This window comes from Carcharhinus amblyrhynchos, chromosome 11 (assembly GCF_965287045.1).
Source record: "Carcharhinus amblyrhynchos chromosome 11, sCarAmb.v2.hapA, whole genome shotgun sequence".
Classification (NCBI taxonomy): Eukaryota; Metazoa; Chordata; class Chondrichthyes; order Carcharhiniformes; family Carcharhinidae; genus Carcharhinus; species Carcharhinus amblyrhynchos.
Window position 1 is genome coordinate 94,097,177 of NC_137334.1, and position 71,216 is coordinate 94,168,392.

Consider the following 71,216-nt stretch of genomic DNA (forward strand, 5'->3'; position numbering starts at 1 on the left):
CTTTACGCTTTGGATTATTTTGTTTGGAGAAGTTCCCCCTCTTTGTAAGGGAATGTCCCTTTTACTTTGTGCTCAGTTTATTTGATTTAGTTAATTTGGTTTGTCAAAAAGATGCCTTTACCTGTGCCATCTTGGTGCCTGTTTAGCTTTACCTGGCCTACCACTGCGTCTCGGTGTTTGCCAACATGTACACTGGAGGGGGCCAGCTGCCTACCTCGCCCCGTGGCCCGTGATGCCCTCAGCGATCAACTTCAGGAGGCCCTGGGCCTTGAGGGCCCTGACCTGCTTCCAGGTATCTGGGATGTTTCCATGACACCCCCTTCATCCCACTGCCCCTGATAGGCCCGGTGTCAGGAAGGGGGGAGGCAGAAGGTGTAGCCACAGTCTCCTGGCTGAAAGACCCCGGCACAAGCTCGAGCCTTTCCTCCTCCCTCGGGATTCCTGTGCGCCCCTGGGTCACTCCATGGGACGGGGGTGCTTCTACAGTGAGTTCCACAAGACCTGCCAGTCCTGGAGGACCACCTGTGTCCTACCCATGGTCATCGAGCCCCCTGCAATGGCCACCTGAGTCAGAGACCACCTGTCTCCGCAGCAACTGCCCTTTGAGACTGGGTCATGCTCTGCAGCCTCTCAGCCATCACCCTCTGTGACTGGGTCAGGTTCTCTAGCCCGCTGTATCTTTGGGCCTCGAGCGAGCTCTCAAACCTCTCAGCCATGGGCCACACAACTTTGAGGATCCTGTTAAGTCCCTGAGCTATGGCCCTCTGGGACTCTGCTTAAGGCCTGCAGTGACTCAGCCATCACTTGGAGCCTGCCCCAGGCTTTCTATTGCAAGCATCACCCTTGCAGTGTCGGCCTGGGATCCAGCAAGACAGGCAATAGCTGGTCCATCTAAAGCTCTGGGACTCCTCCCAGCAGCCTCGCAGTGGGTTCAGTGTGGCCGCCAGCCCCTCCTGCATTCCCTGGTTCTGTTGCTGCATCTCCAGCAGCTGAGCGATCTCCTGGAAGCCATCTCCTGCCTGTTTGTTCATCCTTGTGTCTTTTATGGAGCTGTCCCATGGATCAGCTGATCAGGGTCAGGGGAGAGAGAGGGTCATGTCACTCAGCAATTGGAGGCGGGGTGGGGGGGGGGTGATGAGGGGACCGTGTGTGAGTGGTCCTGGCTGGGGGTTGGGGAGGGGGTCAGTAATGTTGGGGGGAATGCCCTGATATCTGTGGGGGAAGGAGGAGGCTGTATCTATCCCGGGGGTACGGGGGGGGAGGGGGTTGGATGTAATCTGTCAGGACAGCTGCTTTTTTTTGTTTTTTTCTGCACTTTCGCAGTTTGTGCCTCTGACCTGGGCTCTGGTTGTCTGCCGAGTTAAGACCCACCCACTGCTGTAAGTGACTAGAAACAGTCTAGCCCATTTCTTCAATCTCTAATTCCAGAAGATTAGGAGTGAAAACTCACCCAGAAATCGGACCAGGAACTCTCCTGCTTTCACACTAGCTGGACACTTTCTCGTAAAATTCTGCCCCATAAGTTTCTATGAGATCCCCTCTCACTCTTACAAACTTCAGTGAATATAATCCTAACTGACTCAGTCTCTCCTTATATGATAGACCTGCCATCCCAGGAATCAGCCTGGTAAACCTTCGCTGTGCTCCCTCTACAGCAAGGACATCCTTCCTCAGATAAGGAGACTTAAACTGTACACAATACTCCAGGGGTGGCCTCACCAACACCCTGTACAATAGCAGGAAAACCTCCTGAACCCTAAACTCAAATCCCCCTCTTGTGTAATTCTGTATCATGTATTTGAGTGTAATAACGCCCCTGTGAATCTTCTTGGAATGTTTTATCGCGTTAACGGCAATATTTAAATAGATGTTGTTGTTCCCAGCCCTGCTGTTCTGTAACTGACAGATTTCCTGTTTTTTTTGTTCCCTCAGTGGTGTTTTTATTGTCGTCTATTTTGTTCTGATCTGCTGTGAGGGACCCAGGTGAGTTCCCGTCTGCGCTGCCTGCTGAATGTTGGTCTTTTCCTCGTTGAGCTGATCCCCCACCTCCCGGGATCCCCCCACAAGGTGCCCATGTGCACAGGGCCGGAGAGGACTCATCGACCAGGGGGTTTGTCATGGGAATGCAGTTGTGTTCCCTCAGCATCTGTGGAACTGCCCCCTTTCCCTCCCTCCCTTTTCCCCACCCTCACAGCCTCCTGCAGGAGGGGGGTGGGGATGGGGGAGAACCAACCCCTGGGGAAGATTCGCAATGGCAATTATTGACCACAGAATGATGCTGACAGATGGAGGCCATTCTGCCCATCTCGTATGTGCTGGTTCTTTGAAAACTCATGCATTTATTAAATCCCCCATTTGTATTTATTTAGGAGGAAATTTCCCTGGAATGTGATCCTCCTGGCTATTTTTGTAAGTATTTTTAAAATTCCTCAGTAGTTTATCTGTTAATTCAGCCTCCCACCTTCTCCGTCCCAGCGTTCTGCTAAATGAAGCAATGCCAGCTGGACCATCCCTCACAGCGTTGACCCAGCTCCATTCCGATATTTGTCTTGATATCTACAGTCACCGTGTCTAAGTCCAATCTCAGCCAGCTTCCTGGTGCTCTGCTGTATCTCACTCTGATGAACTGTCGCGCCCCCCCGGGGGTGGGGGGGTCACATTGAAACCACTTCAATAACATCTCCCACCTTCGCCCCGTTTCAACTCTCCTGCTGCTGAAACTCTGGTCCTGCCCACTAATACCCGGGGGATTAGCAGGGTAAATATGTGGGGATGCGGAGATAGGGCCTGGGTGGGATTGTGGTCAGTGATGACTCGATGGGCCGAATGTCCTCCTTCTCATAGAATCATAGAACCCTACAGTGCAGAAAGAGGCCCTTCAGCCCATCGAGTCTGCACCGACCACAATCCCACCCAGGCCCTACCCCCATATCCCTGCACATTTATCTGCTAATCCCTCTAATCTACGCATCCCAGGACACTAAGGGGCAATTTTAGCATGGCCAATGTGCCTAATCTGCACATCTTTGGACTGTGGGAGGAAACCAGAGCACTCAAAGGAGAGCACGAGGAGAATGTGCAAACTCCACACAGACAGTGACCCGAGCCAGGAATCAAACCCAGGACCCTGGAACTGTGAAGCAGCAGTGCTAACCACTGTGCTACCGTGCCACCCAATGAGTACACTAGATCTACAGGTTCCCCTCTTATCTACTCTCCGCATTACATCTTCAAAGAATTGGAGCAAATTTGTCAAACGTGATATACCTTTCACAAAACCATGTTGATTAGGTTTGGTTATATTCAGCTTTCCGAAATGATTAGCTATTTCCTATTTGATTGACTCCAGCATTTTACCAATAGTAATATAGTTCCCTGCCTTCTGCCTTTTCCCTTTTTGAACGAGGGAGTCACATTGGCTGTTTTCCAATCTTCTGGTACCCTCCTGGAACTTAGCGAGTAACAAAACATTTTAACCAATGGATCCATTATCACTGCAAAAACTTCATTAAAATCTGACTCTCTGTTCCCTTCTGACTCTCTGTTCCCTTCCGACTCTCTGTTCCCTTCCCTGTTTTCTATTTCTCTCGCTCTTTGACCAAGTTTAGACATTCTGGTATAACAGCTCCTTCTTTGGTTTATGTTTGCGAAGATTCCTCTGATGGGCCTTGGTGTTTATTGAAGAGACTATGTTTTGGCCGTGACTCATTGGGCAGCACGGTCTCCTCTGAAGGTTGTGGGTTTGAGTCTCGCTGGCAAGATGGTGAAATTAGAGCTGCCTCTCACTGTCTGACGATGTGCAGCTTTTCACCCAGGCCTGAGCGAATCCGCAATGTTCTTTACAAAATGCAATGTTTCCTAAGCGTTCTGACCAATCCCAGGTTCTTATTTTGAGAATTCAATTCCCATTCTGACACCAGTGTGCTGGATATTCAGCTCAGGTGATGTGGAGATGGATTTGTTCATTACTGTCCTGTTCCCACTGCTGGAATCTCCATCTTACTGATGTTTAACTTCTTATTTCCCCATCTAGACCCTGGCGATGTCATATCTGACTGGAACAATTGCAAGGTATGGGGGGGGGGGAGGTTTACAGTGAGAGCTGTCTGTCTGAGTGTGTGGGTGTGATGCCTTCCAGAGGCAAATGTCCCTATTCAGGCTTGCGAGTAGGTTCGGTTTCCACTGGTGTGGAGAAGGACAAACAGCAGGGCCTGATTCTCAGTCACATTAACGAGGGCTTATTTGGGGCAATTAGTTTTGGGTAATAAATATTGGTTTTGTTCGGAACAACCTCATCCCATAACAAAGAAAACCTGTTATTCACGTAACCAAACCCCAGGATTGTCAGACCGATATCTCAAACTCCCCCCTCGCTAAGGCAGGGGAGGGGCGAGTCTGAGGCTCCAGGAATAGCAGCCATGGGGTATTTGAATCTGGGGGTAGGGGGGGTGGGTGTGGGGGGGTGAGGTGGGTGGGGAGCAGAGGAAACCCCAACCCAGTGTGTTCCTGGCATCAGGAGAGGGGAAGGTAACTGAGCGATAAGCCAATGCAGTCCATGGACCCCACAGCTCAGTGATCCGTCCACTCTCATAAGAACATAAGAAATAGGAGCAGGAGTCGGCCATCTAGCCCTTCGAGCCTGCCCCGCCATTCAATAAGATCATGGCTGATCTGAAGTGGATCAGTTCCACTTTCCCGCCCTCTCCCCATAACCCTTAATCCCCTTGTCTATCAGAAACCTATCCACCCGTGTCTTAAATATATTCAGCGAGGTAGCCTCCACCACTTCACCCACTCTCACTCACTTCATTCGTCTGAAAGTTTTTACATTTCTTCTACAACATCCTATTCCCTAAATTATTGACATTATTTGATGTCAGATCATTTGGAGCCTGTTCACCATCTTTGTTTCAATACGGAGACGCTGGTGGTGAATGGGAATTGAGGGAATTCTTGAAAAGGAGAAATTTGCAGAACTATGGGGAAAGAAACAGGTGGGGTAGTGTGTCAGAATGGGCTGAATGGCCATCTGTGCTGTACGATTAATGCCAGCTGCTTGGGGCTGATGTGTTGAGAGTCTGTGACCGTTCTCAGTCTCTGTAACCTCTCCCTCCTCTGCCCGCAGTTACTACAGCACCAAGTCTGTGTTCCTCTGCCTCGGGATCACTGCCCTGGTCTGTCTCGGCGTCACCATCTTCTGCTTCCAGACCAAGGTAACAGGACCTGGGGGGGGTGCTGGGGGGAGAGGGGTGGGATGGGGGGGGGGGGGGGGGGGGAGGGGTGGGATGGGGGGGGGGTGGAGACGGGACACTGTTCGGATGTTCAGAGAATTAAAAGCAGCAATTTTCATTTCAGGTGGACTTCACCTCGTGCGGAGGTCTGTTCTGTGCCCTGGGGATTGGCCTCTTTGTTGCCGGGATCGTGGTGACGATAGTTCTCTCTTTCAAATATGTAAGTCACGCACAAAACTCGCAAAGTGAGAATCAAAATCCGAGGTGGAGGTTGGAGAGAGAGGGATGGAGGGAGAGGAGAGGAAAGAGAGGCTGAGAGAGAAAGGGGTAGAGGAGGAGAGATGTTAGCCTAGAAATATCACAAAGCATCCCAGTGAGCGGAGTTAATCTGCCTGAATCCAGGAGAGAGGAAGAACTACAGACCCGAATGTCTCAATAGCTTGCCTCACCGGAATGTGGGAAGGAGCCTGGCTTGTGAGGAGTTAAAATGAGACGGGAAGAGTCGCCTAGCTTGAGCTAGGGAATGACTCTCCAGAGGAAATAAAGCTCTCATTATGAGTAAAGTGATGGTATAGTCATATTTTCTCTGGACTAATAATCCAGAGACCCAACGCAACATTCTGGGGATCTAAGTTCGAATCTCACTATGGCAGATGGTGAAATTTGAATTTGAAAAAATAAACTGTGCCAATTGTCCTTCTGGGTCACTAGTGTCCCTTTAGGGAAGGAAATCTGCTGTCCTTACCCAGTCTGGCCTACATGTGACTCCAGACACACAACCATGTGGTTGATTCTCAACTGCCCCTCGGAAATGACCGAGCGAGATACTTGGTCTATGGGCAATTAGGGGTGGGCACCAAATGCTGACCCAGTGATGCCTGCATCCCATGGCAGAATTTTTTCAAAGTTCTGAAAATGGAAGGTTCCCAACCAAGGAAAGACCAGAGATAAACTCTCCGGGATGGACTGATTCTGGGAGAATTGAATGTTTAGTTCAGGGGGTGTCAGCTCAAAATGTGAAATGTGTTTGTAGGTTTTGTTAAAAGTGAGACAGGAAAGATCTGTTCTGTTGTTTAATGCATGAAGGTTGATGACAAGTTAAATATTACTGAAATTGTGAGTCAGGAAGCTGAGAGATTTGGAGGAGACCTTGCAGGTGGTGGCGATCCCAGGTATCTGCTGCCCTTGTCCGTCTGGGTAGCAGAGATTGTGACTCTTGTTTTATTGAAGGAGGCTCATCACCCTGATTAATACATTCTCTTTATATTTTGGCAGATTCCATGGCTTCACATGTTGTATTCTGCAATTGCAGCTATTGTTTTTACTTTGGTGAGTGACAAATCCTCCAGTCAACGACTGCTGTCTAGATCTGTCCTGGGCCAATTGTCAAGACTGATGTCTGTAACACTGAATCCCTCCGAATCACACTGTGTCATTGCTGGTACAGAGTAAATCTCCCTCTACACTGTCCCCATCAAACACTCCCAGGACAGGTACAGCACGGGGTTAGATACAGAGTAAATCTCCCTCTACACTGTCCCCCCATCAAACACTCCCAGGACAGGTACAGCACGGGGTTAGATACAGAGTAAATCTCCCTCTACACTGTCCCCCCATCAAACACTCCCAGGACAGGTACAGCACGGGGTTAGATACAGAGTAAAGCTCCCTCTACACTGTCCCCATCAAACACTCCCAGGACAGGTACAGCACGGGGTTAGATACAGAGTAAAGCTCCCTCTACACTGTCCCCATCAAACACTCCCAGGACAGGTACAGCACAGGGTTAGATACAGAGTAAAGCTCCCTCTACACTGTCCCCCCATCAAACACTCCCAGGACAGGTACAGCACAGGGTTAGATACAGAGTAAAGCTCCCTCTACACTGTCCCCCATCAAACACTCCCAGGACAGGTACAGCACGGGGTTAGATACAGAGTAAAGCTCCCTCTACACTGTCCCCCATCAAACACTCCCAGGACAGGTACAGCACGGGGTTAGATACAGAGTAAAGCTCCCTCTACACTGTCCCCCATCAAACACTCCCAGGACAGGTACAGCACGGGGTTAGATACAGAGTAAAGCTCCCTCTACACTGTCCCCCATCAAACACTCCCAGGACAGGTGCAGCACGGGGTTAGATACAGAGTAAAGCTCCCTCTACACTGTCCCCATCAAACACTCCCAGGACAGGTACAGCATGGGGTTAGATACAGAGTAAAGCTCCCTCTACACTGTCCCCCATCAAACACTCCCAGGACAGGTGCAGCACGGGGTTAGATACAGAGTAAAGCTCCCTCTACACTGTCCCCCATCAAACACTCCCAGGACAGGTACAGCATGGGGTTAGATACAGAGTAAAGCTCCCTCTACACTGTCCCCATCAAACACTCCCAGGACAGGTACAGCACGGGGTTAGATACAGAGTAAAGCTCCCTCTACACTGTCCCCCATCAAACACTGATGTAGAGATGCTGGTGTTGGACTGGGGTAAACACAGTAAGAAGTCTCACAACACCAGGCTAACGTCCAACCAGTTTATTTGATAGCAAACTCACAAGCTTTCGGAAATGCTGTTCCTTCGTCAGGTGTGTGGAAGGTTCTGATCAGAGAAGGAATATAAAGACACACACAGTTTACAGAATACTGATTAGAATGCAAGTCTTTACAGCTAACCTGCTATTCAAGTCTTAAAGATGCAGACAATGTGAGCAGAGATGGCATTAGCATAGTTTGAAGAGATGTATATTGTCTCCAGCCAGGACAGTAAGTGAGATTTTACAAGCCCAGCTTGGGGTTAGATACAGAGTAAAGCTCCCTCTACACTGTCCCCCATCAAACACTCCCAGGACAGGTACAGGACGGGGTTAGATACAGAGTAAAGCTCCCTCTACACTGTTACCCCATCAAACACTCCCAGGACAGGTACAGCACGGGGTTAGATACAGAGTAAAGCTCCCTCTACACTGTCCCCCATCAAACACTCCCAGGACAGGTACAGCACGGGGTTAGATACAGAGTAAAGCTCCCTCTACACTGTCCCCCATCAAACACTCCCAGGACAGGTACAGGACGGGGTTAGATACAGAGTAAAGCTCTGTCTACACTGTCCCCATCAAACACTCCCAGGACAGGTACAGCATGGGGTTAGATATAGAGTAAAGCTCCCTCTGCACTGTCCCCATCAAACACTCCCAGGACAGGTACAGCATGGGGTTAGACATAGAGTAAAGCTCCCTCTGCACTGTCCCCATCAAACACTCCCAGGACAGGTACAGCATGGGGTTAGATATAGAGTAAAGCTCCCTCTGCACTGTCCCCATCAAACACTCCCAGGACAGGTACAGCATGGGGTTAGATATAGAGTAAAGCTCCCTCTGCACTGTCCCCATCAAACACTCCCAGGACAGGTACAGCACGGGGTTAGATACAGAGTAAAGCTCCCTCTACACTGTCCCCATCAAACACTCCCAGGACAGGTACAGCATGGGGTTAGATACAGAGTAAAGCTCCCTCTACACTGTCCCCATCAAACACTCCCAGGACAGGTACAGGACGGGGTTAAATACAGAGTAAAGCTCTGTCTACACTGTCCCCATCAAACACTCCCAGGACAGGTACAGCACAGGGTTAGATATAGAGTAAAGCTCCCTGTACACTGTTACCCCATCAAACACTCCCAGGACAGGTACAGCACGGGGTTAGATACAGAGTAAAGCTCCCTCTACACTGTCCCCAACAAACACTCCCAGGACAGGTACAGCACGGGGTTAGATACAGAGTAATGCTCTGTCTACACTGTCCCCATCAAACACTCCCAGGACAGGTACAGCATGGGGTTAGATACAGAGTAAAGCTCCCTCTACACTGTCCCCATCAAACACTCCCAGGAGAGGTACAGCACGGGGTTAGATACAGAGTTCACCTCAGCCTCCTCCCTCCTTCACCATTGGTTAACCTTCTCTCTCTCTCTCTCTGTCCCTAGTTCTTGGCCTTTGATACTCAGTTGATCCTGGGAAACAGACGACACTCCATCAGCCCGGAGGAGTATGTTTACGGGGCTCTCAGACTCTACACAGACATTGTACAGATCTTCATCTACCTGCTTCAGCTATTTGGATCCAGATAAAGATAGCTGTGATTCTGCCACCCATACTCCTGCTGACTTCCTTTGTTCTCTCTCCTTGTGTAAGATAATCTCGTGCTTATAGAGTTGGGAGAAAGGTTAACTCAGCACCATTGGAACTGTTGCTGCAGTTTCTGTTCTCCCAGGTACTATGCTCCCAACCTGATATAACCGAACCAGGAAGTAAAACCCGATAACTCTGGAGATACTCAGTAGGTCTTACAGCCTCTCCGCAGAGAGAGAAAAACTGACTTCACCTTTCAGTCGACGAACCATCACCGGAACTGGGAAAATATTCACCGTTTTTCAACAAATCAGAGCCAGACAGGAGGGATCGACAAAAGACCAATGCTTGTGATTGGCTGAAAGGTCATCGAGCTGGAATATTATCTCAGGTTCTTGCTTCACAGATGGTGCCGGACCTGCCCAGTATTTCCAGAACTTTCTCCTTGTATTCCGAATTCCGGCATCTGCAGTATTCTGACTTTGAAAGGAAATGAATTGCTTCATCCTCTGGTGATCCCAATTTGTACAAGTCAAACTGTCCTTACCTCTGGGCCCACCTTGTGTCGTTTCTCTCAGTCTCCTGCCTGAAGGATTCACCACAAATCAAGGGTAATCCTGAATGAGTGTGATGGCGGGGGGTGAGATGTGTGAAACCTTCAGCCACCTGAGGAAATGAATATTTGAGAACCAGGATGTGAAAGCTGAGATCAGGGTTATGGTTCACTAGTTACCAGTGACTCCGCATTGAACAACATTCAGCGCTGGAGAGTTCCCACCAACCGTCCCTTCACAAGATCCTCCCAATCTCCCAACAAGTGGTCTAACAGCAAAGAACAGCGAACAAAGAAAATTACAGCACAGGAACAGGCCCTTTGGCCCACTAAGCCTGCACCGACCATGCTGCCCCACTTAAATCCCGTACGCCTCCAGGGACCAGATCCCTCTACTCCCATCTCATTCATGTACTCGTAAAGACGCCCCTTAAAAACAAAATCAAAATACAAGCAGTGTCCTCCCCCATACCAACTCGCCCAGCAGAGGTGCTAATCACTGGGAACCAGCTCCTTTGGGTGGGGCATGTCACTCACATGCCTGGCACCAAACTCCCAAAGCCACCGGTCCACTTGGAACTCGATCGCAGCAGGAAACCCCTGGATGGACAGTGGGAAATGCTTTAGGAATATTCTCATAAGCATTCCCGAAGAGGTTAAATATTCCCATTGACTCAAGGGAGACCCTGACTGACCCAAATGGAGAAGGTTCATTCAGGAATAGACTGGAAACAGGGAGAGACTCGGTCAGGAATGTGCAGAACGAGCACACAAACCTCCAAACAACCCATCCACCCAGGCCACTGAACAGTGTCTGCCCCCAGGCGGCAGAGTCTGCAGATCACTGCTGGGGGTGGGGGGGTGGGGGGGGTGGGGGGGGTGGGGGGGTGGGGGGGGTGGGGGGGTGGGGGGGGTCATCAACCATCGCAAAACCCATTGAAGCAGAAATGTCATCCTTGATGCTGAGGGACTGGCTAAGGAGAAGTGATTAAAGACAATTACACTAAGTGTACTTAACCGTGCCCCCCACAAGCAGCAGCTGGAAGGATGGCACAGTGGCACAGTGGTTAGCACTGCTGCCTCACAGCGCCAGGGACTCGGATTCAATTCTTGTCTTGGCTCATTCTCTGGATGGAATTAGCACGTTCTTCCCGTGTCTGCGTGGGTTCCGTCTGGACGCTCCGGTTTCCTCCCACAGTCCGAAAGACGTGCTGGTTAAGGAGCATTGGCCGTGCGAAATTCTCCCTCGGTGTACCCAAACAGGTGCCGGAGTGTGGTGGCTAGGGGATTATCACAGTAACTTCATTGCAGCGTTAATGTAAGCCTACTTGTGACACCGGTAAATAAATAGAAGTAACCACAGGATGGGTTTAAAGTGATTGGGAAAAGAACTGAGGATTTTTTTTTGCTGTGAGTTGTTGTGAGATGGAACTGAAAGGACGACAGAGGCAGATTTAGGAGGAATTTACGAAAAGGAATTGGATTAATACTTGAAAGAATAAAATCTTGGGAAGGGGCAAGGGGAGTTAGGATTAATTGAATCACTTTACCAAAGTACCAGCACAGGCACAATGGGCCGAATGGCCTCACCCTAGGTAGTAAGATTCAGTGATTGTTTAACTCTAGTGTGACTGAAAACAGGTTTGAGTTCACCCTGTGTTAAAGTAACTTTCTACGTGTTACAAAGCAGCTCATCACCCCCCATAGAATTCCAATTCCAAAGCTGATATCTCAGACTAACTGACATACTCTCTATAAGTCAACCGTTAACATTAGATCCACTTTTAATTGTTTCCGCTGGTCAGTGCCAACTATTAGTTATACAGCTGTCTGTACATATTCTAAAGCAATGGAACATGGAACCATAGCTCTTGGGGAGGAGGCCATTTGGCCCCTCGAGCCTGCTTCACCATTCAATAAGATCATGGCTGTGTTTTGGATCTGTTCACATTGCTGCTGTTCCCAGAATTGAACATTGACTCAAAAGACTTTAACTTTTAACAACAAAAACATGTACTAAATGTGAACAATTTGACGGTAATACAATGCTCCTTCATTCCCACTTATCTTCACAAATGTACACAGAATTTAAGAATAACACAGGTCACCAAATATATTCTAGGCTATAGTGTTTTCAGTAACCACACAGTCCCTGTAACCAATAGGCTAACTGTAGAGAGACAACACCTCACTCAGAGGGCAAGTGGTGGACGTCACCACTAGAGATTCTGTGAATTATTCCTTAAATTCCATCCCTCCCCCCGATGATAATCATAGAAGAGTTTCCAAATTCCACTCTCAAAAGACACACTTTAGAATCTTCTTACAAACAATGCTTTCCCTCAACTGCTTTCACCAAGGATCCACCGCCAGGATTTCCAATTCTCCTTTCAGTGTTCCTTACCATGAGTGACTTCATTAGATTCATGTAAATAACGGTGTTTACATTTATGCGTTTTCCACACAATCTCTCAGTCCCCAAATGAACACTTTTGCTGCAAAGCTGGAATAAGGACACCGACCTTTCAATTGCTTCAGATATCTGGGTTTTCTCTAGCCAATTTCACCCTCTTTCCAATTCTGTCTTTAACTCTAGTGAACAGTGCTCAAATTCTAATTCCTGCTTTCCTTTTGTCTTCAATTTTCCTGAAAACTTCTCTTCGTTCTCCAGTGTCTAGAACTAACTATCCTTTAGTTTCTCTGGGACTTGTGTTCTTGCCCATTATATACATTGTATGGCTTTTCTTCCAGCAGAGCAGTGAAAGCTGTTCCCTTTCTAGCTTCCTAACTCTGAATGCTATGGATTCAGATAAACTAAAAGCACAAAACAGCTCATTCTTTCTCCAAACTCGTTTACCTTTCACGCTATAAATTCCTAAACTAGAGACACAGCTTGAAATGGAACAAAAAAATCCATACATGTAAACACCGTTATTTACATGAATCTAATGAGGTCACTGTTTCCGACACAAAAACATGCAATTAAACACACTGAAATTTATATCTTGTTTCTAGCATCCAACAATGCAAATATATGAACTGCCTCTGCACACTGACACCTGTCTGCCCCCGCACCCCCCCCCACCATCCCCGTAACCCTTGACCTCCTTGTTTAGCAAATATCTGTTTATCTCATCCTTGGATAAATTGAATGACCCAGCCTGCACCGATCTCTGGGGAAGAGAATACCCGTGACTAATGACCCTCAAGTGAAAAAATTGTCCTCGTCTCTGACTTAACTTCTAGGCTCCTTACTCACAGGGGAAGACATTCTCCCAGAATCCACCGTCAAACCCCCTCAGGATCTGATAGGTTTCAATAAGATCACCTCTTTCTGCTTGTATCACAGCTTGGTCTGGGCTCCCACTCTGCCCAAGACCGCAAGGAACCACAAAAGGTCGTGAATGTAGCCCAGTCCATCACGCAAACCAGCCTCCCATCCATTGACTCTGTCTACACTTCCTAAAACTTTGCCTCGGAAAAGCAGCCAACATAATGTGCACCTACTAGTAGGTAGCGATATGATCGGCGCAACTTGTGGGCCGAAGGGCCTGTTTGTGCTGTAGTTTTTCTATGTTCTATGTTGTATAATTAAGGACCCCACGCGCCCCGGACATTCTCTCTTCCACCTTCTTCCATCAGGAAAAATATACAAAAGTCTGAGGTTATGCACCAACCTAGAACAGCTGCTGTCAGACTTTTGAATGAACCTACCTTGTATTAAGTTGATCTTTCTCTACACCCTTGCTGTGACTGTAACACTGCATTCTGCACTCTCTCATTTCCTTCTCAATAAACAATATGCTGTCTGTATAGCACGCAAGAAACAATACTTTTCACTGTATACTAATCCATGTGACAATAATAAATCAAATCAAAATCTATCTCCGAAACTCCAACGGGTACATCTGATTATTGTCACGTGTTAACTTACAGTGAAAAGTATTGTTTCTTCCATGCTATACAGGCCCAACCTGCTCAACCTCTCCTTCTAAGATAAGCCCCTCATCCCAGGAATGTTTCAAGTGATATTTTGAGCTGCTTCTAACACAACAATATCTTCTTTTAAATAATAAAGACCTACATTACCCAGTAGATTTGGTTTCTCCCACCAGTGGAACCAGCTTAAGGGGCAGCACGGTGGCACAGTGGTTGGCACTGCTGCCTCACAGTGCCAGGGACCTGGGCTTGATTCCCTGCTTGGCTCACTGTCTGTGTGGAGTTTGCACGTTCTCCCCATGTCTGCATGGGTTCCCTCCGGGTGCTCCGATTTCCTCCTACAGTCTGAAAGGTGTGCGGGTTAGGTTGACTGGCTATGCTAAATTACCCGTAGTGTCGGGGGGGATTAGCAGGGTTAATTAGCAGGGATAAGCATGTGGAGTTACAGGGATAGGGCCTGGGTGGGATTGTTATCGGTGCAGACTCAATGGGCCGAATGATCTCCTTCTGCACTGTGGGGATTCCCTGATTTTCTCTCGAGTAAACTCCTTAAATATCTCCATCAAGCTTCATCTCAAGTGGGAAGGTTTTCTGCATTATTGTGTACGCATCATTATTAAGCGTTCATGGTTGCTGCTTTATAATTTCATTTACCTGCTGAATGTTTACAAGATTACTGTCGGAACCTGTACTCTGGACAATGTTATAATAAAATGCTTTTCATTACAAACTGCCAACAATCGAGTCAAATTTTAAAATAGAAAAATGCTGGATTTACACGTCAGTATTTTAAAAACTTCACTCTTGGGAGGTGAGCACGCTGGCAATTTATTAACCATCCCTAATTGCCCCTTGACAAGCCAATGGTGAGCCCATTTTTAAATCTGTGCAGTGCTGGTGGTGTAGGTACAGCCACTGTGGGGAGGTGATGGTATTCTCAGTGGGCGAGTAATCCAGAGCCCGGGTTCGAATCACACCACTGCAGATGGTGGAATTTGAATTCAATTAAAGGAATCCCTTCACTGGAGCAGTCCTTACCCTGGCCTGGCTGGCACGTGACTCACAACACTGGGGCTGACTCGTGAATCCCCTTTGAAATGGCCAAGTGAGACACTCAGTTGTACTAGAGAGTTAATAATAAAAGAAATTAAACCGGGCTGAGCCCAGCAGTGAGCAAAGCACCGGAACCGACAGGGGTGTGGCGACCTGGTAAAAATCTTCCTGACTGGTCAAGAATAATCAAACTCAAGGAATTCTACCTGACTGATAATGTCCCAGACACCAGCATCACCAAAACATTGGAGGTGGTGTACACTCATAAAGGGATAGCAATTCAACACTGAGATAAGGAGGAAGTTCCTCTCTCAGAAAGTTAAGAGTCTGTGGAACTCCTTGCCACGGAGCGCTGTGGGGACAGAGTCCTTGTGTATGTTTAAGGCTGAGATGGGTTTTTGATCATTGAGAGAATCTAGGGTTATGGAGAAAGGGCAGGGAAGTGGATATAAGATTTGCTGGATCAGCCAAGATCCTATTGATTAGTGGAGCAGGCTCGAGGGGCCGAATGGCCTACTCCTGTTCCTATTTCTTATGGGAGTTACCCTGGGAATCCTCAACGTCAACTCCGGATCCCATGAAGTCTCATGTCATCAGGTCAAACACGAGCAAGGAAATCCCCTGCTGATTACCACGTACCACAACCCCCCCCCCTCAGCTGATGAATCAGTACTCCTCCATGTTGAATACCACTTGGGGGAAGCTCTGAGGGTGGTGGGGGCACGGAATGTACTCTGGGTGGGGATTGCAACGTCAATCAGCAAGACTGGCTTGACAGCAGGACCACAGAGCGAGCAAGCCCCATCCTAAAGGACATCACTGTTAGACTGGGACTGCGGCAGCTGGTGAGGGAACCAACAAGAGGGAAGAACATACTTGACCCCAAGCTGTCTTTCGTAACGTATCTGTCCACTGACAGTATCGGTGAGAGTGACCACCGCACAGTCCTTATAGGGACAATGTTTCATCCACACATTGAGGATACCCTCCATTGTGTCGTGTGGCACTATCACCCCGTGCTAAATGGCACAGACTTCAAACCAATTCAGCAGCTCAAGACTGGGCATCCATGGGGTGCTGTGGGCCATCAACAACAGCTGGGTGGGGGGGGGTAGTTTGGGAGGGAGAGTTGGGGGGCTAAGTTTTGGGAGGGGCTGAGTTTTGGGGGTGGAGAGTTTGGGGATGGGGATGAATTTCAGGGGAAAGGGAGTTTGGGAGGAGGTGAGTTTTTGGAGGGGGAGTTTGGGTGTGAGTTTTGGGAGGGGGACCTTTGGGGTGAATTTGGGGGGATTTTGGGAGTGAGGAGTTTCAGGAGTGGGAGGGGAGTTTGAGAGGGCGGAGTTTGGGAGGAGAGAGTTTGGGAGAGGTTGGGAGGGGGTGAGTTTGGGAGGAGAGAGTTTGGGAGAGTTTGGGGGAGGTTGGGAGGGGGTGAGGTTGGGAGGAGAGAGTTTGGGGGAGGTTGGGAGGGGGAGAGGTTGGGAGGGGGAGAGGTTGGGAGGGGGAGAGGTTGGGAGGGGGAGAGGTTGGGAGGGGGAGAGGTTGGGAGGGGGAGAGGTTGGGAGGAGAGAGTTTGGGGGAGGTTGGGAGGGGGTGAGGTTGGGAGGGGGTGAGGTTGGGAGGGGGTGAGGTTGGGAGGGGGTGAGGTTGGGAGGGGGTGAGGTTGGGAGGGGGTGAGGTTGGGGGAGGTCGGGAGGGTACGTTGGGGGTAGTTGGTTGCTGAGTGGGTGAGATATTTCTCAGGAACTGTGACTGGATGTTATTGAGATCAGCGTCCATTATTTATCTTATGATTTAACAAATCTCCCAGCTTTCCATTTCCAATCTTTCCAGTGTTCATTTCTAAAACTCAAATCCCAGCTTGTCCTGGGAGAGAACTCATCCCTGTGGATTTGACAGTTCAGGTCAAGAACCACAACAATTACTGCACTAAATAGACATGCTGAAGATCCAATTAGATGCTGTTTATTATTCTGAAGATAAATGGGGAGGTGTGTGGTCTGAAATATCAGAGACAAAGAAATTATTCAGTTTGAACACTAATGAGGGTCACAGCCTGATTGTAGCTAGGGGCCGCCCTCTAGTGGTTAATAAACTTTCAACATCGGCACAACCATAGAATCATAACACAGACCAGACCATTCATCCAAATTTGATAGTGTTACAACTCAAACCTAATCTCACTGCCCTACTGTCTCCCCTTGGCCCTGTATCAACCCCCAAATCCTAGTGCCTCACTCTCCCCATAGCCCTGTATCAATCTCCAAACTAATCCCACTGCCCCACTCTCTCCCCATAGCCCTGTATCAATCTCCAAACTAATCCCACTGCCCCACTCTCTCCCCATAGCCCTGTATCAATCCCCAAACTAATCCCACCGCCCCACTCTCTCCCCATAGCCCTGTATCAATCTCCAAACTAATCTCACTGCCCTGCTCTCTCCCCATAGCCCTGTATCAACCCCCAATTGATCCTCAAATTAATCCCATTGCCCCGCTCTCTCCCCATAGTCCTGTATCAACCCCCAAATCCCACTGCCCCGCTCTCTTCATAGCCCTATATTGATCCTCAAATTAATCCCATTGCCCTGCTCTCTCCCCATAGCCCTGGATCAATCCCCCAACTAATTCCACTGCCCCCACTCTTTCCCCATAGCCTTTATCAATCCCAAATTAATCCCACAGCCCCACTCTCTCCCCTTAGCCCTGTATCAAAGCCCAAACTAATCCCACTGCTCCATTCTCTCCCCATAGCCCTGTATCAACCTCCAAACTAATCCCACTGTTCCACTCTCTCCCCATAGCCCTGTATCAATCACCAAACTAATCCCACTGCCCCGCTCTCTCCCCATAGCCCTGTATCAATCCCCAAACTAATCCCACTGTCCCACTCTCTCCCCTTGGCCCTGTATCAATCCCAACTAATCCCACAGCCCCACTTTCTCTTCATAGCCCTGTATCAATCCCAAACTATCCCCACTGTCCTGTAGCTTCCCATTTTTGAAATATTGTTCCAATATTTAGAGTCAGAGTTTTAAGCACAGAGAGAGGCCTTTCAGCCCATCATGTCCATGCCAGCTATCAAGCACCTATCTATTCTAATCCCATTTTCCAGCACTTGGTCTGTAGCCTTGTACGCTATTGCGTTTCAAGTGCTCATCTAAATGTTTTTTAAAATAAGACATAGGAACATCGGAATTAGGAGCAGAAGTCGGCAAATTCAACCCTTCCAGCCTGCTCCGCCATTCAATCAGTTCATGGCTGATCTCTCCCTGGTCTCAAATCCACCTTCCCACCTGTTCCACATACGCCTTTTTTATTAGGAATATATCTATCTCCTTCTTGAAACTATTCAATAATTCAGATCCCACCGTGTTACTGAGCAGCGAGTTCCACAAATTCACCCCCCCTCTGCGAGAAGTAGCTCCTCCTCACCTCAGGTTCAAATCTCCCGCCTCTCAGTCTATCCCTATGACCTCGTGTTCCAGACTGCCCCACAACAGGAGACATTTGGTTTACATTTACTTTATCGATCCCTTTTAAAATGTTATATTAGTCAATCAGATCCCCTCTTATCCTTTTAAACTCCAGTGAGTACAAGTTGTGGTGGTTGGAGGTCAATCATCTCAGCTCCAGGACATCACTGCAGGAGATCCTCAGCCCAACCATCTTCAGCTGCTGCATCAATGACCTTCCTTCCATCATAAAGTCAGCAGTGGGGATGTTCACTGATGATTGTACAATGTTCAGCACCATTCACAACTCTTCAGATACTGAAGCAGTTCATGTTCAAATGCAGCAAAACCCAGACAGTATCCAGTCTGGGCTGACAAGTGGCAAGAAACATTCATGTCACACAAGTGCCAGGCAATGGCCATCTCGAACAGAAAGGATCCAACCACCACCCCTGGACATTCAATAGCATTCCATTGCTGAATCCCCCACTACCAGCATCCTGGGGGTTACTATTGACCAGAAATTGAACTGGATCAGCCTTATAAATACTGTGGCAACAAGAACAAGGTAAAAAGTCTGACAACACCAGGTTTTAGTCCAACCTATTTATTTGATAATATACTCGCAAGCTTTTGGGTTAGCCCCTTCGTCAGGTGAATGGAGAGTTCTGGCCTCAGACAGAGCATATAAAGCACAGACAGTTTAGAGATTACTGAACTCTCCATTCACCTGACGAAGGGGCTAACCCGAAAGCTTGCGAGTATATTATCAAATAAATAGGTTGGACTAAAACCTGGTGTTGTCAGACTTTTTACTGTGTTTACGCCAGTCCAACGCCGGCATACCCACATCATGGCAACAAGAACAAGTCAGAGGCTGAGAATTCTACAGAGGGTAACTCACCTTCTGACTCCCCAAAGCCTGTCCACCATCCATAAGGCACAAGTCAGGAGTGTGATGGAAAATTCCCCACTTGCCTGGATGGGCGCAGCTCCAACGACACTCAGGAAGCTAAACACCATCCAGGACAAAGTGGTCACTTGATTGGAACCCCATCCACCGTCTTCAACATCCATTCCCTCCACATTGGCAGCAGTGTGTACTATCGACAAGAGGCACTGCAGAAACTCATCAAGACTCCTTTCAAGCATGTGGCCTATATCTGCGAGAAGGACAATGTCAGAAGATACGTGAGAAACCATCACCTACAAATTCCCCTCGAGGTCACTCACCATCCTGACTTGGAAATACTTTGCCGTTCCTTCACTGTCACTGGATCAAAATCCTGGAACTCCCTCTCCAACAGCGCTGTGGGTGTGCCTGCACCACATGGACTGCAGCAGCTCACCACCACCTTCTCAAAGGCAACTAGGGATGGGCAATAAATGCTCAGCCAGCGACGCCCATGCACCATGGAAGAATAAATAATAAGCTGTTACTCAAAAACTGTGGCACAAGTAGCAAGGGAATCATATATAACACTTTTATTAACATTATCCTTTTGTAAAACACAGTCTGAGCCAGAAGATAAACAGTGATGACACTACACATGATTTACAACCACCAGCCTCAAATAAACAGGCCCCCTTCCTTGCACGATTATACAGAAATCAGATGTTCCTGAGGCTGCAGTTGGATGGCACTGGGAAAGAAACAGAGTTCTCTTCTCCCCTCTTTCCCAATCTCCTACTCCAGGTACATTCCCAGGATGTGGGACAAACCCAGAAACTCAAAGGCACAACTGATGGTTCGATGATTGAGTTCCTCCCAAGAACAGAGCAGGTCAGCTGTCCATTGGGAGACGGGAGGGTGGAGAGGGAGCAAGGAGATAAAACACTCCCAGAGAGTGACTAGTGGAAAATGCTGGGGCTTTGGATGGTTACAGGTATCGAGCAGGCATGGCCAGGTTATCATCTGCTCTTTGAACTCCTCCAGAGTTCAGCGGTATCGATCGCTCTGGTATTCTCCCTCATTGGCATTCTTCATCCTCTGCCTGATCTTCAGCTGCTTCAGACGGTTCTTGTCCACCTGCCGTTTGGCAAGAAGGAAAGTGATGATTCCAGAAGGTAAACCGATTAACCTGCAGGAAATATGATCAAGGCAATGTGAATATGACAGGATAATCTGCAACTTGTAGCAGTACAGCCTGCGTCTGACTGACCCCTCGACAGTGCGGCCCTGACACTGACTGACCCCTCGATAGTGTGGCCCTCTCACTGACTGACCCCTCAATAGTGCGGCCCTGACACTGACTGACCCCTCGATAGTGTGGCCCTCTCACTGACTGACCCCTCGATATGCGGCCCTCTCACTGACTGACCCCTCAATAGTGCGGCCCCGACACTGACTGACCCCTCAATAGTGCGGCCCCCTCACTGACTGACCCCTCGATAGTGTGGTCCCGACACTGACTGACCCCTCAATAGTGCGGCCCCCTCACTGACTGACCCCTCGATAGTGCGGCCCTGACACTGACTGACACTGTGTGACTGACTGCTCGATTGCGTGGCTCTGTCACTGTGTGAGTGACCACGTGATAATGTGGCCCTGTCACAGTAAGTTAACACTCTGACAAATACTCAGCCTGACTCGAAACATTGGCTCCATTCTCTATCCCCAAATGCTGTCAGACCTGCTGAGATTTTCCAGCATTTTCTGTTTTTGACTGAACATTGCCTTAGCTTGAATGATCTAATTCAGTCTGAGCGTAGATAACAGAGTGCTGTCCAGTCACTGAAACAACCAGTGAAAACATGCCTGACACCTGTCTTTTCAGATAACAAGACACTGATGATTAGAACTGATTTCTCCCGCTCTCTGGGGCAATTTTCCCGTTCTTACCATGCCAGCCCAATCTTTCGCATCGGATTCTTGGCCTTCCGTTGTGGAATGTATTCTGGACGCCTTGGGACTGGTCCTCCCGGATTCTCTACAGATCGTAGGGCTGGTCTATTGTAGTGGTTACAGTGGATGGATTTAACGCTGAGTTGTACAACTGGTGCTGCGTGAGGGTGGAGTGGGGGCACTGAAGCAGGGGCAGGGACGATGAACGTCTCCCGACAGCAGCCCCAAAGCCCTGTGAATAAAGGCAAAAGAGGACACAGTCACCACCAAAAGATGAATGGTGAGAGCTGTCCAATGCAGCAACCTCTCAACATGAAGCACTGATGCTATCCATGACCATTGATCAGAGGCTGGGAATCCTGGGGAGAATAACTCACCTCCTGACTCTCAAAGCTTGTCCACCATCTCCAAGGCACAAGTCAGGACAGCAATGGAATACTCTCCACTTGCCTGGATGGGTGCAGCTCCAACAACACTCAAGAAGCTCAACACCATCCAGGACAAAGCAGCGACGTGATCAACACTTATCCACAAGCATTCACCCCCTCCACCATTGATGAACGATGGCAACTGTATGTACCATCTACAAGATGCACTGCAGGAACTCACCAAGTCTCTTTAGGCAGCATCTTCCAAATACATGTGCATTACCATCTAGAAGGACAAAGGCAGCAGATATCTGGGAACATCACCAATTGGAGGTTCCCCTCCAAGTCACTCACTATCCTGAGTTGGAAATATGTCACTGGGGCAGTACAGTGGCAGAGGGGCAGCACTGTGGCACAGTGCTTACCACTGCTGCCTCACAAAATCAATGACCTGGGTTCAATTCCAGGCGTGGGAGAATATCTGCGCAGAGCCTGCACATTCTCCCTGTCTGCATGAATTTCCACTGGGTGCTCTGGTTTCCTCCTACAGTCTGAAAGACATGCTGGTTATGTGTATTGACCATGCTAAATTCTCCCTCAGTATAAGAGTTGTAGGGTGGCACAGTGGTTAACACTGCTGCTTCACAGCTCCAGGGACCTGGGTTCCATTCCTGGCTTGGGTCACTGTCTGAGTGGAGTTTGCACATTCTCCCCGTGTCTGCATGGGTTTCCTCCGGGTGCTCCGGTTTCCTCCCACAGTCCAAAGATGTGTGGGTTAGGTTGATTGGCTGTGCTAAAATTGCCCCTTAGTGTCTTGAGATGTGTGGATTAGTGGGTAAAAATGTAGGGATATAGGGTTAGGGCCTGGGTGGGATGATGGTTGGTGCAGACTTGATGGGCCAAATGGCCTCTTTCTGCACTGCAGGATTCTATGTTCCTATACCCAAACCGGCGCTGCAGTGTGGCGACTCGGGGATTTTCACAGCAACTTCATTGCAATGTTAATTTAAATTAATGTAACTTGTGACATTAATAAATAAATTTTTAAAATCTTTAAACTGTCACTGGATCAAAATCCTGGAATTCCATTCGTAACAGTACTGGGTGTATCTACATCACATGGATCGCAGTAGTTCAAGAAGGAAGCTCATCACCACCTTCACAACGGCAATTAGAGGTGGGCAGAAAATGCTGGTCTAGTTAGCAATAAAAAATAATCTCTTTCTCTCCTGTAACAGGTCAGTACGGAGGCAGTGCTGCACTGTCAGAGGGTCAGTGCCGAGGGAGTGCCGCACTGCCAGAGGGTCAGTGCTGAGGGAGTGCTGCACTGTCAGAGGGTCAGTGCTGAGGGAGTGCCGCACTGTCAGAGGGTCAGTGCTGAGGGAGTGCCGCACTGTCAGAGGGTCAGTGCTGAGGGAGTGCCGCACTGTCAGAGGGTCAGTACTGAGGGAGTGCCGCACTGTCAGAGGGTCAGTGCTGAGTGAGTGCCGCACTGTCAGAGGGTCAGTGCTGAGGGAGTGCCGCACTGTCAGAGGGTCAGTACTGAGGGAGTGCCGCACTGTCAGAGGGTCGGTGCCGAGGGAGTGCCGCACTGTCAGAGGGTCAGTGCTGAGGGAGCGCCGCACTGTCAGAGGGTCGGTGCCGAGGGAGTGCCGCACTGAGTCCTGGATGAGATGCTGAGGCTCTATTTGGACTCTGTATACAAATGCTACCAGATGTGCTGATATTTCCAGTAGTTTGTGTGCGGACTCCCCTCCCGCTGTTTCCCTGCTTACTCTGTGGATCAGTGTTTACCTCTCCCCCAGGAGAAAGTCCTCCCGCCAGCCGCCATCTCGGTCCTCCAATATCCCGGAATGCAGCAGACCTCACTCTGGCGCAGGCGCAGGCGCAGACAGTGTCGCCGGGCTGACGGGATCGGGTGAGCCGAATGTGGAAGACTACAATTCCCAGAGACCAGCGCGGCGACGGGGGTCACTAAACCGGAAACCATACCCCATGATGGACACGTGACTTGCTTCCGATTTGTCGTTCCGGCTGTCAATCAGATATCACTTCCGGTGAAGGCGGCAGGCTGGTCTTTGACCAGGCGCCTGCGTGCAGCGGGCCTGGTTCGTGTGACCTGGTTAAGTCAGTTAGTTTGGTTAGTTAGTGTAACTAGATGGCGGAGCAGGAGCTGAGTTCCCAGCTGGAACTGCACGAAGGCGAGGAGATTGTGGAAGTGATCGAACTGAACCCGGGCCTGCAGGTGCCAGAGGAGGAGGAGGGAGAAGCAGCAGCGGGTAAACCCGGGGGGAGGGGAGCGCACCCCCCATCCCCCACACCCCCCCCATCCCCCACACCCCCCCCATCCCCACACCCCCCACAACCCCCCCATCCCCCACACACACCCCCATCCCCCCATCCCCCACAACTCCCTCATCCCCACACACACCCCCACCCCCACACCCCCACCCCCCATCCCCATCCCCCACACACCCCCCATCCCCATCCCCCACACACCCCCCATCCCCATCCCCCACACACCCCCCATCCCCATCCCCCACACACCCCCCATCCCCATCCCCCACACACCCCCCATCCCCATCCCCCACACACCCCCATTCCCCACACCCCCCCATCCCCCACACCCCCCCCATCCTCCTTCCCCACCCTCTTCTCCCCTCGCCCCCCCCAACCCTCTTCTCCCCTCGACCCTCTCCCACACCCTCTTCTCCCCTCGACCCTCTCCCACACCCTCTCCCATTACCTTAAGAACATAAGAAATAGGAGCAGGAGTAGGCCATCTAGCCCTTCGAGCCTGCCCCACCATTCAATAAGATCATGGCTGATCTGAAGTGGATCAGTTCACTTTCTCCCCATAACCCTTAATTCCCTTGTCTATCAGAAATCTATCTACCCGTGACTTAAATATATTTAGCGAGGTAGCCTCCACCACTTCAACGGGCAGAGAATTCCAGAGATTCACCACCCTTTGAGAGAAGTTGTTCCTCCTCAACTCTGTTCTAAACTGTCCCCCCTCTTATTTTGAGGCTGTACCCTCTAGTTCTGGTTTCCTTTGTAAGTGGAAAGAATGTCTCTACCCTATCTAGCCCCTTCATTATCTTGTAAGTCTCTATAAGATCCCCCCTCAGCCTTCTAAACTCCTACGAGTACAGACCCAGTCTATTCAATCTCTCTTCATAAGCTATCCCTCTCATTCCTGGTATCAACCTGGTGAACCTTCTGTGTACTCCCTCCAAGGCCAATATATCCTTCCACAAATAAGGGAACCAAAACTGCACACAGTACTCCAGTTGCGGCCTCACCAGTGCCTTGTACAGTTGCAGCAAGACCTTCCTGCTTTTATATTCTATCCCTCTCGCGATAAAGGCTAACATTCCATTCGCCTTCTTGATCACCTGCAAACTGTGTTTTTGCGATTCGTGCACAAGGACCCCAGGTCCCTCTGCACTGTAGCATGCTACAACTTTCCACCATTTAAATAATATTCCTTCCTACTATTATTTTTTCCAAAGTGGATAACCTCACATTTGCCAATGTTATACTCCATCTGCCAGGTTCTTGCCCACTCACTCAGCCTATCCACATCTCTCTGCAGACTTTCCGCGTCCTCCACGCAGTTCGCTTTTCCACTCATCTTTGTGTCATCAGTAAATTTTGTCACCCTACACTCAGTCCAGACCGTCTATGTAAATGGTAAACAGTTGAGGCCCCAGTACCAATCCCTGCGGCACACCACTAGTCACCAACTGCCAACCAGAAAAGCAGCATTTATTCCAACTCTCTGCTTCCTGTTAGATAGCCAATCCTCAATCCATGCTAACACTTTACCCCCAACTCCATGCACTCTAACCTTCTGCAGCAACCTTTTGTGAGGCACCTTATCGAATGCCTTCTGGAAATCTAAAAACACCACGTCCACCGGTTCCCCTCTGTCTACCACACTAGCCACATCTTCATAAAAATCCAGTAAATTCGTCAAACACGACTTTCGTGAATCCATGCTGCATCTGCTTGATCGAACCGTTCTTTTCTAGGTGTCCTGTTATTTCTTCTTTAATGATGGATTCTAGCATTCTCCGAACTACGGACGTTAAGCTAACCAGCCTGTAGTTACCCGCCTTTTGTCTGCTACCTGTTTTAAACAGCAGCATAACAGTAGCTGTTTTCCAATCTGCCGGCACTTCCCCAGAGTCCAGTGAATTTTGATAAGTAACTACTAACGCCTCTGCTGTTACTTCTGCCATTTCTTTCAGTACCCTGGGATGCATTCCATCCGGTCCCAGGGACTTGTCTACCTTCAGTCCTGTTAATCTATCAAGCACTACCTCTCTAGTAACAGTAATTGTATGAAGGACCTCATCTCCTACCAGCCGTCTATCTTTAATATTCGGCAAGCTATTTGTGTCCTCCACCGTGAAGACCGACACAAAAAACTCATTTAAAGTCTCAGCCATTTCCTCATTTCCCACCACTAATTCCCCCCTCTCGTCCTCCAAGGATCCAACATTCACTCTAGCCACTCTTATTTATATATTTGTAAAAACTTTTACTATCATTTTTAATATTTAGAGCTAGTTTAGTTTCATACTTTATCTTTCCTTTATTACTTTCTTAGTCATTTTGTTTTTTTTTAATCTTTCCCAATCTTCTAATTCCTCACTCTTTTTAGCTACTCTATACTCATTGGTTTTTAATTTAATACTCTCCTTTATTTCTTTCGATATCCACGGCTGGTTATCCCTTTTTTACAGTCCTTCTTTATCACCGGAATATATTTTTGCCTAGTACTGAAAAAGGTCTCCTTCAAAATCCTTCACTGTTCCTCAGCTGTCCCACCAACCAATCTGTGCCCCCAGTCTACATTAGCCAATTCCGCCCTCATCTTATCATGCTCCCCTCTGTTCAAGCAGCGGACACTGGTTTGGGACCCTACTTTCTCACCCTCCATCTGTATCAGAAATCCAACCATATTGTGATCACTTGTCCCAAGAGGATCCCTCACAAGAAGATCCCTAATTCTATCTGCCTCATTACCTTATCCGCTGCTAATTTCCAGTGAGGACTGGCATGGGCTGATTGGGGGGGGGGGGGGGGTGGGTGTGTTGAGATGTGTCTTTAGTCATTATGATGTGAAACAGGTCCACTGAGCAGCTTTTCTCTTTTTAATCCCTCTCTCTGGACAGATGATATTACGAATGAGTTGGAGGAGGATGAAGATGACGGGGGATGGGAGACCGATGATGCTGAGACCATGGAGGTGGTACGAGATGACAGTGATCTGACCTTCTCCAGGCACACAAGTAACTGAAAAAAGTAACAGGGGACACTGGACCATGTTGCTCAGGGTGGGGTAACTTGGGCTGGGACTACATTCGGGGTGCAGGCATTTCTTCAGAGAGATTATTGAGGATTTCTAGCACAATAAATAGATGAAACTCACTCTGACAGTGATCCACATAGAACGGGCAGTTGAATTTCTTTGGGCTGCATTCAGCACCATGATCACCATACTGAACTGGCAGAGTTTCCACTGCCATTTGTTACCTGGTGGCTCCTCCCAAGATTGAGGGGATGTGCAGTTTTGGTGTCCTTATCTGAGGAAGGATGTCCTTGCTATAGAGGAAGTACAGCGAAGGTTTACCTGGCTTACTCCTGGGATGGCAGGTCTGTCATATGAGGAGAGACCAAGTGAGTTAGGATTATATTCGCTGGAGTTTAGAAGAGTGAGAGAGGATCTCATATCAATTTATAAAATTCTAACAGGGTTAGACAGGGTAGATCCAAAAAGAATGCCCCAAAGGTGGGGGAGTCCAGAGCTAGAGATCATGGTTTGAGGGTAAGGGGTAAACCTTTTAGAACTAAAGTGAGGAGAAATTTCTTTATCAGAGAGTGGTGAATGTGTGGCATTCAGTACCACACAAAGTAGTTGAGACTAAAATGTAGCCTGATTTCAGGATGAAATTAGATATAGCTCTTGGGGCGAAAGGGGCAAGGGATATGGGAGGGGGGGGGAATCAGGATATTGAATTTGATGATTAAGATGAATGGTGGAACAGACTCAAAGGGCTGAATGGCCTCCTCCTTCTAGTTTCTACGCGAGATCCAGGTAATTTAAATTCTGCAAACATTCCTCAACCTGAATAAGAAGCATTTCATGTTTCTGCCTGGTTTTGGACTGGGGACTTTTCACATGTTGGGGAATGTGATAACCACTACACTACGGAAACAACTGATTATTGCCAAGGAGGTGGTTTACTTTTGACCAAGCTGGTTTTTTGGGGCATTGTTCTGTAAAGCTGATTTAACTGTGTAACTTTAATTTTGTGTGGTTAAGTTCTTTTTAAAAAATATTTCAATTTGTAAATTCTAATGGTGCTTACAGAGGTTGCTGTGTGCTTAACGCTCTCTCCACTCACATTGTCTGTACCTTTAAGACTTGATTACCTGTAAAGACTCGCATTCCAACCATTATTTTGTAAATTGACTTTGTGTCTTTATATGCCCTGTTTGTGAATAGAACTCCCACTCACCTGACGAAGGAGCAGCGCTCCGAAAGCTAGTGGCTTTTGCTACTAAATAAACCTGTTGGACTTTAACCTGGTGTTGTGAGACTTCTTACTGTGTTTACCCCAGTCCAACGCCGGCACCTCCACATCATTGCTCAATAATAACATCCACAGCGATTGTAACACGAGAGAATTCTGCCATCTTTCCCATCACTTCCACAGACAAATCCTTATGGGCCTGTTGGATGAATCTGGTTGAACTGTGCTGCTGTTGAAAGTTCAATAGCCCGTTGTCTGTCCTCGTTCAAGTCATAATCACTTGAGTAAAAATCACAGAGCAGTCAGCGCCTGTGGCGCTCGAGTCCCACGAAGCAGTTTGTGTTGTTTAGCAGGAGTGAAGCATTGGTGGGAGGATTGCGTTAGGCTGCTGCTGAATGATATGCTCCTCTTCTTTCTAGAGGCTGTATTCTGCTTGAGTTTGGATCCTAAGAGTAACTCTCTGGCAGTGACTGGCGGTGAGGATGACATGGCCTTTGTATGGAGAGTGTCTGATGGTGAAGTGCTGTTGGAATGTACAGGTAACTTGCTGACTGAGATTACAAACTGACTCAGAGCGCACGACCCAAATGGCCCACTCCTAATGCGAACATTCGCGTGCAATGGTGCAGTTCAGTGTCTGATGGGGTGGGTGAAGCAGATTCAGTATTAACTCAGGAACTGGATTACTATCTGAAAAAGAAAAGTTTGGTAGGTTATGGGGAAAGAATTTGATCGATTGCTCTTTCAACCAATTGGCCCAGACCCAATGGGGTGAAGGGGATTGGGTGATTCAAACTACCTTACAGTCTGTAGCATTTCTATCACCCACTCTGCTTGGTGCAAGCAGGCGACCACCCTCGCCCACTCCCTTCGTGGTCCCATCTACTTTGTTCCCCACAAATGTATTTCACACAAAAAAAACCCCTCCCCTGAGCACCCCACACTCTGTGTGGAACTCTGCAAGCTGCAGTCTGCTCTGTAATTTAGTGTTAGTGTCAGTGTTCTGGTACAGGATTATCACCCCACAGTCCAGCTGGACACACCATTGTTGACCTCAGTACCCTGAGCTACAGGACAGATGTAGAAAGAAGCGAAGGTAATACTCCCATTTGCGGCTCGATTCCCCATTCTGTGGACGTTGTAATTCGACTGCGCAGTCCTTAAATGTTGAAGTGCTGCCTGTTTTCACTATCAAGGCTCCTGCAGGCAGTAAACCTCCTTCAGCAAGAAGCAGAGAGCTGCTAGTATTTAACCTGGAATTCACTTCTCCTTTAGGCCACAAAGATTCCGTCATCTCAGCCTCCTTCAGTCATGATTCTACTCTGGTTGTCACGGGAGATATGAGTGGCCTGATCAAAGCCTGGAACGTTGAAATGAAGAAAGAAGTTTGGTCGTTTGAGGTTGGTGACCTGCAGGTGAGTGCAGTAAGCATGCTGACTAAAATCTCTTTGGGAAAAAGCTGTCGAAATGGCCCAGGTGAATATACTGAGCAGGGTGTAAGTAAATTGCAAGGTTTGCCCAATGAGGTGAATCATTTGTGGTGGGAAATGGCTGCTGAGAGGAACAGTTCGAGTGAGAACAGAGCTCGAGAGGGGTTCAGTACAGCACCGGGGGAGGAGGGTAGTTTTCGCTGTGGAGGAGAGCATTCCAGGGAATCTTGCTGCTGGAAAAAATGATATATCTTTCCCTGCAAGAAGGAGGGTCATTTGCAAGCTTGGTGCAGTGTAAATGCACACAAAAGATGATAGTTAAGGTGACACCATTAAAACAGCTGTCTGAGAAACCAAACCAGAGATTTGAAACTTTTACTTTAAACCAGGTCCAACTCAACAAGGTGTCACCTATCGAGATAGTCCTGATGGTCTAAGGATGGAGGTTGACACTGGAGCCATGACCACAGTCATAAGTGAACAAGTATTCAGATATTTCCAGGAAGGTCTGCAATCCTGGAAGTTGAGTCATTCAGAAGCTTTTCCATATATTAGTACAAGAAGGATGCTAAATAGGAAGCATGGTTAGTAAATTTGCAGATGGCACCAAGATTGGTGGCATAGTGGATAGTGAAGAAGTTTTTCTCCGATTGCAACGGGATCTTGATCAATTGGGCCAGTGGGCTGACGAATGGCAGATGGAGTTTAATTTAGATAAATGTGAGGTGATGCATTTTAGTGGATTAAGCCAGGGTAGGACTTAACCAGTTAATGGTAGGGCATTGGGAAGAGTTACAGAACAAAGAGATCTAGGGGTACATCTTCATAGCTCCTTGAAAGTGGAGTCACAAGTGGACAGAGTGATGAAGAAGGCATTCAGGATGCTTGGTTTCATCAGTCAGAACATTGAATATAGGAATTGGAACATCTTGTTGAAGTTGTACAAGACATTGGTAAGGCCACATTTGGAATACTGTGTACAGTTCTGGCTACCCTATTATAGAAAGGATATTATTAAACTAGAAAGAGTGCAGCAAAGATTTACTAGGATGCTACCAGGACTTAATAGTTTTTATAAGGAGACGTTGGATCGACTGGGACTTTTTTCTCTGGAGCATAGGAGGCTGAGGGGTGATCTTATAGCGATCTATAAAATAATGAGAGCTAGAGATCCGCTACATAGTCAATCTTTTCTCAAAGAGAGCCTAAAACTAGAGGGCATAGGTTTAAGTAGAGAGGGGAGACATACAAAAGAGTCCAGAGGGGCAGTTTTTTCACACAGTGGGTGGTTAGTGTCTGAAAAAAGCTGCCAGAGGCAGTAGTAGAGGGAAGTACAATTTCGTCTTTTAAAAAGCATTTAGACAGTTACGTGGGTAAGATGGGTATAGAGAGATATGGGCCAAACGCAGGCAATTGGGACTAGCTTAGGGGTTTTAAAAAAAAGGCAATGTGGACAGGTCAGGCTGAAGGGTCTGTTTCCACGCTGCAAACTCTACATAATAGGGTTAGCGGCAGTAAAGGTATCGTACAGGAACCAAGCAGCACAGTTCTAGTGATTGAGGGTCACAGTCTTGTCTCGTGCGTTGAGACTGATTGAAACAGATAAACTTGGACTGGCTGGAGATATTGAATGTCCAGGATGGAGGTTTTCTAGAGCTCCTGTGCAAATATTCAGAAGTTTTCCCCAGAAGGAACTGTGGCGAATGAAAGGGGCTAGCATCGATTGCGACCTGAATATTGAAGGCTCTGTAAAATTTAGGAAGAACTGGAAGCTAGAAAAGGAGGATGGCTGGTGATGTTGATTCTGTCGAGAAGGATGAGCTAAGTTTATGAAACCAGGATGTAGAAGATGAGAAATAATAAAGGCAAGCAGTCAAATGTCAGAGTGGTGTACAGGTCCCCAACAGTGACCACTTGGCAGGATAAGTGTAAAGGAAGAAATAATGGGGGTTTGTTGGAAAGATATGGCAATAATCGTGGGGAATTTTAATCTATACGTAGACTAGATAAATCAGATACGCAAAGGTAGCCCAGATGAGGAATTTGTAAGGTTTTTAGGGATAGTTTCCTCGAATAGCACATTCTGGAGCTAACCCAAGAACAGGCTATAATGTGCAATGAAACACGATTATTTAATGATCTTATAGAGAACGCTTATAAATAGCAGTGATCAGAGCAGTGGATGGCATAGTGGCACAATGGTTAGCACTGCTGTCTCACAGTGCCAGGGCGGGTTCAGTTCCTGGCTTGGGTCACTATCTGCAGAGTCTGCACGTTCTCCATGATCTCCATGGGTTTCCTCTGGGTACTCCAGTTTCCTCCCATAGCCTGAAAGATGTGCTGGTTGGGGTGCATTGGCTGTGCTAAATTCTCCCTCAGTGTACCCAAACAGGCACCAGAGTGTGGCGACTAGGGGATTTTCACAGTAACTTCATTGCAGTGTTAATGTAAACCAACTTGTGACATTAATAAAGATTGATACATAATAAGATTGAATTTTTACATTCACGTTGAGGGAGAGCAGAGGGGATCCAAGACTAGTATTTTGAACATAAGTAAGTGTAATTATGAGGGCATGGAAGCAGAAGTAGGTAATAAGGTAATAAGCCGTGGATAACGAAGGAGGTGAAGGAAAGTGTTAAATTAAAAGCGGAGGAATTTAGAGTAGCGAAGAGTAGTGGGCGAGAAGAGGATTGGGAGAGGTTTAAATGTCAACAAAGATTGACAAAGAAGTTGATAAAGGAGGGTAGGAGAAACTATGAAGCTGGGCTAGCGCTTAATATAAAAAAGGATAGCAAGAGTTTTTATAAATATATAAAAAGGAAGAGGCTGGCTAGGGTGAACGTTGGTCCTTTAGAGGATGGGAAAGGTGACCTAGTGGTAGGGGATGGGGATATGGCTAAGGTATTGAATAACTTTTTTGTTTCTGTCTTCACGGAGGAGGACGTGAATAATTTGCCGGGTGTTAGCGATGGAAAGGTGGTAGGACTGGAGGGTCTTAATGACATTACTGTTACTAGAGAGGCGGTGCTCGACAGACTGGAGGGGCTGATTGTGGACAAGTCCCCAGGACCGGATGGAATGCATCCGAGGGTTCTGAAAGAAATGGCGGAGTTTATAGTGGATGCATTGGTGGTTATTTTCCAGACGTCGCTGGATTCCGGGGAAGTGCCGGAAGATTGGAAAACGGCTAATGTTACGCCGTTGTTTAAGAAGGGTGCCAGGCAAAAGGCAGGGAATTATAGGCCGGTTAGTTTAACGTCTGTGGTAGGTAAAATGTTAGAATCCGTCATTAAAGAGGAAATTGCGAGGCATCTTGAAGGGAATTGCTTGATAGAGCAGACGCAGCACGGTTTCATTAAAGGGAAGTCGTGTCTGACAAATTTACTGGAGTTCTATGAGGATGTGTCTAGGGCGGTGGATAGAGGAGAGCCGGTGGATGTGGTCTTTCTGGATTTTCAGAAGGCGTTTGACAAAGTACCTCATAAGAGGTTATTGCAGAAGGTCAGGGGACTTGGAGTTGGGGGTAGGGTGTTAGCGTGGATAGAGGATTGGTTGTCAAATAGGAGGCAGAGAGTGGGGGTCAACGGGTGCTATTCGGATTGGCGGATGGTGACTAGTGGAGTGCCCCAGGGGTCGGTGCTGGGGCCTCAGCTTTTTACCATTTATATAGATGATCTGGAGGAGGGAACCGAGTGTAGGGTGTCGAAATTTGCGGATGACACCAAGATTGGGGGAACGGCAAATTGTGCGGAGGGTGTGGAGAGTCTACAGAAGGGTCTAGATAGGCTGGGCGAATGGGCCAGGAAATGGCAAATGGAATTTAATGTTGGCAAGTGTGAGGTGGTCCACTTTGGAAGGAAGAATGGTAGGAAGGACTATTACTTACGTGGCGAAAAACTGCAGCAGGCGACGGTGCAGAGGGACCTCGGGGTCCTTGTGCATGAGTCGCAAAAACCCAGCTTGCAGGTGCAGCAGGTGGTCAGGAAGGCAAATGGGATGCTGGCCTTCATAGCGAAGGGGATTGAATATAAAAGTAGGGAGGTCTTGCTGCAGCTGTATAGGGCATTGGTGAGGCCGCAGCTGGAGTACTGTGTGCAGTTTTGGGCGCCGCACCTGCGCAAAGATATTTTGGCCTTGGAGGGAGTGCAGAGGAGGTTTACTAGGCTGATACCGGAGTTGAGGGTGTTGAGCTATGAGGAGAGGCTGAATGAACTAGGCTTGTACTCGTTGGAGTTTAGAAGAATGAGGGGAGATCTCATTGAGACGTATAAGATGATGAATGGGATGGATAGGATACAGGTGGAGAGACTCTTCCCGCTCAAAAAAGACAGTAGGACTAGGGGGCACAGCCTCAAGATAAAGGGGGGGCGTTTTAGAACGGAGTTGAGGAGGAACTTCTTCACTCAAAGGGTGGTGAATCTCTGGAATTCTCTACCCGTTGAAGTGGTGGAGGCTGCCTCGCTAAATATTTTCAAGAAGCGGGTTGATGGGTTTTTGATAAGAGAGGGGATTAAGGGTTATGGGGAGAGGGCCGGAAAGTGGAACTGAGCCACGACAGATCAGCCATGATCTTATTGAATGGCGGGGCAGGCTCGAAGGGCTAGATGGCCTACTCCTGCTCCTATTTCTTATGTTCTTATGTAAAGTGAACTAGCAAGTGAAGTTAAGGGATAGTTCAGAGAGATGCAGCGGCAGACATCTCAAAGGAATATTTCAGAATAATTAAAATGGACACATTCTAGTGAGAAAGAAAAAGTCCAAGGAGGGCCCACCATCCACGGTTAACTAGAAAAGTTAAAGACTATCAAATTTAAAGAAAAAGACATATTGTATAATCATTCAAAGACAGGCGGCAGGACAGAAAACTGGACTGAATGTAAAGAACAAAGATTAAAAGATTAATAATAATGGAAAAATTAAGAGTATGGGAGAAAGCTAGCTGGAATTATAAAAATAGGTAGTAAGAGTTTCTATAGATAGTTAAATAAGAAACGTTAAAATGCATCTAGGAAATTAATAATGGAAAATCAGGAGATGGCAGATGAGTTGAACAGGCATCTTTCACCAAAGAGAATATGAATAACATCCCAGAAATGGCAGTAAATCAGGAACTGAAAGGAGGAACGCAGGAAAATACATCCACCAGGGAAGTGGTACTTGTCAATCCGCAGCTTCAACAAATTGCTAACTCCCTGGGTCCTGATGAATTTTGTTTTAAGATCTTAAAAGAAGTGGCTAGTAAGATAGCTGATATTCCGGCTCTAATTTTCCAAAATTCCCTCAATTTGAGAAATGCTCAATAGATTGGTAAATAGCAAATGTAACTCCTTTATTCAAAGGGGGAGAGAGACAGAAAGCAAGAAAGTATAGACCAATTAGCTTAACATTTGCCCTTTGACAGATGTTAGGGGCATTATAAAGATATTATTGCGGGACGGTTAGAAAAATCCAAGGCAATCAGAGAGAATCATCTTGGGTTTGTGAAAGGGAAATCGTGTTTAACCAATCTATTGGAGGAAGTAACAGTCTTTGAGGAAGTAAGAGCTGTGGATAATGGGGAACCAGTGGATGTACTGTACTTGGATTTCCAGGAGACATTTGATAAGGTGCCACATGAAAGACTATTTCAGAAAATACAAGCTCATGGCATGAGGGGGTATTGTATTGGCATGGATTTAATATTGGCCATCTAACAGGAAACAGTCGGCATAAATGGACCTTTTTCTGATTGGCAAGATGTGATGAGTGGTGTGTCATAGGGGTCTGCTGGGCCTCAACTTTTACTAGTTTATATAAATGACTGGATTGAAGGTACGGTAGCTAAATTAGCTGATAACACAAAGATAGGTGGAATAGTAAATTGTGAAGAGGACATGAGGACACTACAAAATAATATGTAGATAGGTTAAGTGAGTGGACAATAATCTGACCAATGGAAAATAGCGTGGACAAATGTGAAACTGTTGATAACCATCTGTTTTGGTGGGATTGGAACCCTGGTTCCCAGACACTGGGTCTCTGGATTGCTAATACCAGTGACATAGCTTTAGGCCATTGGCCCTTTCTCTCTCTCTGTCTCTGCCCCTCCCGCCAAGGATATTTCCTCTTATGAAAGGATCAGAATGAGCAATCACTTTAAATATAAGGGGTTGCCGGTTTAAGGCAGAGATGAGGAGAAATATTTTCTCTAACTGTCGTAAGTCTTTAGAAGTCCCTTCACCAACAACAGTGGATACAGAGTCTGGATATTTTTAAGGCAGCAATAGATTCTTGATAATCAGATGAGTGAAATATTATCAGGTAGATTTGGAGTACAATCAGATCAGCCATGATCTTATTGAATGGTGCAGCAGGCTCGAGGGGCCGAGTGGCCTACTCCTGCTCCTAATTCATATGTCCGTAAATTAGATTTCCATCCCTGCCATTGGCACAAACAGCGCAGAGCAATGAGACAGTGTAGAGGGAGCTTTACTCTATCTAACCCCGTGGCTGTACCTGTCCTGGGAGTGTTTGATGGGGGACAGTGTAGAGAGAGCTTTACTCTGTATCTAACCTCGTGCTGTACCTATCCTGGGAGTGTTTGATGGGGGACAGTGTAGAGAGAGCTTTACTCTGTATCTAACCCTGTGCTGTACCTGTCCTGGGAGTGTTTGATGGGGACAGTGTAGAGGGAGCTTTACTCTGTATCTAACCCTGTGCTGTCCCTGTCCTGGGAGTGTTTGATGGGGACAGTGTAGAGGGAGCTTTACTCTGTATCTAACCCCATGCTGTACCTGTTCTGGGAGTGTTTGATGGGGACAGTGTAGAGGGAGCTTTATTCTGTATCTAACCCCGTGCTGTACCTGTCCTGGGAGTGTTTGATGGGGGATAGTATAGAGGGAGCTTTACTCTGTATCTAACCCTGTGCTGTACCTGTCCTGGGAGTGTTTGATGGGGACAGTGTAGAGGGAGCTTTACTCTGTATCTAACCCCGTGCTGTACCTGTCCTGGGAGTGTTTGATGGGGACAGTGTAGAGGGAGTTTTACTCTGTATCTCACCCCGTGCTGTACCTGTCCTGGGAGTGTTTGATGGGGACAGTGTAGAGGGAGCTTTACTCTGTATCTAACCCCGTGCTGTACCTGTCCTGGGAGTGTTTGATGGGGACAGTGTAGAGGGAGCTTTACTCTGTATCTAACCCCGTGCTGTACCTGTCCTGGGAGTGTTTGATGGGGACAGTGTAGAGGGAGCTTTACTCTGTATCTAACCCTGTGTTGTGTGTGTTCAGAAAGTGTCACTGTATAACACCTATGGTACCAGTGGATGCAGGTTGAGATGATAAATTCAGTGGATGGCCCAGCATTGATGTGTATTTTTTTGTTATGGGCCACACTCCAGTAAGTGAAGCTATGCGATTATCTAACATTTCTTGATCTTCTGCTTTGTGTGTGCGCAGTGGGTAAAGTGGCACCCCTGTGCCCATGTGCTGCTGGCTGGCACGGACGAGGGCAGCTGTTGGATGTGGAAAATCCCCAGCGGGGAATGCAAAACCTTCGTAGGCACTGGCTGCCAAGCAACGTGTGGCAAGATCCTCCCTGATGGTAAGGCTTTGGGATGGAAGTTGTGTTGGAGACTGGGTTTTGGGAACAGGCTTTGTGAGGTGGAGACTGGGTTGAAGGGTGCTTTGGGTTGGGGTGTTGGTTTCATTCTTTCTCTAATCCCAGCTGTTCTCGCAACTAAAAGTAAAGTTTATTTATTAGTGTCACAGGTAAGGCTTACATTAACACTGCAATGAAGCTACTGTGAAAATTCCCGAGTCACCGCAGTCCCGTTGGGTACCTTGAGGGAGAATTTAGCATGGCCAATGCACCTAACCAGCACGTCTTTCAGACAGTGGGAGGAAACTGGAACACCCGGAGGAAACCCACGTAGACAAGGGGGGAAACGTGCAGACTCTGCACAGACAGTGACCCAAGCCAGGAATTGTTCACAGGTACCTGGCGCTGTGAGGCTCCAGCGCTAACTGCTATGCCACCAAGCCGCCCCAAGAAGCAGAGCTTGATGAGAACCCCAGGGATAGGAGCAGGAATAGACCATCCACCCTAGAGGCTGCTTTACCTTTTGAAATGATCGTGGCTGAAGATCTGCCTGAGCTCCAGTTTCCTGTGTTTGAACATATTATTCTGTTATTGGAGAGTTCCCAAATCTCTGTCCCAGCCTTAAATATATGTAACAACAGAGGATCCACAAGCCTGTGGGCTGGAGAGTTCCAAAGATCTCCAATCATTAAAACGTCTCTCCCCATCTTAGTTCTAGATGATCAGTCTCTGATCCTGAGACTGTTTCCCCTCACAGTAGCCTGGCTGGGGACTGTCCCAGGTATGGGAGTATCCTCTGGGGTGAGGATAAAGTGACTGAAGATTTCCTGTATGAAACCTTCTGTTTTGTGTCTCCAGGTTTCCGAGCAGTCATTGGCTATGAAGATGGGACATTGAGGATCTGGGATCTGAAGCAAGGGTCACAACTTCACGTCGTGAAAGGTAATGTGAAAGGAGAACGCTGACCACTCAGTGGGCGAGTTCTATTGCTCCAACCTCATACATTGATGCTAAGTAAATGCAACATGACCACTAGGAACAAGGGACAGGGTAACAACCCTGACCCTGATGATGACTGTGCCAACCTTCTGCATCATTTAAACACCAGCCCCACAATTTCAGGAGGGAGGGGAGGATTTCCAATTTCAGGCGGGAGTGAGGGAGAGGAGGCCCACAGATTGAGGGGAGAGTGAGGGAGAGGAGTCCCACAGTTTGAGGGGAGAGTGAGGGAGAGGAGTGCCACAGTTTGAGTGAGCCCATCAATGTCAATAGATGTTGAATTACTAAAGACTGAACCATCCGTTAGGAAGGTGAGATGGCTGTTTGACATTGAGAAATAAAAATGAAAAAAAGCCAAATCTTTGCGGAGTTGATAGCCTGGAAATTTTACTAACTCACTCAGTTATTGGAAGAACTCTGACACAAAGTGGTTCAGCCATCACTCTGAGAGAAATCTGGGAGTTGTGATAGTGAGAAGGTGATAAACATTGAATCGGATCAGTGGCACGGGGAGATGGATGATGACTAGGGAAGGGAAATATTATAAGAAAAAGAATTGAGTCAAACAGAGAACAAAGTGCTGGGGGAAATGAACCAAACGAATGAGTGGGCAAATGCATCAACTAGAGGTCCAGTGTCACACTCAGCTCAACACTCAGACCAGCAGCCATTATAGGAGACCATGTGGCAGCTTGTCCAGAGCTCGAGAACGCTACATCATCTCAGATACTGCCAGTTTCCTGCCCAGGTACAGTTTACCCCTGCTGTCCCAGGGGAGTATTCACTGGGATGAGAGGAAAGCGACTGAAGATTTCCTGTCCGGAATTCTACATGAAACCTCCTGTTTCGTAAACAGTGTAAATAAATCAGCAGTGCAGGCTTTTCCACAGAATTTTACCACAGCAAACTCGGAGATAAAGGAAGATCACTGGAGCTGGGGACACTACATGATCAGAGACACTTGCTCCAGCTCTGCAACAGGTCATGCTGCCCAGCTAGTCCACTCACTTTATATCTGGACTTTAAATTGAGAAATGTGGATGGTAAACTGCACCTAAAACCACTACCTGAGAAACACTGCTTAAACTGAGCCTAAGCTTGACTATAGACTATTGGAGGAAGGTGTCCTGGCTGTAAGATAGGGTAGGAGAAGAAGGTAGTACATTTGGCCTCAGTTTCAGGACAGAAGAACAGCTGAGAATTGGAGCAGGAGGACTGGATAGGACACAAGAATATCTTGGGGAGAATTAGAGAAAAGTTCAAAGGTGACCTGTTTACAGTAATGTTGATAAAATGAAGAGGTGGGAGGTTAGAGATGAGGGAAATAAACTCTTCTGTATTTGCATTTCCATTTTTCCATGTTGTGGTTCTTGCTAATTCTCTCCTTACCCACTGCTTCACTCCTCAGTGATGTGGTTTGGTAGGAGGTAGTTACTGTGTTATTATTGACTCTTGTGCTTTGTTTTTGCCTCTGTCTGTAGGTCAGGATAGCCACCAGGGTCCTGTGACCTGCCTCGCCAGCAATGACACCGGGAGCCTGGTCCTGACTGGATCTGTTGATTGCACAGCTAAACTCCTCAGTCCGCTCACAGGCAAGGTAATGGGCTTTCCCAGGACTAATCAAACTGCAAAGAACCAGCATGGGCATGATGGGCCAAATGGCCATTTTCTGTGCTGTAAAACATTCTATTCTGCTGGACCTTTCTCCCCTGAGAAAAGGGAAAGCTGAGAGTAAGCGGAATGAGATCTTGAACATTATTTAAAAGTTTGATGGTGTGGATATCAAAACATGAGAAAATTCTTTAACCTGTTATGGAGTTAAAAACACGAGGCTGCAAAACTAAAACAGTCATGAGTCTAATAGAGAATTTGGAGAAAGTATCTTTTCACCCAGTATTAGAATTGGTAAGAATTAGAACTGACAGGAAGCAGTGAAGTCGTAGATAGATCAAAGCAGAAGTTAGCTAGGTGTGTGGGGGGAAAAGATATAGAAGAGTCTGTTAGGGTAGAAAGGTGAAGGTGGGTGGAAGGATCCTAAACGTGACATGGATCAGTTGGCGAATGGCCTTTTTCTCTGCTGTAAATTTAAAATAATTCACTGATTTCTGTGAGGCTATAGTGAAATTTTTCCTTTTTGGAGATTGAATGATGATATCAGAATATTACTTGTCCCCGTCAACAGTATCATGAGTTAAGGTAGATCGAGTTGGTTACAGAAGCAGCTACTTTGTCATCTGTATTGAAGTGGATAAAACTCCAGTTTTCACACTTGGGCCTTTTATTCCTTTTCTGTTTTGTGGTTATTTTTCATCTTGTTTGTTCAACTGTTTCTCATTCAAGGGGATGCAAGCCCAATAACCAATCAAATACCAGATAAACCAATGCACAAGTAGCTTGTGTTTATTTACCGCCTCACCACAGTTGGCGTGTTTCACATTCAAACAGTTATTTCTGAAATGTAGCCTCTATGTTTCTTCGGAAGTAAGATCCACAGTGAATCTCGGGCGCCCCAGGCTGTGAGAGCTGGTTAAAGTGATGAGGGCCCTCAGGTATCAGGTGATGATCAACGCCTCCCTAACCCAGGACAGCTCACTGTATTAGCGCTACCTCAGCATTAAACTCAGATCCTTCCTGGCCTCTCTGTCTCACTGCTACATTTGATTGGCACCTTTTCTCAGTAGGCTTTGATGCCTATTGAGAAAAGGGTGGCACGGTAGCACAGCGGTTAGAATTGCTGCCTCACAGCTCCAGAGACCTGGGTTCAATTCTTGGCTTGGGTTACTGTCTGTGTGGAGTTTGCACGTTCTCCTCATGTCTGCCTGGGTTTCCTCCCACAGTCCAAAGATGTGCGGATTAGGTTGATTGGCCATGCTAAGAAATTGTCCCTTAGTGTCCTGAGATGTGTAGGTTAGAGGGATTAGTGGGTAAATATGCAGGGATATGGGTGTGGGGCCTGGGTGGGATTATGGTCGGTGCAAACTCGATGGGCCGAATGGCCTCTTTCTGTAATGTAGGGATTCTGAGTTCTAAGTCTAAGCTTTCAGCAGAGCTGACTGTATATTCAACGATTTGCTCATTTTGCATTAGTTTCCAATCACTTTCAGTGGGATTTTTGCACATTGCAATAACACTACCACATCTTTTCCACTGTGTGTTCCGGAATTTGCAATGATTTTTGAAGCCAGCAGGGGTCACTAACTTGCTACTGTGCTGAATGGATTTGATGTCTCAGTGGAAGTGAGTTAGATTATTTGAATGGTTTTTAAACTATGTTGGGGCAGAAATAGAGGCACAAATTGGTGTTTTGAAACAGGGAATAGTGCTAGAGGATTAGTGTATAATTGTTCCATAAATGCTGTACTGAAAAAGAAAGATTGAATCAGCCTCAGGGAAACTACAGACCAGTTAGCTCAGAGTCAGCTGTAGGAAAGATAATGGGTTTTTTACTTGGATATAATGGGGAGATTTCCAAAAATGTGCATAGATCCCTGAAAGTTGGCACCCAGGTTGATAAGGTTGTTAAGAAGGCGTATGGTGCGTTAGCTTTTATTGGTAGAGGGATTGAATTTCGGAGTCGTGAGGTCATGTTACAACTGTACAAAACTCTGGTGCGGCCGCACTTGGAGTATTGCGTACAGTTCTGGTCGCCGCATTATAAGAAAGATGTGGAGGCATTGGAAAGGGTGCAGAGGAGGTTTACCAGGATGTTGCCTGGTATGGACGGAAGGCCTTATGAGGAAAGGCTGAGGGACTTGAGGTTATTTTCATTGGAGAGAAGAAGGTTACGAGGTGACCTGATTGAGGCATACAAGATGATCAAAGGATTGGATAGAGTGATCAGTGAGAGCCTTTTACCTCGGATGGTGATAGCTAACACGAAGGGACATATCTTTAAATTAAGGGGTGGTAGTTATAGGACGGATGTCAGAGGTAGGTTCTTTACTCAGGGCAGTAAGGGCGTGGAATGCCCTGCCTGCAGCAGTTGTGGACTCGCCAACTTTAAGGGCGTTCAAATGGTCAGTGGATAGGCATATGGATAACATTGGAATAGTTTAGGTTAGAGGGTCATTAGATTGGTTCCACTGGTCAGCGCAACATCGAGGGCTAAAGGGCCTGTACTGCGCTGTAATGTTCTATCTATGTAAAAATCTAATGAAAAGCAGTCAGCACAGATTCCAGAAAGAAATGTCATTCTTCAGCAACCTCATTAAACCAGTAATGGCTTCAGTGGGCAATAATTAGATTTTTTTTTAAAAAGGCCTTTCATAAGGTAACATAAGAAGGATCGTGTGAGACTGCGATAAGTAGCAGAATGGAAAGCAAAGTGACGAGCAAACAGAATGGGGTTAAGGTAAGTTAGTCACGTGGGGGAAGTGGTGCTGAGATCGTTGCTGTTCACCACTGATAGAAACAATTCTCCTCTTGTGGGAAACCACGATACTCGCTCAGAGATCTGCTGGTCACCAGAACGGAATTCAAGAGAAAACTTCTTTACCCAGAGAGTGGTGGGAATTTGGAACTTGTGAAAATAATATAAATACATTTATACAAGAGGGAACTGTGTAAACGCTATCTCGACAATTGCATCCATTTATATAGCACTTATAACACTAAGACGTCCTAAGTTGTTTCACAGATGCAAGGAGAAAATAGTTGCTTAGGCATAGAAAGTGACGTTACAAGGATGACCCAGTCTCTATCTGTGCACGCATGTGTACGTGCAGTGAGAAGGATGGATTTTAGTGTGGGAGGTTCAGACAGGGAATTCCAGAGCGCTCTCTTGCTTCACGTGTTAAGTTTTTCTGTTTGTGTCCATGGAGCCTGTACCCAATGAGAGATCTGGTGGCCCACTGCCCTGAGGGTTATTACTGCTGACCTGCAGGATACTGTCACTGCCACCATTTTCAAGAAAGGAAACAGAAGGAATCCCCTACTGTCCATTGCTGGGAAGATCATCACCCGAATCCTCGCTAGCCACCTTCTCCCAGTCTCTGAATTAATCCTTCCAGAAAGCCAGTGTGGCTCCAACCCAACCGTGGAACAGCAGACAAGATTTTAACTGCTCATCAACTTCAAGAGAAGTGCCAGGAACAACATCGACCACTCTGCATGGCCTTCATTGATCTGACCAAGGATTTTGACTCAGTCAATCGGGAAGTGCTATGGAAGGCCCTGGCAAAGTGCAGTGAAATTCATCATCATCCTCCGACTCCTCCATGACAAGATGTTAGTGACAGTCGTCACCGACAGAAACCTTCCAAGCCAAGACTGGACTCGAGCAGGGATGTGTCATTGACCCAGACTTTTCTCCATCTTCGTCCCCATCCGCACCTTGTTGAGAGAGACATACTTGGAGGAACCTCCTAAGTGAAGGGGAACAATTCTACGAAGATAGCCGGTGGTAAGAGGAGATCTGGAAAAGGAGCCTGAGAAAGAAATCCCAGTGATTTAGAGTCCAAGGATTGAACCCACCTCCTGGAAACACTGCCAAGTGTGCAGTCAAAGGATTGAGCTCATCAGCCACGCAAGGGTCCTCTGAAGCCATGACCAGTGACATGTAGTTTCTTGAGTGTAATGGATGCTCTCCATGTGTCTTGATGAGTGCAGTTCCCGGTATCACTCAAGAAGCTCAACACATCATTCCCTCCATCATTGACGAATAGTGGCGGCCAATCGGTCTTGCTCTCAACGTAAACGGAGATATTAATGTCAGGTCTTTAGGTAATCAGGGACCTGAAGGGGGAAGGCAAATTGTGCGGAGGGTGTGGAGAGTCTACAGAAGGATCTAGATAGGCTGGGCGAATGGGCCAGGAAATGGCAAATGGAATTTAATGTTGGCAAGTGTGAGGTGGTCCACTTTGGTAGGAATAATGGTAGGAAGGATTATTACTTACGTGGAGAAAAACTGCAGCAGGCGACGGTGCAGAGGGACCTCGGGGTCCTTGTGCATGAGTCGCAAAAACCCAGCTTGCAGGTGCAGCAGGTGGTCAGGAAGGCGAATGGGATGCTGGCCTTCATAGCGAGGGGGATTGAATATAAAAGTAGGGAGAGCTTGCTGCGGCTGTATAGGGCATTGGTGAGGCTGCAGCTGGAGTACTGTGTGCAGTTTTGGGCGCCGTACTTACGCAAGGATATTTTAGCCTTGGAGGGAGTGCAGAGGAGGTTTACTAGGCTGATGCCGGAGTTGAGGGGGTTGAGCTATGAGGAGAGGCTGAATAGATTAGGCTTGTACTCGTTAGAGTTTAGAAGAATGAGGGGAGATCTCATTGAGACGTATAAGATGATGAATGGGATGGATAGGATAGAGGTGGAGAGACTCTTCCCACTCAGAAAGGACAGTAGGACTAGGGGGCACAGCCTCAAGATAAAGGGGGGGCGGTTTAGAACAGAGTTGAGGAGGAACTTCTTCACTCAAAGGGTGGTGAATCTCTGGAATTCTCTGCCCGTTGAAGTGGTGGAGGCTACCTCGCTAAATATTTTTAAGACGCGGGTTGATGGGTTTTTGATAAGAGAGGGGATTAAGGGTTATGTGGAGAGGGCGGGAATGTGGAACTGAGCCACGACAGATCAGCCATGATCTTATTGAATGGCGGGGCAGGCTCGAAGGGCTAGTTGGCCTACTCCTGCTCCTATTTCTTATTTTCTTAAGGTTGTCATGGCAACCTTGGAGACCACTTGATCTTCTCGTCTGAAGCTTCAGCAAACCTGTGAGACCGTGTGATTCCCTGACCAATGGGATTCGGAACAGGGGAGCGGGCTTTAAACCTGCAGCTGGAGCCTGGGCAACAGATAGTGTCGTTTCAATAATGCTATAAATAATGCCTTGCAATAAATGTCCCATGTAAATACTCTTTCCTTCCTATAAATAAATAGTTGTTACTTCACCAGCTGTTTGGATGCGAGATGTTTTGTTATTTGCGGGGCTTGTCAGCAGTAATGGCTTTTAGTGATTTCCCCACCCCCCTCCAGATGCTGGGGGTCTCATTCAGGCTGTAAGGGCCTTTGAATGAGAGTTCCTTCATTTGCTATCTGGGCCTGCAAGCAAACATGCCACCTGGGGGTGGCAGTGAGTCCAGTGCCCACCTCTAGGTCCATACCAGCGGTGACGGGATTAGGCCTTTTAGTCGGCATCAAATGCTCACTTAAAAGTCTTGATTGGGAGTGGGTTGGGAAGGCTGACATTAGCCTTCCACTCAATTGACTGTTTTTTGATTTATTATTGTCACATGTATTAACATACAGTGAAAAGTATTGTTTCTTGTGCACTATACAGACAAAGCATACTTCATAGAGAAGGAAAGGGGAGAATGCAGAATGTAATGTTACAGTCATTGCTAGGGTGTAGAGAAAGATCAACTTAATGCGAGGTAGGTCCATTCGAAAGTCCTTTGGCAGCAGGGAAGAAGCTGTTCTTGAGACGATTGGTACGTGACCTCAGATTTTTATATCTTTTTTCCCAATGGAAGAGAGAATGTCCGGGGTGCTTGGGGTCATTAATTATGCTGGCTGCTTTGCCAAGGCAGTGGGAAATATAGACAAAGTCAATGGATGGAGGGGCTGGTTTGCGTGATGGATTGGGCTACATTCACAACCTTTTACAGTTCCTTCTGGTCTTGGGCAGAGCAGCAGCCCATACCAAACTGTGATAGAACCAGAAGAATGCTTTCTATGGGGCATCTGTAAAAGTTGGTGAAAGTCGTAGCTGACAGGCCAAATTTCCTTAGCCTCCTGAGAAAGTAGAGATGTACATGGGCTTTCTTCACAATAGTGCCAGCATGGGAGAACCAGGTTAGGTCGTTGGTGATCTAGACAGCTAAATGTTGGAGTCGGAAACGTATCGGGGTCACTGCCCACCACCCTTCTGCCTGAATAAGTGCTCCCACTGCCACCAAAATAACTACACAAGACCCCTAGTGTATCTGTCCAAACATTTTCCTCCTGTTGTTTCATTAGTGGCTTAAAGTTAACTGATTGAATCTTTCTCCACAGGTAGTTTCTGTCTTTTCCGTTCCAAACAGCACAAAAGAACGTATGGAGAAAGAGCCAATGGAGGGTACAGATTCCAACTCCAATTCTGTGGAGTCAGTGGGATTCTGCTGGGTGTAAGTCTAATCTTCCTGTATGTCTAATATTGAAGCTGATAATACAGCAACTGTATTAGTTTTGATTAGTGAGCAGAGGGAGTGATAGCATTGTGACAATGTTATCCTACATGCCCAGATTAATGCCCCCAGTCTAATCCCACCACCGTAACTAGGGATACTTAAAGTCAACTAATTAATGAACCTGAACTTAAAAGAAGCTAGTCTCAGTAACTATCATAGCTCATCCTGTTCACAAATATTCTTCAGACAAGAAAATTCATGGGTAGATAATTGTGTGGTTGTAATTCACTAATCCAGAGGCCCAGGAGAATGTTCCTGGGACAGGGGTTCAAATCCCACCATGGCAGCTGGCAGAATTGAAATTCGGTTAATAAATCTGGAATATTGAGCCAGCCTCAATAACGGTGATTGTGAAACCATCATTAATTACTGCAAAAGCCCATCCAGCCTACATGTGACTCCAGCTCCACAGCTATGTGGTTGACTCTTAACTGTCTGAGCAAACCACTCAGTTCAAGAACAATTAGGAATAAGCAAGAAATGCTGGCCAGCGGGACACGTGTCAACGCGTGTGGTCAAAGGGCAGGACAAAGGTGTGAGAATGTGAAAATAAATTGAAAAAGAGAATACGCCTTACCATTGGTGAGTTAACCGGAGTTGAATGGTTGATAATCTGAAGCATATCGGGAATAAACCACATAGCCGTACAACACAGGAAAGACCTTTCGGCCTGTCCACTCTGCACAGATAATAACTACCGCTAAACTCGTGTTAATCCCATTTTCCAGCACTTGTCCCATGTGCTTGAATGTTTTGATATTTCAAAAGCCCTTCCAACTACTTTTTTAAAGGTCATAAGGTTTCCAGCCTCCACTATCTTTCCAGGCAGCACCTTCCAGATTCCCACTGTCCTCTGAGTGAAAAAGTCTTCTCAAATCCCCTCGGAATCTCCTGCCCCTTGTCCTAAAATTACGACCCCTCGTGATTGGACAGCTGCTTCCTACTCTCACTGTCCATTCCCTTCATAATCCTGTCCACCTCAATTATACCCCACTCAGCCTTCTTTCATGGAATGCCACAGTGCAGGAGGCCATTCAGCCCATCAAGTCTGAACCAACAACAATCCCACCCAGGCACTATCCCCATAACCCCATGCATTTACCATAGCTAGTCCCTCTGACACTAAGATGCAATTTAGCATGGCCAATCCACCTAATCCACACATCTTTGGACTGTAAAGAAGACAATCCAAGCCTATCAAAAAAAAAGAACAAAAACAGCCCGGGAAACAGGCCCTTCGGCCCAACGAGCCCGCGCCGCCATCTCAACACCACCAGTCTCCTTCTCCACCCACGACCCCTGTCTAATGTTTTATGGCCATCCAGATTGAGGGAAACTGATTTAGGGACAATTTATTACTGCCAGTCAGCCTAACAGCACATCTTTGGGGTGTGGGAGGAAACCGGAGCACCCAGAGAAAACCCACGCAAGCACGGGGAGAATGCGCAAACTCCCACAGACACCGGCCCAAATCCATGTGTCTGCACAGCAATCAGTGATAGTCACTGAGCTGTCGTTTTGCCCAGTATCTGGTCCAGTTTAAGCACACACTAACAACATGAAGCACTAGGCCAATCTCGGACAGCCAAGAGCAGTCTGCAACTGACAACGATCCCACCCAGATTCTATCCCTGTAATCCCATATATTTGTAATGCCGTTCACCTGACGAAGGGACTAACCCGAAAGCTAGTGAGTTTACTATCAAATAAATCGGTTGGACTTAAACCTGGTGTTGTCAGACTTTTTGCTGCATTAAAGACCATCCAACCCTGCTTTACTCTCTTGACACTCGCTACAGCTGACCTCACTATGATTTGCTTCCTTCACTGTAGTATGATGTGTTTCTATTTTACTCATGTTCTGTGCGCTCTCCCCCTGCCGGATGAGTTTAAACTCCTCTCAATGGCACCGACAAACCCACTCACAAGGGCGTTGGACCCACTGTGTGGTTCAGGTGCAAAGTGCTCTGTTTGTCGAGATCCCACCTTTCCCAGAGGTGGTGCCAGTGATACAGGAATCTGAAACCTGTAGGCTGGTGTTAGAGTCACGTGTAGATTAGAGTGGGTGGGGGTGGCTAGCTTCCTTTGCTGAAGGACTTTACTGGATTAGATCTGCAATAACCTGGTGTTTTTCAGTATAACTTCGATCTGATGCTAGCCCACAGATGACACAAATTTCAGAAGTCAATTTCACAATTTAGCATGGTGCAATTTCGACTTGCAAGGGTGAGTTATTGACATAGAATCCCTCCAGTACAGGAACCATTCTGCCCATCGAGTTCGCTCTGACTCTCAGAGCGTCTTAGCCAGGCCCTATCCCCGTAACCTCATGCATTTAGCATGGCATCTAACCTGCACATCTTTGGACTGTGGGAGGAAACCCGAGCAAACCCATGCGGACATGGGGAGAATGTGCAGATTCCACACATTCGGAATTGAACCCGGATTCCTGGCACTTTGAGGCTGCAGTGTCTTAATCTTGTTATCTTCAGCCCACGTACTTTGAGTAATCTTTCCTCCACGTACTTGGATTAACCAACAAATTGATGCTATTAGTCAATCATTGGGTGGTATGTTCTGTCGAAACTGAGTGAAATGTTTATGAAATGTTTATGAGATTAATATTTTATTCTGCTCTGTGAATCCCAGGTACATCCTGGGGAGCCTTGTTTCTCTGAATCCCTAGAAATCTGTGTTCAGAGTGTGCCTGCTGGTTTATACTGTCAGCAGAAGCCCTTTGCTAATGTCGAATCAATCAGTGAAGGGGTTAATGATATTAGCCTAGCTTTGATGTAACTCCCACCGTAAATAGTGGTCAGAGTAATGGACTGTTGTATATACAGTGTTTGCCTAATCTGCTGCGTGGGACTTTGGGCTGTCAATTGTCAGATAAGCTCTGGGAAACAGCCGGCACACAGTACATTTTGAGGCATGTATATAGTTTTAAGTTTTGAAATATAATGACTGAAATTTGTATAGGACTGTAAAAATGTTTCTATTCCGCACTGTTCGCAATTTATAGACATGTAGGTTTGCAATGGTTAAATTGAGATTTTTACGAATAAAGTATATTTTTGAAATAAAAAAAACTCTGGGAAACAGCGGCCGCCATAGTGGGATGCTGAGTAATGACTGGTTTCCAAACCCATGCTCTCTTCATCTCCTGACGTACTCCCTCTGCTTGGCTAATAGCCATGTGCACATCCAGACAGGGATTCCTTGCACACTATCTGGGCACATGGTCCTGTCCACACAGTCGTTTTGCAGGGGGAGCCGCTGATTGGTTGTTGATCAGGGCGCGTGTCAAGTCTGATTGGGTCTTCGCTCACCCAGGTTTCGAAGCCAAATTCAGGAACTCGGTGCCTACCAGCATTGTGGGAGTGTCACCCCGCCACCCCCATCCCACCCCCAGTGAGAGTGCCCCTCCCCAACATCCTGCAGAGGTGCCCCCCCTCCCCCCCATGGGTGTGCCCTCCCCCTCCCCTCTTTCTCCTCCTCCTCCCCCTTCCTCTTTCTCCTCCTCCTCCTCCCCCTTTCTCCTCCTCCTCCTCCTCCTCCCCCCACGGAACCGAGTGTAGAGTGTCGAAATTTGCTGATGACACCAAGATTGGGGGAACGGCAAATTGTGCGGAGGGTGTGGAGAGTCTGCAGAAGGATCTAGATAGGCTGGGCAAATGGGCCAGGAAATGGCAAATGGAATTTAATGTTGGCAAGTGTGAGGTGGTCCACTTTGGTAGGAAGAATGGTAGGAAGGACTATTACTTACGGGGCGAAAAACTGCAGCAGGCGACGGTGCAGAGGGACCTCGGGGTCCTTGTGCATGAGTCGCAAAAACCCAGCTTGCAGGTGCAGCAGGTGGTCAGGAAGGCGAATGGGATGCTGGCCTTCATAGCGAGGGGGATTGAATATAAAAGTAGGGAGGTCTTGCTGCAGCTGTATAGGGCATTGGTGAGGCCGCAACTGGAGTACTGTGTGCAGTTTTGGGCGCCACACTTGCGCAAAGATATTTTGGCCTTGGAGGGAGTGCAGAGGAGGTTTACTAGGCTGATACCGGAGTTGAGGGGGTTGAGCTATGAGGAGAGGCTGAATAAACTAGGCTTGTACTCGTTAGAGTTTAGAAGAATGAGGGGAGATCTCATTGAGACGTGTAAGATGATGAATGGGATGGATAGGATAGAGGTGGAAAGACTCTTCCCGCTCAAAAAAGACAATAGGACTAGGGGGCACAGCCTCAAGATAAAAGGGGGGCGGTTTAGAACGGAGTTGAGGAACTTCTTCACTCAAAGGGTGGTGAATCTCTGGAATTCTCTGCCCGTTGAAGTGGTGGAGGCTACCTCGCTAAATATTTTTAAGATGCGGGTTGATGGGTTTTTGATAAGAGAGGGGATTAAGGGTTATGGGGAGAGGGCGGGAAAGTGGAACTGAGCCACGACAGATCAGCCATGATCTTATTGAATGGTGGGGCAGGCTCGAAGGGCTAGATGGCCTACTCCTGCTCCTATTTCTTATGTTCTTATGTTCTTTCTCCTCCCCCTCCCCGCCCCCCTTTCTCCTCCCCCTCCCCCGCCCCCCTTTCTCCTCCCCCCTTTCTCCTCCCCCTCCCCCGCCCCCCTTTCTCCTCCTCCTCCCCCTCCCCCGCCCCCCCTTTCTCCTCCCCCTCCCCCGCCCCCCTTTCTCCTCCCCCCTTTCTCCTCCCCCTCCCCCGCCCCCCTTTCTCCTCCTCCTCCCCCTCCCCCGCCCCCCTTTTTCCTCCCCCTCCCCCGCCCCCCTTTCTCCTCCTCCTCCCCCTCCCCCGCCCCCCTTTCTTCTCCTCCCCCTCCCCCGCCCCCCTTTCTCCTCCTCCCCCTCCCCCGCCCCCCTTTCTCCTCCTCCCCCTCCCCCGCCCCCCTTTCTCCTCCTCCCCCTCCCCCGCCCCCCTTTCTCCTCCTCCCCCTCCCCCGCCCCCCTTTCTCCTCCTCCCCCTCCCCTGCCCCCCTTTCTCCTCCTCCCCCTCCCCCGCCCCCCTTTCTCCTCCTCCCCCTCCCCCGCCCCCCTTTCTCCTCCTCCCCCTCCCCCGCCCCCCTTTCTCCTCCTCCCCCTCCCCCGCCCCCCTTTCTCCCCTCCCCCCCCGCCCCGCCGTGGATGTGCCCCCCACCACCCCCCCATGCTGCGGGAGTGCCCTCTGTTCAAGAGGAAGGCTCACTTCCATCTTCCCAGGATGACGAGGGATGGATAAGGGATATCAGCCTTGCCAGCAAAGGGCCGTATCTTTAAAAAAAACAAGAATACTGGAATATTTTTTCACTCCATTGTTTGGCTCCTACAGACTTCCATTGATTGCTATTGGCTTCCTGGATGGAACTATGGGGATTTGGGATATTCCATCACAGACATTACGACACAAATGGCAGCTTCAAGTAAGTAAGACCTGCAAAGATGGATCTGTTGTACTTCTTGGGCCTTGTCTTGGTTGCTGAACTCCTACCCATGGAGTCTGCTCTGCTTCTGGACCTGTGTCAGTGTCTGGGTGAGCTTTGGGAAATACTGGAGAATATTCCAACCCTGGTACTATTATAAAGCAGAGGTGGACCTTCCCCCACACCCCACCCTACCCCAAGAACTAACACCTAACCACTCAAAGAAGAGTAGAGAAGTACCTTGCCTCATATTCTGTTAAAATGAGTGTGAAGCTGTGTAACCTTCTCTTCAAGACTTCTCGTGATTAAATCAAAATAACTCCCTGACACTCTGTTAAATCAACAAGTAACAATTTATTTATCTAACTAGCAGTGAACAGGTTAACTAAACTATTAACGAACTGAATAAAACACGATCCTAATGGAATGCTGTTTAGATAAATCCAGTTCCCACTTAATGGCAAAAAATAGAATTTTTGTTGCTCTCTAAGTTACAACCAGGTTTTGTGTTTTCTGGAATATTCTGGGCCTTCTCTGTTGATTCTCCAGTACGGATCATCTTTGTTACCTTCGCTATAGAGATGGTTGTTTCTCTTAAGACATAAATGAAGCTATGAGAGCCAGTGTTTCTGTCTCGCTCTGTGGAGCTAAGAGCTGTCACTCTGGCAAGTGGCAGTTGCTCTCTCTCCTCTTTGTTTCGCCGTCCCTTTTTTATATCCATGATGACACATGATTATCCGCCACAATAGGATTGGTCCTAGGTTGCTAAGACCATCAGATTTAAATTTAATAGGTTCTTGGTATCTCAGTGCGTGTTTCAAATTGATTGGTTGAATTCAAAAAAAATCAGAAGCCTGTTTGTCGTCTTGGTAATACTGCTGCTTGGCCCTTCGATACAAATGTTTCAGTCTGGCCTCTCCGTGTAATTGCATGTTTTTAAACTTCTGAAGCACAGAAAAAGCCCTTTTAAAGGGACCACGCAATGCTTTCCCCCCTCGCATTTTACACCAATCCACAATTACTCAATTTTGCACAGTACCCTACAGAGAAAGACCAGGCCCCTGTACAAAGCAGGTACAGCTGAAGCTGGGAGGGTGTGGTTATGAGCCTGTATCGGTTTTCCATCAAGCCCAGAGACCCAGTGGGATTCTTTATTTCTGCCCCGAGACATTGCAGCCTCTCTGCCCACCTTTGAAAGCCTCAGTGCGATCATTGATCACTCTGCTAAACCTCCCTCCCCTCTCCTGCTTGGAGTTCACTATTGCTGCAAAGCTTGACAGATTCCAGTAACTGGAAGTATTTTCATAAAATCCCGACAGTGCAGAAGGAGACCATTCGGCCCATCGAGTCTGCACCGACCACATCCCACCCAGACCCGATTCCCGTAACCCCACATATTTACATTGCAAATCCTCTGACACTGGGGTCAATTTAGCATGACCAATCAAACTAATCTGCATATCTTTGGACTGTGGGAGGAAACCAGAGCACACAGAGGAAACCCATGCAGATGTGGGGAGAATGTACAAACTCTGAACAAACAGTGACCCAAGGCTGGAACTGATTCCAGGTTCCTGGCGCTGAGAAGCAGCAGTGCTAGCCATGGTGCTGCCCATTTTGCAAAGGTTTGTTGTAATTGACAAGAATCAGCGGAGGCCGCTCTGCCTAGACTGTCTGACCTGTATTTTGTCTGTCAGGCTGGCATCGTGCAGCTACTGTGGGAGGAGCACTCCCCAATTATATACACAGGGAGCCTGGATGGAGCTGTCCGCGTCTGGGATGCCCGCTCGGGAAGAATGGAGAGTGAATACTGTGGCCATGCAGCAGAAATCCTGGACTTTGTGCTGAATAAGTAAGTGTCTATCTCTGTTTGAGCCTTTCTGTTACTGGCAGCCCAAATTCATTGGGCCTTGGACAGACAGAAAGTTAACTGACCTCGTAATTCAGAGTGTGGACATTTAAGATTCACCAGGGCTGGTTTGAAATCAGATTGATGGGTTTTTAAATCTGAAATCAGCTATCGCAGTAAAGGTGCTGATGAAGCTGAGAGATTTTCTGAAAAAACACAGCTCGTTCATTCATGCATTTATAAACGAAGAGAAAGACTTGTATTTCTATTGGGCTTTTCACCCAGCATCACAGCCAGTGAGGGTGTTGGAAGTGTGGTCACTGTTGGAATGTAGGAAACAGCAACCAATTTGTGCACAGCAAGATCCCACAACCAGCAATGTGACAACGATCAGATAATCTGGCATCTTCGTGATGTTGATTGGGGGATAAATATTGGCAGGGCTGCTGGGGTACTGCCCTGTTCCTCTGTGAGACAATGCCACAGGGTATTTATATTAACCTAAACAGGCAGATGGGATAGCACCTCTGGCAGTGCGGCGCTCCCTCGGCACTGCCCCCCCCCCCCCCCCCCCCCCGGCAGTGCGGCGCTCCCTCGGCACTGAACCCTCTGGCAGTGCGGCGCTCCCTCGGCACTGAAGTGGGACTTGAACCCAGAACCTTGTGATTCTGTAGTGACCCTGCTACTGATTGAGTTACAACTGAGGTTTTTTGGGGAAGGAAGTCTGTACTCAGTATGGGATTATCTTGAATTATCCCTAACTCCAGCTGACCCCTCACTGCCCTCTGAAGTGACTCAAGAGCAGCTGCCATCAGACTTTTGAGTGGATCTACCTTACGTTAAGCTGATCTTTCTCTACATCCTAGCTGTGACTGCAATGCTACATTCTGCACTTTCTCCTCTCCTTCTCCATGAATGATACGCTTTGTATAGCGTACAAGAAACAAAATATTTCACTGTGTGCCAATACATGTGACAATAATAAATCTAATCAAAAATTGAACTTGCAGGTCGCTCGGTCAAATCATTCGGTGGTAATGAAGAAAACCCAGGGAATGGTTACTATCAGCCTTTTATGTGAGAGCAACTTAATCCCACCCTCTTGTCTATTCTCTCTCCACAGATGCTGTCAGACCTGCTGAGATTTTCCAGCATTTTGTTTCAGATTCCAGCATCTGCAGTAATTTGCTTTTATCGAAAGGGTCTAATTTATTAACTCAATTCACAGAACCAGCACACACACGATAGGCTGAGTGGCAATCTGTGCCATCGACTTCTATTCCCCACCTAATACTAACCAGAAGAATAGCAGTACACTTTCTGGGCACAGAGTAGCTTCTCCATTCTCTGTACTCATCGCCTGGGAAAAGTTCTGAGCTGTCTTTTGTTTAATGGTGACACACTTTCAAGACTTTTAATCTGTGTGTATCCTGAGTGTGTGTGTATGCTGTGATGGTAACTGTGGGGGGGAAAAGTCTATCATAGTTCCCACTGTGATACTGTTCTGAGATCATTCTCAGCAGTTCCTCTCTGACAGATTAGTTTATCTCCTTTTTATAACAGGAGCAGTTGGAGGAATCTGTGAATTTTAAACCTGTGATTCCCAAACTTCTCCGCCTCTGGAGATCTTTTCTAAATCGTAGAATTGCTAAAGTGCAAAAGGCAGCCATTTGGCTCATAGAGTCTGCACTGACCGCAATCCCACCCAGGCACTATCCCCATAACCCCATGCATTTTCTCTAGCTAGTCCCCCGACATGAAGGGGCAATTCAGCATGGCCAATCACCTAACCCACACGTCTTTGGACTGTGGGAGAAAATCGGAGCACCCGGAGGAAACCCACACAGACACGGGAGAACGTGTAGACTCCACACAGACAGTGACCCAAGCTGGGAATCGAACCCGAGTCCCTGGCGCTGTGAGGCAGCAGTTCACCGTGCTGCCCGTATACTGTAGCAAGAAGTTGGGAACTGTGGAGGAGCAGAGAGGTTTTGAGATCCATGTCACTAAAAATTGGTGGCCGATTATAAACTAATTTAAAAAGCTTTAGAGTCCTATATTCAAAGAGAATTGGAATGTGAAAGGATGGGAGTTATGGGACAGTTCAGGTTTAACATTCCTTTCCAGACACTGGTGGTATATTGGCCTTGCAGCAGCTACAGAGCTGATTCAGCAGCGTGGGGTTGGAGACATTGAGGCTGTATTTCTGAGGGGAAGGAGATTTAATAGAGATGTCTAAAATCACGAGGGGCCTGGATTGAGTAGATAGGGAGAAACTGTCCCCGCTTCTCAAAGAGTTGAGAATGAAAGAACACAGATTTAAAATAACTGGCAAAAGAAGCAAAACTGATGTGGGAAAATATTTTGTCACCAATGAGTGGTTAAGAACTGGGCCTCAGTGTGTGGTGGAAGCAGATTCAATCAGAGTATTCAAAACAGAATTAGACTGTTATCTGAAAAGGAAGAACGCGCAGAGTTATGGAGAGAAGGTGGTGAAATGATACCAGATGAATTGCTCATTCAGAGAGCTGGTGCAGACATGATGGACCAAACACATTAATCAGTTCTGTGGTTACAGGAGAGTCCAATGGGTCAAGATGGAAAATTCTGGAAATACTCAGCAACTCTGGTAGCATCTGTGGGGAAAGATACAGGGTTAAAGTTTTGAGTCAAATGTGAGTGTCCTTAAGAAAGAGTTGCATTGAACTCAGAACGATAACATGGATACAGCACACCTGGGATTTCCCAGCACTTTGCTTTTATTTCCGATCTCCAGCATCTGCAATCTTCTGTTTTTAGTTTATTTTCCCATGTCCGCTGTTTCTCGGGTATAAATCTGTACTTTTTTGCCTTGACAGGGAGGCGTCTATGATTATCACTGCTTCCGGAGACCGCACATCAAAAGTTTTCTACCTGCAGCGGCCCGATCGATAGAAGCAACACTGACACTTTTACTGCCACTGTCCCCAAACCCCCACCGCTCAGTCAGCAGCTGAAACATCTCCTGTAACTGGAATTGTGCTGGGCGGCAAAGACTCTCTGATTCTGACTTTTAAAAAGAAATAAAATGTTTGAATTTCTTGTTTTTAGTTTAAATTAAAGTAAGTTCTGGGACAGAAGCAGGAAGGATTCCAACCTTTTGAAAACCTTCCCCAAACAATCAATAGACCCTAGTTCAATTTCTCTGTGTACCACTGACGCTGGAATTCTCAGCACCTCTCAACAGGCACCTTTACTCTGTATCTAACCCTGTGCTGTACCTGTCCTGGGAGTGTTTGATGGGGACAGTGTAGAGGGAGCTTTACTCTGTATCTAACCCCGTGCTGTACCTGTCCTGGGAGTGTTTGATGGGGACAGTGTAGAGGGAGCTTTACTCTGTATCTAACCCCGTGCTGTACCTGTCCTGGGAGTGTTTGATGGACATGATGTGGAGATGCCAGTGTTGGACTGGGGTAAACACAGTAAGAAGTCCCACAACACTAGATTAAAGTCTTACAGGGTTATTTGGTAGCACAAGCCACTAGCTTTCGGAGCACTGCTCCTTCGTCAGGTGAGTGACACTCAACTGATGAAGGAGCAGCGCTCCGAAAGCTAGTGGCTTGTGCTACCAAATAAACCTGTTGGACTTTAACCTGGTGTTGTGGGACTTCTTACTGTGTTTGATGGGGACAGTGTAGAAGGAGTTTTACTCTGTATCTAACCCTGTGCTGGATCTAAGCTGTGGATGTTTAATGGGACACTGTACAAACATCATTGTTCATCCATCATCATCAATGAGGACCTCGACACCATTAGTCATGTTGAGGCTGGTTGCGGTGTGCCCGATGATGACTGATCAGGCCAGTTTGGGCACGGAATGTTCTGGCATATATTGGACAGACTTGTGTAGTCACTGTAGTTGTTGCGCTGGTGGCTGTGGACTGGCGCAGCTCACGCTTAAGTTGTGTTTCAGCAATACATCTTGCTTTGTGAGCTTGACAATCCTTGTGGATGAGGCAGTGCCAGGTAGGGTGGTTTTGTGCCAGCGTTTCCCAGGTGGTCGTGTCAATGTCAAGTGACTTCAAAGAGGCTTTGAGTGTGTCTTTTGAAATGTTTCTTCTGCCCTCTATGCGAGCATCTTTCAGCAGATAGTTCCCCAAAAAGGAGCTGCTTGGGTTTGCGCTTGTCTGACGTACGGATGACATGACCTGCCCACCGGGTCTGCGCTCTCATCAGCAGTGTGTGGACTGATGGTAGATCTGCTCTAGAGAGAACTTCAGTGTTTGGTACTTCGTCTTGCCACCTGATGTGTAATGTTCTGCGAAGACAAGTCATGTGGAAATGATTGAGCTGTCTTGCATGCCTTTGAAAATATGCAAGACACTTTAATCATTTCCACAAACATTTGATAGGACATTGTACAAACATACAAACAGGAGTAGGCCATTAAGCCTGCTGTGCTGTTTAATACACTTAAGGCTGATCTGTATCCTGTCTACTCCTGATAGCTGAGATGAAGAGAAATTACTCAGAGGGTGGTGAATTTGTGGAACTTGCCGCTCCAGAGTGAGGTGGAGTCTGAATCATTGAATGGTTTTAAGAGAGAGATAGATATATTTCTGATAGAAAAGGGGATATGGGGAACAGGTGGGAAGGTGGATTTGAGACCATCAGCCATGAACTGATTGAATGGCGGAATTTGCTGACTTCTGCTCCTAATTGAGATGTTCCTATGATAACCTTTCACTCTCTTGCTTACCAAGAATCTATCCACCTTTTCCAGAGTATAATACAGTGTGTTTGGTACCGCAGTGTTGGAGTGAGAGTGGTGCGGTTCTGCAGAATGAACATAGAACATAGAACATTACAGTGCAGAACAGGCCCTTCGGCCCACGATATTGCACCGACCAATTACAAAAACAATGACCCACTATCCTATACCAATCCCTTTTCGTCCATAAACCTATCCATAGATCTCTTAAACGCCCCCAAACTAGGCGCATTTACAACTGCAGCAGGCAGGGCATTCCAATCCCTCACCACCCTCTGGGTAAAGAACCTACCCCTGACATCCGACCTATATCTACCACCCCTTAATTTAAAGCCATGCCCCCTCGTGCTAGCTTTCTCCATCCGAGGAAAAAGGCTATCACTGTCCACCCTATCTAAACCTCTAATCATCTTATATGTTTCAATAAGATCCCCTCTTAGCCACCGCCTTTCCAACGAAAACAACCCTAAATCCCTCAGTCTCTCCTCATAGGACCTCCCCTCCATACCAGGCAACATCCTGGTAAACCTCCTCTGCACCCTCTCCAAAGCCTCCACATCCTTCCTGTAATGTGGGGACCAGAACTGCACACAATACTCCAAGTGCGGCCGCACCAGTGTACAGTTGCAACATGACGCTGCGACTCCTAAATTCAATCCCCCTACCAATAAATGCCAAGACACTGTATGCCTTCTTAACAACCTTATCTACTTGATTCCCAACTTTCAGGGATCTATGTACACACACACCTAGATCCCTCTGTTCATCCACACTATTCAAAGTCCTCCCGTTAGCCCTATACTCGACACATCTGTCTATTTAAATCCTTGTGATGTCCCTCAGTGGGCACTTCCCGATAAACTGTGTGTGTGTGAAGAAATAGCTGGAAATGGGTCGCACCACCATCTTCGAGGGCAGCTAATGGGCAATAAATGCTGTTTAAGTTAGCAACACCCACGTCCCCTGAAAGAATTCTAGAAATTACAGAAATTGGAGTTTGAGAGATCCTGTCCCTACAACAACTCACCAATAACCAGTACAGCACCTTTAATGTAGAGAAGTGCTTCACGGGAAATTGATACCAGGCCACGAGGCGCTGTTGGGACAAGTGCCACAAAGCTTGGTCCAAGAGTGTTTGAAGGAGAGTGGTGGAGAAACTGCAGAGTTCAGGCTCTCGACAGCATCACCATTGGCAGATAAATGATAACTACGATTCCAGGAATGTCAAGGCAACACAATCTCAGACACTGAATGTCATTAACTGAATAACTCATCATATACTTTCTGTTGCTTGCTGCACCTTGAGATTTGTACTGCTTCTGGGGAATTGCGTTCTGCAAACCACAGACTGATGGTAATTGACTATATTTTCTCCACACTGTCTTGTGTGTTTAGGGCAGGGCGATGCAGTGCAAACTGAAGGTGATGGAACAGCCCATTCGTCAAGAATCGCAACACATCTTTTGGCCTTTTATGGGTGTGAATTGATTTAAGGTTTAAAACTTCTCAAATGCCGAACATTTATATGTTGTAGACTATGCATGTATGCGTAATATATGTACACACTATTAGATAGTGTATGCTTATCCCTGCGACCACTAAACCATTTGATATGTATCAACTTCTGGGCCAACCTTTTCTGTCAAGTAGTAACTTGCTTCCGAACTACGTTAATATACTCGATAAGGTCCCATAAGAGGGATTTGAGGTAAAACTCAAGGTTATGGAATGGAAGGCAAATAATTAGGCTAAGGAGATGGAGAGGTATGGAGAATGGACAGATAGTCTAATTGGCATGTGAGTGGTGCCCAGTGTGGAACTGTGCTGGGATTTTGAGCTACTCATATTTATTAGTGACTTAGATAGTGAAATAGAAAGCTTACCCAGAAAGAGCAATGAGACTGCAAGAGGTATAGATGGAAATTACCAAGATGTTAATGTTAAATAAAGAAGAAAACTTGCTGTGAGCCTATGTGAGGTTGTCTATTTTGCTTAAAAGGTAAGTGCTTTGAAGTATCAAAGTTTTGTAAAGAATATTTGCTTTGCAAATAGTGTAAAGCTAAAAACAGTAAAGGTCCAAAGAGACTTTGAGCCCAGGTCCATGGATCATTGAAAGGTCATGAAGAGCTACAGAAAATATACAAAAAGATTAATGGGATGCTGGACTTGTGTCTCGATAATAGAGTACAGGGAGGTAGCAGTCATGCTCCACCTGTACAAAGCCCTGGTTAGATCACCGCTGGGAGCACTGAGCAGTTCTGGGTGGCAGCCCTGAGGACAGATATAGTGATCCTGGATGGAGTGCAATGTAGGTTTACCAGAATGATTACAAGGTGATTACAAGACACGCTCAAAAATCTTGATCAAAGTGCTGAGAGGAATGGATAGGATAGATGGAGAAATTTCTGTTGGTGAGGACTAAGGTGCATAGCCTAAAATTTAGATCCAGACTTTTCAGGTGTGAAGTTAGGAAGTACTTCTGCACACAAAAGGATGGTATAAGTTTGGAACACTTCTGTAAATGGCAGCCTATGCTTGATCCATTGTTAAATTTATACCTGAGATTAATGAGATTATTTGTAAGCAATGATGTGAAGGGATATGGGGTAAAGGTGAATAAATGGAATTAGGTTGCGGGTCAGCAATGCTTGCATTGAATGGTGGAACAGACTCAAGGGGATAAATAATCTGTTCCTGTGAATTCCCACATGCAGGCAAGTGCATGATGGCACAGTGGTTAACACTGCTGCCTCACAGTGCCTGGAACCCAGGTTCAATTCCCGGCTTGGGTCACTGTACGGAGTCTGCATGTTCTCCCCGTGTCTGTGTGGGTTTCCTCGGGGTGCTCCAGTTCGCTCCCACAGTCCACAGATATGTGGATTAGCCACTGTTGCCTGCAGCACAGTCTGTTTTAACCCTTATACGGTGGACAAATATCTACGATAGACATCTTGTTAGTACTACCAATATTTATTTAAACCCACACAATCAATAATCACCCACCCAACCAAGAATAAGTTATCTTACAGGAAAATACTAGAATTTAAGTCCAATACAAGACCTTGACTTAACTTTGCGTCAATGGCAAGTACCCAAGCAGATATTGGCCTTTATCTGGGCGCTGGTCTTGATAGTCGCCTGCGTGGTCTGGTCTGGTCTGGCACTCTGGCCCTGATCTTCCTTCCTTCTCAGGTGTGGTGTAGCTCATTTGTGGGGCCAGAGGGAGAGATTCCTGGTTGTGCAGCACCCTTTATACCCCGTGAGGCTTCACGCCCCTTTTTGGCCATTGCCAATCAACTGATCAGGACTTGATCACCCTGATCGATGAGAGGCCAATCAGGTGCTACCACACCGATCTCTGGGTGTGTCCCCGACGGCCATGCCTGTAGGTGTTGGAGGCACTGTGCCCGTGTCTGGTACAGTGTCTCTTTCATCCTGGAGATGAAACAAGCCAGTGTGACTGTAAAGTCCCTTTCATCCTGGAGATGAAACAAGCCAGTGTGACTGTAAAGTCCCTTTCATCCTGGAGATGAAACAAGCCAGTGTGACTGTAAAGTCCCTTTCATCCTGGAGATGAAACAAGCCAGTGTGACTGTAAAGTCCCTTTCATCCTGGAGATGACCCATATCCTGTTTATTCATTGGTCAGGGTTGGAGGCAGTTTATCTCTGTCTTTAGTTTAGTTTCTTGTCCAATTGTCCCAGAGTGCTTTATAAAACACCATTTTAGATGGCCTGTTTGGCTACACCATGATAAATTGACCCTTAGTGTCAAGGAGATTAGCAGGGCAAATACTTGGGGATCTGGGGATAGGGCCTGGGTGGGACTGTTGTTGGTGCAGACTTGATGGGCCAAATGGCCTCCTGCACTGTAGGGATTCTATAATTCTAAGCGTGAGCAGCGTGGGATCAACCTCTGCTGCCAAATAGCCTGTTGAATTGCCGAGACAATTGATGATTGTTGCTCTTTCAGTTACAGGTGGTGTTGCCTGTACTAGCTCCATGTTTGTAGAATCATACAGCAGAGTCTGCACCAACCCAACATTAGAAACACCTGAACTCCCACCTAATCCCATCTGCCAGCACTTGGCCCATGGCCCTGAATGTTGTGACGTGCCAAGTGCTCATCCAGATCTGTTTTAAAGGGTGTGAGGCATCCCGCCCCCACCACCCTTCCAGACCCTCACCACCTTCAGGGTAAAACTATTTTCCCTCACATCCCTCCTGCCCCTCACCTTGAACCTGTGTCCCATCGTGACTGACCCTTCAATTAATGGGATCAGCTGCTCCTTATCCACCCTGTCCATGTCTCTCATAATCCGGTCACCCCCTCTGCCTTCTCTGCTCCAGTGAAAACAACCCAAGCCTATCCAACCTCTCTTCATAACTTAAACGCTCCATCCCAGGCAGCATCCGGGTGAATCTCCTCTGCACCCCCTCCAGTGCAATCACATCCTTCCAATAATGTGGTGACCAGAACTGCATGCAGTTCTCCTGCTGTAACCTTAAAGTTGATTACAACTCCAATATGACTTCCTTGCTTTTGTAACCAATGCCTTCTTTGATAAAGGCATGTGCCATTTTCACCACCTACTAACATGCCCTTCCCCTTTGAGAGATCTGTGAACAAACACACCAAGGTCCTTTGATTCCACAGAACTTCCCAGTGTCCTACCATTCATTGAGTACTTTCTTGTCAAATTACTCCTTGTGAAGTGTATCACCTCACATTTTTCAGGGTTAAATTCCATCTGCCATTTATCTGCCCATTTGATCATTCTGTCTATATCATCTTGTAGCACAAGACACTCCAACTCATTGTTAATCAGCCGTCCAATTTTGTATCATCCTCAAACTTACATATCCTAACCCACCACCTCTTGCCACCCCCACCCAACATAGTCATCAATGTACATAAGAACATAAGAAATAGGAGCAGGAGTGGGCCATCTAGCCCTTCGAGCCTGCCCCGCCATTCAATAAGATCATGGCTGATCTGAAGTGGATCAGTTCCACTTTCCTGCTTTCTCCCCATAACCCTTAATTCCCTTGCCTGCCAAAAACCTATCTATCCGTGACTTAAATATATTTAGCGAGGTAGCCTCCACCACTTCAACGGGCAGAGAATTCCAGAGATGTAATTTATGTAAATGATGAATAGGAAGCCTAACACAGATTCTTGTGGTACGTCACAGGACTCTGGCTTCCAGTCACTAAAACAGCCTTCTGTCATCACCCTCTGCCTCCCACAACTGAGCCAAATTTGATTCCACATTACAAAATTACCCCGTATCCCATGTGAATTTACCTTGTTTACAAGTCTCCCATGTGGGATCTTGTCAAAGGCTTTGCTGAAATCCATATAAACTACACCGACTGCACTACCCTCATCCACACACCTGGTCACCTCCTCTAAAAGTTCAATCAGATTTGTTAGGCATGACCTCCCTCTGACAAAGCCATGCTGACTATCCCTGATCAAGCTTTGCCTCTCCAAGTGGAAATAAATGCTTTCCTTCAGAAGTTTCTCTAATAGCTTCCCTACCGCTGATGAGAGACTCACTGGTCTGGAGACCCCTGGTTTATCTCTAAACCCCTTCTTAAATAGTGGAACAACGTTAGCTGTTCTCCAGTCCTCTGGCACTTCCCCATGGCTGGAGAGGAATTGAAATTTGGGTCAGAGCCCCTGCAATCTCCTCCCTTGCCTCCCACAGCAGCCTAGAACACAAATCATCCGGACCTGGAGATTTATCCACTTTTAAGTCTGCCTCGTCCTTCCCAATGTCAATTTGCTCAAGAACCTCACAATCTTTCCCTGAATTCCATGTCATCTCCCTCATTCTCTTGGGTGAAAACAGATGTGAAATATTCATTCAACACTCTACCAATGTCCTCTGGCTCCACCCACAGCTTCCCCCCCCCACCCACTACCCCCAGTCCCTAACAAACCCTACTCTTTCCCTGATTATCCTTTTCCCATTGATATATTTACAGAATATCTTGGGATTTTCCCTGCTTTTACCAGCCAGAGCTTTCTCATATCCGCTCTTTACATTTCTAATTGCTTTCTTAAGCTCCATCCTGCACTTTCTATTCCTCACTAATACCTCCACTGATCCGCTCCCCTTGTACTTTGTAAAAGCCTTTCTTTTCCTTCTTATTCTATCCTGAATATTTCTGGTCATCCATTGTTCTCTGGGCTTGTTATTCCTGTCACCCGAGAGGGAACATGCTGGGCTTGTACCCTTCCCATTTCCTTTTTGAATGCCCCCCATTGCTCTTCTATAGATTTTCCCATTCAGAGTGGTTCCCAGTCCAGATCCTGTCTTATTTTACTAAAATCTACTCTCCAATACAAAACTCTTTTTTTTAGCTTGTCTATTTCCTTGTCCATAACAAGCTGAAATTGTATTATGTTGTGATCGCTATCACTAAAATGCTCCCCCATCACCAGCTCAATCACCTGTCTGGCTTCATTCTCCAGAATCAGGTCCAGTACAGCTGGTTGGACCCTCCACATATTGATTTTAAAAAGTTCTCTTGTACACATTTCAAGAAATCCACTCCATCCAGACCCTTAACACGATGTCTATCCCAGTGAATGTTGAAGCATCTTTAATGTCTCTGTCTCTCGAGCACAGCCTCCAGCACAGCTACTGGTTGGTCAGGCTTGTTCCGGATCTGTGGAAGAATTATCACATTGGCCCCACTCTCCTCTTTCACCACAACACTGCAAGTTTCTTTTCCTTTTCAAATATTTATCCAATTCCTGCTTTCAAGTTAATATTGAATCTGCTTCCAGAGCACATTCCAGATCATTGCGACCCACTGTGTAAATTTTTTAAAATTTATTCATGAGACATTGGTGTCGCTGGCCAGCATTTATTGCCCATCCCTAGTTGCCCTTGAGAACAGAGAACATTACAGCGTAGTGCAGGCCCTTCGATGTTGCACCGACCAGTGGAACCAATCTAATGACCCTCTAACCTAAACTATTCCAATGTTATCCATATGCCTATCCACTGACCATTTGAACGCCCTTAAAGTTGGCGAGTCCACAACTGCTGCAGGCAGGGCATTCCACGCCCTTACTACCCTCTGAGTAAAGAACCTACCTCTGACATCCATCCTATAATTACCACCCCTTAATTTAAAGCTATGTCCCCTTGTGTTAGCCATCACCATCCGAGGTAAAAGGCTCTCACTGATCACCCTATCCAATCCTCTGATCATCTTGTATGCCTCAATCAGGTCACCTCGTAACCTTCTTCTCTCCAATGAAAATAACCTCAAGTCCCTCAGCCTTTCCTCATTAGACCTTCCCACCATACCAGGCAACATCCTGGTAAACCTCCTCTGCACCCTTTCCAATGCCTCTACACCTTTCTTATAATGCGGCGACCAGAACTGTACGCAATACTCCAAGTGCGGCCACACCAGAGTTTTGTACAGTTGTAACATGACCTCACGACTCCGAAATTCAATCCCTCTACCAATAAAAGCTAACACACCGTACGCCTTCTTAACAACCTTATCAACCTGGGTGCCAACTTTCAGGGAGCTATGCACATGTACCCTGAGATCTCTCTGCTCGTCAACACTACTAAGAGTCCTTCCATTAGCACTATATTCTGTACTGCTGTTAGTCTTACCAAAGTGAATCACCTCACACTTTTCCGTATTAAACTCCATTTGCCACCTCTCGGCCCAGCTCTGCAGCTTATCTATGTCCCTCTGCAAACTGTAAATTCCATCCTCACTGTCTACAACTCCTCCAACTTTGGTGTCGTCAGCAAATTTACTAATCCATCCTTCAACACCCTCATCTAGGTCATTTATAAAAATGACAAACAGCAGTGGCCCCAAAACAGATCTTTGAGGTACACCACTTGTAACTGAACTCCAGGTTGAATATTTCCCATCAACCACCACCCTCTGTCTTCTATCAGCTAACCAATTCCTGATCCAAACTGCTAAATCACCCTCAATCCCATGCATCTGCATTTTCTGCAGTAGCCTACCATGGGGAACCTTATCAAACGCTTTGCTAAAATCCATATACACCACGTCAACTGCCTTACCCTTATCCACCTCTTTGGTCACCTTTTCAAAAAACTCAATAAGGTTTGTGAGGCACGACCTACCCTTCACAAAACCGTGTTGACTATCCCCAATCAATTTATTTCTCTCGAGATGGTTATAAATCTTATCCCTTATAATTCTTTCCAAAACTTTGCCCACAACAGAAGTAAGGCTCACCAGTCTATAATTCCCAGGATGGTCTCTACTCCCCTTCTTGAACAAGGGGACAACATTTGCTATCCTCCAGTCTTCTGGCACTATACCTGAAGCCAATGACGACATGAAGATCAAAGCCAAAGGCTCTGCAATCTCCTCCTTAGCCTCCCAGAGAATCCTAGGGTAAATCCCATCCAGCCCAGGGGACTTATCTATTTTCATAGTCTCAAGAATTGCCAACACCTCCTCCTTATGTACCTCAGTCCCGTCTAGTCTACTACCTGGTATTGCAGTATTCTCCTCGACTACACTGACTTTTTCCTGCATGAATACTGACGAAAAATACTCATTCAGCATCTCTCCTATCTCTTCAGGCTCCACGCACAACTTCCCACTGCTGTCTCTGAATGGCCCTAATCTTGCCCTAACCAATCTTTTATTCTTGACATACCTGTAGAAAGCTTTCGCATTTTCCTTGATCCTATCCACCAAAGTCTTTTCATGTCCTCTTCTAGCTCTTCTTAACTCTCTCTTTAGCTCCTTCCTGGCTAATTTATAACTCTCCAGTGCCCTAACTGAGCCTTCACGTCTCATCTTTACATAAGCCTCCTTCTTCCTCTTCAGAGATTCAACTTCCTTAGTACACCACGGTTCCCTCGCTCGACCACTTCCTCCCTGCCTGACAGGTACATATTTATCAAGGACTCGCAGTAGCTGCTCCTTGAATAAGCTCCACATTTCAGATGTTCCCAGCCCCTGCAATTTCCTACTCCGCCCTATGTACCCTAAATCTCACCTTATAGCCTCATAATTACCTTTCCCCCAGCTATAACTTCTGCCCTTCGGTATATGCCTATCCCTTTCCATCACTAAGGTAAATGTAACCGAATTGTGGTCACTATCACCAAAGTGCTCACCTACCTCCAAGTCTAACACCTGGTCTGGTTCATTACCCAGTACCAAATCCAATGTAGCCTCACCTCTTGTTGGCCTATCTACATACTGTGTCATGAAACCTTCCTGCACACATTGGACAAAAACTGACCCCTCTAACGTGCTTGAACTATAGCTTTTCCAATCGATATTTGTAAAGTTAAATCAGAATGTTACAGTGAGGAGTGTGGGGTATATCAGAGTGTTACAGTGAGGAGTGTGGGGTATATCAGAGTGTTACAGTGAGGAGTGTGGAGTATATCAGAGTGTTACAGTGAGGGGTATGGGGTATATCAGAGTGTTACAGTGAGGGACATGGGTTATATCAGAGTTACAGTGAGGGGTGTGGGGTATATCAGAGAGTTACAGTGAGGAGTGTGGAGTATATCAGTGTTACAGTGAGGAGTGTAGGGTATATCAGTGTTACAGTGAGGAGTGTGGGGTATATCAGAGTGTTACAGTGAGGGTATGGGATATATCCGAGAGTTATAGTGAGGGAGTGGAGTATTTCAGAGTGTTATAGTGATGAGTGTGGGATATATCAGGGTGTTACAGTCTGGAGTGTGGGATATATCAGAGTGTTACAGTGAGGGACGTGGGTTATATCAGATTGTTACAATGAGAGACGTGGGGTATATCAGAGTGCTATAAACAAGCAAATAAATGATGCGTGCAGAAATGGAACGGCGATAATTATGGGGGATTTCAATCTACATATTGATTGGTTGACCCATGTCGGACGCGGTGGGCTTGAGGAAGAGTTCTTGGAATGCTGCCAGGATAGTTTCCTTGAACAGTGTGTGACGAGGGAGCAAGCTATCTTAGATCTGGTGTTATGTAATGAGGCAGGTAGAATGAGGGTTCTTGTTGTGAGGGATCCTCTTGGGATGAATGATCATTGTATGGTTGAGTTTTTGATGCAGATGGAGGATGAGAAAGTAGGATCCCAGACCTGTGCCCTCTGTTTGAACAGAGGGGAGTACGATAGGATGAGAGAGGAATTGGCAAATGTAGGTTGGGGGCGCAGATTGGTCGGTAGGACTGCTAAGGAACAGTGGAGGATCTTTAAGGAGATCTTTTTCGGTGCTCAGCAGAAATTTATTCCAATGGTAAAGAAGGAACGTAGGAGAAGGGATAATCAGCTGTGGTTGTCGAAGGAAATAAAGGAGAGTGTTGTATTAAAAGCTGATGCGTTTAGAGTGGCTAAAAGTAGTGGGTGAGTAGAAGATTGGGAGAGATTTAAAAATCAACAAAGATTGACTAAGAAGTTGATAAAGAAAGGAAGGATAGACTATGAAGCTAAACTAGCACTGAATATAAAAAAGGATAGTAAGAGTTTTTATAAATGTATAAAGAGGAGGAGGCTGGCTAGAGTGACTGTTGGACCCTTAGAGGATGAGAGGGGGGATTTAGTGGTGGGGGATGAGGAAATGTCTGAGGCATTAAATAAGTTTTTTGCCTTGGTCTTCACGGAGGAGGACGCGAATAGTTTGCCGGGTATTAAAGATAGAAGGATGGTAGGAGTTGAGGGCCTGAATGCGATTACTGTCACTAGAGAGGTAGTGCTTGATCGACTAGCGGGACTGATGGTGGACAAGTCCCCAGGACCGGATGGAATGCATCCCAGGGTTCTGAAGGAAATGGCAGAGGTGATAGTGGATGCCTTAGTGATTATTTAGCAAACTTCACTGGATTCCGGGGAAGTGCTGGAAGATTGGAAAATGGCTAATGTTACGCTGCTGTTTAGAAAAGGTAGCAGGCAAAAGGCAGGGAATTATAGGCCGGTTAGTTTAACGTCTGTTGTTGGAAAAATGCTTGAATCCGTCATCAAAGAAGAAGTAGCGAGGCACCTTGAGAAGAATTGTTTGATAGAGCAGACGCAGCACGGATTCGTTAAGGGGAAGTCGTGTCTGACAAATTTATTGGAATTCTATGAGGATGTGACTAGTGCGGTAGACAGAGGGGAACCAGTGGATGTGGTGTTTCTCGATTTTCAAAAGGCGTTTGATAAGGTACCGCACAAAAGGCTGCTTCAGAACATTAGGGGACATGGAGTTGGGGGTAAGGTGTTAGCGTGGATAGAGGATTGGTTGTCTAATAGGAGGCAGAGAGTTGGTATCAATGGGTGCTATTCTGATTGGCAGTTGGTGACTAGTGGAGTGCCGCAGGGATCGGTGCTGGGGCCTCAGCTATTTACCATTTATATAGATGATCTGGAGGAGGGGGCTGAGTGTAGGGTGTCGAAATTTGCTGATGACACGAAGATAAGTGGAAAAACAAATTGTGCGGAGGGTGTGGAAAGTCTGCAGAGGGATCTGGATAGGCTAAGTGGGTGGGCGAGGACCTGGCAGATGGAGTACAATGTTAGCAAGTGTGAGGTTATCCACTTTGGCAGGAATAATAGTAGGAGGGATTACTATTTAAAGGGCAAAAAGCTGCAGCATGTTACGGTGCAGAGGGACCTGGGGGTCCTTGTGCATGAGTCGCAAAAACCCAGTCTGCAGGTGCAGCAGGTGATCAAGAAGGCGAATGGGATGCTGGCCTTCATAGCGAGGGGGGATTGAATATAAAAGCAGGGAGGTCTTGCTGCAACTGTACAGGGCACTGGTGAGGCCGCAGCTGGAGTACTGTGTGCAGTTTTGGTTGCCGCACTTGCACAAGGATATTTTGGCCTTGGAGGGAGTGCAGAGGAGGTTCACTAGGCTGATACCGGAGATGAGGGGGTTGGACTATGAAGAGAGGCTGAATAGACTGGGTCTGTACTTGTTGGAGTTTAGAAGGATGAGGAGGGATCTTATAGAGACGTATAAGATAATGAAGGGGTTGGATAGGGTAGAGGTAGAGAGATTCTTCCTGCTCAGAAAGGACAGCAGGACTAGAGGGCACAGCCTCAAGATAAGGGGAGAGCAGTTTAGAATGGAGTTGAGGAGGAACTTCTTCACTCAAAGGGTGGTGAATCTCTGGAATTCTCTGCCCAGTGAAGTGGTGGAGGCTGCCTCGCCAAATATATTTAAGACGTGGGTAGATAGGTTTTTGGTAGGCAAGGGAATTAAGGGTTATGGGGAGAAAGCGGGAAAGTGGAACTGAGCCACTTCAGATCAGCCATGATCTTATTGAATGGCGGGGCAGGCTCGAAGGGCTAGATGGCCTACTCCTGCTCCTATTTCTTATGTTCTTATGTTGCAGTGAGGAGTGTGGGATATATCAGAGAGTTACAGTGAGGGGTATGGGTTGTATCAGAATGTTACAGTGAAGGGTGTGGGGGATATCAGAGTGTCACAGTCAGGAGTGTGGGGCATATCAGAAAGCTACAGTGAGGATTTGCAGTATATCAGAGTGCTACAGTGAGGGGTGTGGGGTATATCAGAGTGTTACAGTGAGTGGTATAGGGTATATCAGAGTGTTACAGTGAGGACTGTGAGGTATATCAGAATAGAACATAGAACATTACAGCGCAGTACAGGCCCTTCGGCCCTTGATGTTGTGCCGACCAGTGGAACCAATCTAATGACCCTCTAACCTAAACTATTCCAATGTTATCCATATGCCTATCCACTGACCATTTGAACGCCCTTAAAGTTGGCGAGTCCACAACTGCTGCAGGCAGGGCATTCCACGCCCTTACTACCCTCTGAGTAAAGAACCCACCTCTGACATCCGTCCTATAATTACCACCCCTTAATTTAAAGCTATGTCCCCTTGTGTTAGCCATCACCATCCGAGGTAAAAGGCTCTCACTGTCCACCCTATCCGATCCTCTGA

The 71,216-nt window shown here is 47.0% G+C and overlaps 3 protein-coding genes across 3 annotated transcripts in view; 2 read left to right on the forward strand and 1 right to left on the reverse strand.

The window, feature by feature from the left end:
• Positions 1-10,769, forward strand: part of LOC145349784 (protein lifeguard 3-like) — a 23,085-nt gene extending 12,316 nt beyond the window's left edge. The window contains exons 5-11 of the mRNA XM_080198329.1: positions 1,933-1,983; positions 2,370-2,409; positions 4,034-4,071; positions 5,126-5,213; positions 5,356-5,451; positions 6,507-6,560; positions 9,217-10,769. Coding sequence (XP_080054455.1) covers positions 1,933-1,983; positions 2,370-2,409; positions 4,034-4,071; positions 5,126-5,213; positions 5,356-5,451; positions 6,507-6,560; positions 9,217-9,360 — 511 coding nt within the window. The 3' untranslated portion in view covers positions 9,361-10,769. The remainder of the gene's footprint in view (positions 1-1,932; positions 1,984-2,369; positions 2,410-4,033; positions 4,072-5,125; positions 5,214-5,355; positions 5,452-6,506; positions 6,561-9,216) is intronic.
• A 9,058-nt stretch (positions 10,770-19,827) lies between these two features.
• On the reverse strand, positions 19,828-23,424 carry LOC145349785 (uncharacterized). The gene is made up of 3 exons (XM_080198330.1): positions 23,365-23,424; positions 21,200-21,434; positions 19,828-20,438 (listed from the first exon to the last, which is right to left on the reverse strand). Exons 1-3 carry the CDS (start codon positions 23,399-23,401, stop codon positions 20,297-20,299), a joined length of 414 nt encoding a protein of 137 aa, XP_080054456.1. The 5' UTR covers positions 23,402-23,424; the 3' UTR covers positions 19,828-20,296.
• A 194-nt stretch (positions 23,425-23,618) lies between these two features.
• aamp (angio-associated, migratory cell protein) lies at positions 23,619-56,615 on the forward strand. Its single transcript, XM_080199599.1, has 11 exons — positions 23,619-23,849; positions 26,757-26,873; positions 28,538-28,657; positions 29,394-29,533; positions 36,985-37,129; positions 37,985-38,068; positions 39,607-39,722; positions 46,115-46,227; positions 51,596-51,686; positions 53,384-53,538; positions 56,394-56,615. The coding sequence occupies exons 1-11, from the start codon at positions 23,729-23,731 to the stop codon at positions 56,467-56,469; spliced, it is 1,278 nt and encodes a 425-aa protein (XP_080055725.1). The 5' UTR covers positions 23,619-23,728; the 3' UTR covers positions 56,470-56,615.
• Positions 56,616-71,216: the final 14,601 nt, after the last annotated feature.

What these genes read in the sequence shown, in the direction of transcription:
- aamp (XM_080199599.1), top strand. Translation starts at nt 23,729, where the DNA reads ATGGCGGAGCAGGAGCTGAGTTCCCAGCTGGAACTGCACGAAGGCGAG. An exon ending in TCAGTCCGCTCACAGGCAAG is followed by an intron (nt 39,723 to 46,114) that starts GTAATGGGCTTT and finishes CTTTCTCCACAG; the next exon opens with GTAGTTTCTGTCTTTTCCGT. An exon ending in TCAGTGGGATTCTGCTGGGT is followed by an intron (nt 46,228 to 51,595) that starts GTAAGTCTAATC and finishes TGGCTCCTACAG; the next exon opens with ACTTCCATTGATTGCTATTG.
- LOC145349785 (XM_080198330.1), bottom strand. Translation starts at nt 23,401, where the DNA reads ATGGCGGCTGGCGGGAGGACTTTCTCCTGGGGGAGAG. An exon ending in GACTTTCTCCTGGGGGAGAG is followed by an intron (nt 21,435 to 23,364) that starts GTAAACACTGAT and finishes CTTTATTCACAG; the next exon opens with GGCTTTGGGGCTGCTGTCGG. An exon ending in CGAAAGATTGGGCTGGCATG is followed by an intron (nt 20,439 to 21,199) that starts GTAAGAACGGGA and finishes TATTTCCTGCAG; the next exon opens with GTTAATCGGTTTACCTTCTG.